Genomic DNA, 71,094 nt, shown 5'->3' on the forward strand with positions numbered 1-71,094 from the left:
GGACAGTTGGGGTTTATGTCACCTCCCCTTGACTCTGGGCTCTGCGACTGCTTGACCAATATTAACATGGCAGAAGTAATGGTTTACGAGGCCCAGGGCTTAAGACACTAGCAGCTTCCACTTCCTCTCCTTAGGACACTCACACTTGAAACTCAGTCACCATGTCATGAGGAAGCAAGCCATAGCAGCCTGTGGAGAGGCCATGTGGAGAGGAACCACAGTCCCTCCACCCACCGGCCAGGCTGAGCTTCCAGGCGACAGCCAGCAAAACTTGCCAGCTGCGTGAGTAAGCCATCTTGGAAAGGGATTCTCCAGCTGCTCCAGCTGACGCTTCATGGAGCAGTCCTCATTGAACCATAGAAAAATTAGAGATTTGTGTGCAAGATTAATGATTATTATCTTAAATGATAGGTTTTGAAGTGACTTCTTATGCAGTAATATAACAGTGAAAAGGGGAGATGGTTAAGAGTTCCATTTCGGCCATTCTAGGTTCTAGGTGCCTATCATATGTTCAACTGGAGGATTCAAATAGGCAAGTGGTTATACAAAGCCCCAGGAGAGGTCAAGGCTGGAATATAAGTTTTAATGTCACACAGTAAAGGCATGAGACTTTGCCCAGGTTAAGGTCACCTGGGAAACATGTAAATAAAAGAAGACCAGGGAGCTCTTAATTCTGGGATTTCCTGTGTGGGCACAGGAACCAGGACTTTGAGGAGCTGCGTATTAAGTAAACAGGAAGAGGTCAGAGCTGAGCTTCCATCTTCCCTCCAAGAGAGCTAGTTCTATGGGTGAACCCTGAATGGGCGTGGATCTGTACAGTCCTTCCTTCTAGCTGTAGATATTGTTCTTTAGCCATTTACTGAAGTGCTGCATCTATGGATTTAACAACATCTCCCTTGAATTTCCAATGCTAATAAAAAAGCACTTGCCTTTTCCCACTAACAGACAATTATCTTCACTTTGGAAGATTGCTTCCTCTGAATCATGCCCTGAGCTGTTAAGTGTGTCGTCTGTAGGCACTCACTGGATTTAGGTTTGCAGGTGATATTAAAATGTCATGTGGCAGCTTGGAAAAGGCAGTGGCCGCACAGCACAGTGCAAGGACTTGCTTACCCTCCGGCAAATCTTTGCAGGAAGATGCAGCGGAGCTGTTGCCTGCAGCTGACCACCACAGCTGGTGGGCCTATGTGCTGGAAAACCCAAGGGTCATTCCAGGCCCAGCTGTAATCTTCTTAGCCCTGAAGAGATGCCTCTTACTGTCAGCATCTCTGCTTCTTTTCACACAGCAGGATACGTCCTGAGAGCCTTACCCAAGTCTACACTACTTCTAGCCAGCATTTGGGAGGCAAATGGACTAGCTGAGGCTGGAGTAAAGCAGTTCCTCATCAAGTTGAGGGAAATACGGCCCTCTAGCTAGGCAAGCCATCAGCTGCCTACGATTTAAGGTCCTGGGAGTGGCCAGTAGGGGCCCATCCACAGAAACTTAGAGGCCTTGGTGAGGCTTCATTTCTGTGACCATCTTCCACTCCAGGGGCTTGTGAGCCCAGCTCAGAGGTGTCCTAATATTTGTAGCACCCTGCCTCCTTCTGCCTTCAGGCAGTCTCGATCAGCCTGCAGGAGACAATCCTTAGGGGCCTGTTAACACAGCAAGGCTGCTCCTGTGATCCATGTCAGTGATATAGCTATGAAGATATCACTACTCAGCAGGGAGCACTTTTCAGAGAACACAGTAGCATCAAAATAGATCTAGAAAATGAAACCACTCTAATATAGGCAGTTTGCCTTAGTTGAATAAAAGGGATACAAATTAAACCTACCTAACTGCAAACAATGACACTAACTCAGTAGTGCTTGGTTTTCAGAGAATCTCGTAAAGGGGATGCAACTACAGACCTTAGTTACTAATAATTTCTTATTATGTTTTTGGTCATTCATTCATTTATGCAACATATATTTATGGAGAGCCTATTAAGTGCTAGACATTGTAGGAGCCAGGGATACTGCAGGGAGCAAAAGAAGCTCCATGCTCCTGTAGAATTTAGGTTCCAGTGTGGGGAAACAGACAATAAACAAATGAACATATACGGTAAAGTCAAGTAGTGATGAGTGGTATAAATAAGGAAGGGCTAAAGGACAGAGAATGAGGAGGTGGTGGGAGGGAGCTGCTGTCTTAGATAGGATGAGCTCATCATTAGAGTCATGAATCCAGTCCCCTCCTAGAGCACTGGCTCCTCAAACCAAGCCCTGGCAAGCTCCTTTATCCGCCCAGCAAGACCTTGGCATTTCATGTGAAGCCAAGCTGACCAATGCTCCAAGCTGTGAACGAGCCATTTGGCAGTTCCTCGAACAGGTGCCACCTAGTGGTTGCAATATGGAGTCGACCTGTGTTTCTGTCTCCCGTCCCACTGCCTCAGACCTTACATGCCCATAATTCAAGACAAGATCTTACCCAAGGGGCCCTGGGGATTAGGGCTGTGATTTGACAACTGATTGGTCGAATGTTGTTGGACACAGCCCTCGGAGTTTATTTGTTTAGATATTTTCCTTTTTTCTCTGCTTGGCAGAGAAAAACTAGTGACCAAGTCCAAACTCATTGATCTAGGTCATTTCAAACTATCAACAACGCTCTGAATCTCACATAAAAGCACAGCATATTCATGCATTCACTGTTACGGTCTAGGCACCAGGGTAGGCTGGATATATAGTCCTGAGTCAGAAGGGAAAAGGAGTTGAAGGAATGATGAGGAAAAAACCTACTCCTCGATTACAATCTTGTATGTTTTACCATTTTGTAGTTCCAGGAGCTCCCTACCACACTCCCCTGCCTTGGATTGTTCTCTGATCCTACACAGTATCCTAGGACTGAAGGATAACTTTGGGCCACAGTTTGAAGTTTTCTGTCTTTTTCCTACAAAACGCAAAAAGTAGAAATAGAAGCCTACCTCAAATTTGAGCTTCGGTGCTGGCTTTGCCTTATTACATGTGTGGCAGTTGAAAAAAATTAATAGCTGCTAAGCAGGAACTGGAACCAATGCCCCAGAGAAGACAGAGCCCAGTAATGTCTGAAGCAGCATGCACAGCAGAACAGCATGGAGGTACAGGGTGTGAGCTTGTGGTGAACCCTGGCCAAGCCTGCTAAGTGCAGCCCTCTGCAGCCTTGTGGGTAACCTATCCTGTGTGACCACAAATTGGTCATCAGCACACACTGTCAATGCAGCTGTGTGTGTGATGCCTGATCATGCTATAGAACTGTGGACAGTGTAGCACATTGGAACCCCAATGTTACTTCCAGGTGACTTGGCTTGAAGAAGGCAGCTTTTAGCAGCCACATCAGGTACCTAAACTGGAGTTTTAAGTGATGCAGGTGCCAAGTATAAGAGGCTTGATAGCGCCAGGCACGGTGGCTCATGCCTGTAATCCCAGCACTTTGGGATGTCAAGGCGGGTGGATCATTTGAGGTCAAGAGTTCAAGACCAGCCTGGCCAACATGGTGAAACCCTGTCTCTACTAGAAATACAAAAATTAGCCGGGCGGTGGTGGCGCATGCCTGTAATCCCAGCTACTCGAGAGGCTGAGGCAGGAGAATTGCCTGAGCCTGGGAAGCGGAGGTTGCAGTGAGCCGAGATCGTGCCACTGCACTCCAGCCTGGGCAACAGAGTGAGATGCTGCCTCAAAAACAAAAAACAAAAAAATAAAAAAGAGGCTTGATAAACTATCACTAAGGAGGCTCCCCATGAGGAACTGGGATGACTCAAACAACATCACTCACCCAGTACTCCCCGGGCCCAGTATTCCTAATGTACTTCTCTGAAAATGCATTCTCTACATTTATCACACTGATAGGTGCCTTCTCTAAGACTTATGATTCATAATGCTCATATTCTCCAAGACTCCCATTATGTCCTTTACAGTACCTGGATTTGTATCCCAGTTCTGCCACTTATTAGCTATGTGACCTTGTGGAAGTTATTTAACTTCTCTGTGCCTCAGTTTCTTCATGTGGTAAATAAAGATAATGATACTACCTACAAGATAGAGCTGTTTTGAGAATTAAATGAGTTAATACCTGGAAAACTCTTGAAACATTGCCTGGCATATAGTAAGGGCCCAATAAATGTTAACTGTCATCCTCATCGTTACCTTTCACTTCTTGAGACTTTAGAAGTTAAACCCAAGAAACGTTCTTTAAAGGGGTTCATTCTCTGCTTGGTTTCCCCATTTCACTGAGATGGAAAGTTCTTTAGTCACAGTTTTTCTAGTGGGGTATGTCCTAGCAACAGAAAAGTTAAAGCTTGAAGTAGGAATGAAAGGCTATGATGCCTGATTTGGGTTCTCGCACAAGGCCTTCCAAACACCCGTGTCCTCCTGAGCTGGGAAGGTAAAATGAGCTGTTCCAATCTCCTGAGCTTCTCTTAGGTCAGGGATGGCACAGACGCAAGTGCACATACACAGTGCGGCCTCTCAATCCTTCATCTTTTTCTGAGTTCCAATCCTCAGCCCCTGGTATGTGAGGATCACAGTACATCTCCTTGCTGAGCCCAGAATCACATGTCTTCCAGAACTGCCTATTTCTATTTGATGTTTCCAGCATGGCAACATCCAACTTCAGAGTCCAAGAAGGCAGTACTCAGGTCTCTAGGCAGGCAAGGTCAATGAAGACACTCACTGTGGCAGGGTGTGAATAATTTGCATGAAACCTGTGGTCAGTGGAACAAAGCCCCTTTCTGAGACATGAGGACACAGGCCTGGCCAAGGTGGGTCTGACCACTGTGCAGCATGTGCCAGGGAGAGTACAGAACTCAAAGTGCAATGTACTAATGGAGTGTAGACAGACTGAAAAGAGTGAATTTCATCTTTTTAAACATCACGAATGGGATAAGAAAAAAGCCAGTAATTATACAGCAGAGAAATCAGGCAATACCTTGACCAGATGATCAAAATTAGCATGTCCAATAAAGGACAGATGGATATCATGTGCCTACAGATGTGATATCCTGAGAAGAACATACCATCACCTCTACTGTACTCGGGCCAAAAATGCATCACCTCAATCTCAATACAAGGAAAATGCAGACAAACACAAAATGAAGAATGCTCTATTTTAAAAAGGGGAGGAAAGTTGAAAAACAACTTGCACATCAGTGAAATTTTAAAACTTGTGTGCTTCAAAAGACACTATTAAGAAGTGAAAAGGTAGCCCATGGAATGGTAGAAAATGTTTGTAAATCATATATCTGACAAGAGACTAATGGCTACAATATGTAAAGAGTTCTTACAAGTCAATAATAATGAGACAAATCACTCAATTAAAAATGGACAGAGGAGGCCGGGCGTGGTGGCTCACGCCTGTAATCCCAGCACCTTGGGAGGCCGAGGCAGGTGGATCATGAGATCAGGAGACTGAGACCATCCTGGCTAACACAGTGAAACCCTGTCTCTACTAAAAATACAAAAATTAGCCGGGCGTGGTGGTGGACACCTGTGGTCCCAGCTACTCGGGAGGCTGAGGCAGGAGAATGCTGTGAACCCAGGAGGCGGAGCTTGCAGTGAGCCGAGGTCGCGCCACTGCACTCCAGCTTGGGTGACAGAGCAAGACTCCGTCTCAAAAAAAAAAAAGAAAAAAAAAGATGGACAGAGGATTTGAATAGACATGTTTCCAAAGAAGACAAACAAATGACCAATAAGCACCTGAAAAGATGCTTAACATAATTAGTCATCAGGGAACCACAAATCAGAACCACAATGAGATACCATCTCAACCTCACTAGGATGGCTATAATAAAAAAGACAGATGGTAAAAAGTGTTGAAGAGGATGTGAAGAAATTGGAACCCTCATACACTGCTGGTGGAGATGCAGAATGGTGCAGCTGCTTTGGAGAGCAGTCTGTTAATTCCTCAAAGGTCACACGGGCTACCATGTGACTCAGCAATTCTACTCCAGGAGATGAATAAAAGGCACAAAAAGATTTCTACATGAGATTTCATAGCAACATTAGTCATAATAGCTTAAAAGTGGAAACAGCTTACATATCTATCAACTAATGTACAGCTAGACAAAATGTGGTATATCCATACAATGGAATATTATTTGGCCATAGTTAAATACTGATGCATGCTATAGTATGGATGAACTTTGAAAACATTGTGCTACGTGAAAGAAGCCAGTCACAAAAGACCATGCATTGTGTGATTCCAGTTACATGAAATGTCCAGAATAGGCAAAATCATAGAGACACGAAGTGGATTACAAGTTAGGTGTCTAGGGCTGGAGAAATTGATAGGCAATGGGGAATGATTAATGGGTACCAAGTTTCTCTTGGGATGATGAAATGTTCTAGAAGTCATTGTGGTGATGGTTGCACAGCTCTCCAAATTTATTTAAAACTATTGAATTGTACACATTAAGTACAATTGTATGAATTGGGTGAATTTTATGGTATGTGAATTATATCATACACAGAAACCAGTAACTAAAAAGGGTTAACTGGTTTTTGTGTGAACCAGTTAACCCTTTTTAATGACACTGACATTTTTGAATTTTGACATTTTGAATGTCAAAAATGTCAGTGTCATGGAGGACAAAGAAAGCTGTGGAAATGTTCCAGATTAAAGGAGGCTAAAGAGACATGACAACCAAATACAATATCTGCTCCTAGCCTGGATCCTGTACTGGAGGAATGTGTTATAAATGGTCAACTGACAAAATTGGAACATGAATAGTAGCTTAGATAAAAATATTGTTATCAATGTAAATTTATCAAGCTTCTATCTGTATTGTGGTTACGTAAGAGAAAAATCCCTATTTTTAGGAAATATACAATGAAGTATTAGTGGTAAAGGGTCATAATGTATATGTAATCTATCCTAAAATGGTTCAGAAAAAAGTGTGTGTGTGTGCGTGTATGTGTGTGTGTGTGTGTGTGTGTGTGTGTGTGTTTTGCAGGGAAGTAAATGAAATTTAACATTTTTATGAGTCAAAGGAAGCCATCAAGAAAGTGAAAAGGCAACTCATAGAATGGGAGAAAAATTTTGCAAGTCATGTCTGACAAGAGTAGCTAGAATATATAAAGAATTCTCCATTTGTTTGTGTCCTCTCTTATTTCCTTGAGCAGTGGCTTGTAGTTCTCCTTGAAGAGGTCCTTGAAGAGGAAGAATCAATATCGTGAAAATGGCCATACCGCCCAAAGTAATTTATAGATTCAATGCTCTCCCCATCAAGCTACCATTGACTTTCTTCACAGAATTGGAAAAAACTACTTTAAATTTTATACAGAACCAAAAAAGAGCCCACATAGCCAAGACAATCCTAAGCAAAAAGAAAGAAGCTGGAGGCATCACACTACCTGACTTCAAACTATACTACAAGGCTACAGTAACCAAAACAGCATGGTACTGGTACCAAAACAGATATATAGACCAACGGAACACAACAGAGGCCTCAGAAATAACACCACACATCTAAAACCATCTGATCTTTGACAAACCTGACAAAAACAAGCAATGGGGAAAGGATTCCCTATTTAATAAATGGTGTTGGGAAAACTGGCTAGCCATAAGCGGAAGTCTGAAACTGGATCCCTTCCTTACACCTTATCCAAAAAGAACTCAAGATGGATTAAAGACTTAAACATAAGACCTAAAACCATAAAAACCCTAGAAGAAAACCTAGGCAATAGCATTCAAGACACAGGCATGGGCAAAGACTTCATGATTAAAACACCAAAAGCAATGGCAACAAAAGCCAAAATTGACAATTGGCATCTAATTAAACTAAAGAGCTTCTGCACAGCAAAAGAAACTATCATCAGAGTGAACAGGCAACCTATAGAATGCGAGAAAAGTTTTGCCAATCTATCCATCTGACAAAAGGCTAATATCCAGAATCTACAAAGAACTCAAACAAATTTACAAGAAAAAAACAACCCCATCAAAAAGTGGGCAAAGAATATGAACAGACAGTTCTCAAAAGACATTTATGCAGCCAATAAACATATGAAAAAAGCTCATCATCACTGGTCATTAGAGAAATGCAAATCAAAACCACAATGAGATGCCATTTTAGGCCAGTTAGAATGGCAATCATTAAAAAGTCAGGAAACAACAGATGCTGGAGAGGATGTGGAGAAACAGGAACAGTTTTACACTGTTGGTGGGAGTGTAAATTAGTTCAACCATTATGGAAGACAGTGTGGCAATTCCTCAGGGAACAAGAACTAGAAATACCATTTGACCCAGCAATCCCATTACTGGGTGTATACCCAAAGGATTATAAATCATTCTGCTATAAAGATACATACACACGTATGTTTATTGTGGCACTGTTCACAATAGCAAAGACTTGGAACCAACCCAAATGCCCATCAATGATAGACTGGATAAAGAAAATGGGGCACATATACACCATGGAATACTATGCAGCCATTAAAAAGGACGAGTTCACGTCCTTTTCAGGGACACGGATGAAGCTGGAAACCATCATTCTCAGCAAACTAACACAGGAACAGAAAACCAAACACTGCATGTTCTCACTCATAAGTGGGAGTTGAACAATGAGAACACATGGACACTGGAGTAGGGGCATCACACACCACGGCCTGTTGCAGGGTGGGGGGCTGAGGGAGGGATAGCATTAGGAGAAATACCTAATGTAGATGATGGGTTGATGGGTGAAGCAAACCACCATGGCAAGTGTATACATTTGGGCAATGTAGAGCAGTGCGAAAACTGGTCAGAGGGAACACTATGAGCATGAGCGTGTGCACATGTTTGCACACCTGGGAGTCTACACATGTTCCACAGAGCACTTCACCTCTCTGCTGCCACTGGCCCCCAGCCCCTGTGGCTTGCCCAGCATGCACACCATCACATCTGAGCAACATGCTTAGTTAACCCAGGGGAAGGAGGTAGAGCCCTCAGTGCTCCTGAGGTAGACAGAGGTTACCCATCAGTGTGAGCCACACTGCAGGCATTGTCTCCTTTGGCTGGGGCTGACATAAAGAGATATGGAGCAGGCGGGTTAGGCCTATGCTTTGCTGTATTCTGAGAGACTTGCCACCTTCAGAGTTCTTGTTTCCATACTGCAGAGTTTCCCACTAGGCTCAGAAGGGCCACTCTTTTTCTGGGTTCTCTACCTATGTTGGAGAGGGGAAGGAAAGAGGAACAGGACATATTTATTGGGAGCCCACTTTGTGCCTTTATATATTATTTCACTCAAATGAGACAGAACCCTGCAAGATGGGTAAACTGAGACTCAGAAAGCTTCAGTAACTTGGCCAAGGTCCCATAGCAAGCAAGGGGTGGAGCCAGATTCAAAGCTAAGCCTAGACTCCTCACTTCCCCACTTCCACCAGACACACTTGCTTCAGATACTGAGTTTTCTTTTTTTTCTTTCCATTGTTTCTCCTCTTCTGCTGTCTGAGTTGAGGTCAAAGCCTGTTCTCATCCCGGGAAATGAAACCAAATCATTGCTGACTGTAATGGATCCAAAAGACCCAGGCAACTTTGGAAAACACCAGCAGGGCTGCCATCAGTCCTGTTTCTTGAGGTCATGGTGATGTTGGCAATCACTCTGAAGGAAGAGGACAGAAATATATCTTATCTTTGCTTTAACTGCCAAAGCAGACACAGTCTTCAGGGCTGGGTGCCAAGTCAGGGGTACCATGTAGCCAGAGATCCTGGCACACATCTGGATAGCTGTTTGAAGAATCTTCCTGCCAAAGGGGGTTGGGGTAGTGGTGAGGACATCTGAGGAGGAAAGGGATCCTACAACTATAAGGACAAGGTGGTGCATGACAAGGGTCCTAGGAGTGGCCATTCTAACTTCAGGGTATGGCCAAAGGCAATATGCATGGGTAGGGAGGGAATGGGGAGGAAAATTTCTTGGCAGTCTCCCCTTCATCCTCTGCTCTTCTCTACTTTTCAGGCCTCCAAACCTCAGCACTCATCCTGTTTCTCATTCTTAAAGGCCTCTCTGTTAGCTGAAGACCCAAAAGAGGGTTGCTAGGAGAATAGGTTGTAAGCCTAGATCCACAAATAGCCATCAGACAGGAAGGGTCTGCCTACAGGGGCATCAGCTCAGAGGAAAGCAGAGCTGAAACACAGTGATAATGTCATTTGAGTCTTTGGATCCAGCCATGCCTGAAGCCCTGCACTTTTAAATTAAGGGGACCAAAAATTTGCATTTTCACATAAGAAATTTTCAACTGGGTATCTGTCCCTTATAAGAATAATAACATGAATAGCATTCTAACTGAAACAGTACTGGATTTTCTAGTATGATTTTCAAGTAAAGATCTTCTATAACAGCCAAGGGAAGATGCAGAGAACTTTAGGATAGAGCTATTGCACATGGAAAATCCAGAATCTGGAGACACTGAAGAGAGGAATAGAGCTGGCCAGCCCCTGCCTTAGGAGGCCTCTACTCTAGGGATAGGGTAACATGCTCAAGTCTGGCTTCATGTCTGAAGCTCTGTAGGGAAGCCTGGAGAAAGGATAGGCCAGCCCCAATTTGAGGGTTCTGCAACCTACAGTTTTTCCTGAAGTTATTCCAGGTAATGATGGTTGCTACCTTCTGCTGAGCCTATGCTACATGACCAATGTATTACACTATCTATCATTTTATTTCTCACAGCAGCCCTGAGAAGTAGAGATATTGGCACAATTTTCTAGATGAAGAACTGAAAGCTCACAATGGTGCAGTAACTAACTAGTCACATAGCTAGTAAGCAGCAGAGCAGGGATTCAAATCTAATGTATTAGACTCCAAAACCTGTGTTTTTAACAACCATATTGTATGTTACTTCCTCCAAGATGGGTCAATGAGTCAGGGGACGTTGATTGGCTATATGGATAATTAATAATAATCTTTTCTGTTGGTACAGCCCTAGAGAGTTTACAAAGCACAATTGTATATGCAATCTCAGTACATCCATTTTACAGATATGGAAACTGAGGCTCAGAGGTAGGAAGTGATTTACTCAAAGTCATTTGGGCAAACAGGATAAACCACCCAGAGATAACTCTCCTTAAACTAAGCAGGCAGTCTGTAGTCTGCGAATACTCATAGTGTGTGGGGGGAGGAAGGAGCTGGCCTCACCACACTGAATGATGCTTGAGGGCAGTGATGGTATCAGTCTGTCCAAGGAAGGTCTCAGACAAGTGAGGGGACCAACAGGTATTGCAGCCACAGACCCAGTTGCAGAACACAAATCCCACTACACCAAAGAGCTCTGAATTCACAAAAAGATTCCCAGTTCCAGCCAGGCACCATTTATTTTTCAGCAACACTTGATACGGGCAAATTCCAGTTCAACTAGAGAGATTCAGCTTCCTGGTGTTCCCAGGGGGATCTAGCTCTGAAAAGAGCCCCTTTCTTCTGTCAGGACATCCTCAGCAAAAAAGGCTGCAGGTCTGAGCTGAGCAGCCTGGAGAGTGGGGATTCCAGTCCCCCCAGAGAGTGTCTACGTGCCTGGCTTCCTCCCTGAGGAAAGTCGCTGTCCCAGCCCAAGCCCTAGGGCCCCTCACTGTTGGACCTGCCCTGATGCTTCGCCAAACTCAGAGGCACCTGTCCTAGACAGACAAGGCAAAGCTGACTTTCACTGTTCCCTGGGTGATCTGCACCTGGAGGAGTGATCAGGCAGGGATCCAGGTGATGGGACAGAAGGGGCCAGGGCAGCCATTGTTGTTCACTGCTGAAAGTGTGCCAGGGGACTGGAAGGTGAATAGCAATCCCACCTGTCTCCTAGAGACCCTGTCCTCTGTGCGTAGGGGAGAGTAGGGGATGGGTACACAGGGAGGAATCCAGCCCTGGGGCTTCCTTGAAGCCAAGTGAGCAGCCTTCTGGATTTGTTTTCCCACAGTCTTTGAAACTGGGGCAAGTTTTGAAGGCAGAACAGAGTAAAAGAAGCAGCTTCATGAGGCCAAACCCAGTCTCTCCAGGTCTAGGTAGTCCAGCACAGGTTCTGGGAGTAGATGCCAGCTCTACCATTTGATTTCTTTGGTATGACCTTAACTTTTTGCCATCCTTTCACTAGTATTTATGAGAACCCTCTGCATATTAGGGCATCAATGCTAAGCAAAAAATGGATTCAGTCACCTTTCTGGAGGTTCCAATCAGTGGGGGAGACAAATATTAATCCAACAACCAGTACCCCTCTACCCCTACCCCCACAGAAAGTGTGAACTGCCCAAGAGATAGATAGTATATACTTAGAGAGACTTCACCCTCTCTGGAAGGTCAGAGAATGCTTTCCTAAAGAAATGATAATGGAGCTGAGGTCTGGAAGAAGCATAGGAGTTTCCTGAAGAGGGTAGGAGGGGGCACTGCACACAGGGAACAGGACAGTCAAAGGCAGGCCATTTGGCAACAGGTGACTGGAAGGAACTGGAAGAAGGCCCCTGAGGCTGAAGTACAGAGTGAATTGCAGGGTCCAGGCAGACCATGCAAGAATGTGGGTTTCTCCTAAGAGCAATAGGAAGCCTTTTGAGGTGCTCTTAGCAGGGAAGTGAGATGATCACACTTATCGTTTGAGAAGATTACTCTGGCAGCACAGTGAACAACGTATTGGAGTGGAACCAAGGAGCATTCAGGAGGCCAGACAGAAGGTATCAGGTATTTGCCTGTAAAATGGGGGTGATGAGAATACTATCCTACAAGCTGTTGCCAGGATCCAATGAGATACTGCATTTTAAGTGTCTATTCTAGTACCTGGCACATAGTAAAGGTCCAGTAAGCGTCGATATTGTTACTTTTATCATTGGTTCTTTGCAGAGTGCACATATTTCTTATCCAGGTCTGCTCCTGTGTGATGGGGTGGAGGGGGTAGTTGTGGTTTCCAGAGTGGAAACGTGATTCGTGTCAAATCACAACGTCGAGACCAGAATCCAGGATGCCTGAAGGCCCGATCAGAATGTCTTAAAAGTATGGATTATTCAGGAAGAAAACGGGTTCCAATTGCTCCTACTAAGGACGCTGGAGGGATGGTGAACGATCCTTTAGATGGTAAGCCCTAGCGCTTATTGAGAAAAACAGGTGCTTCTTTGGTCGGAAAGCAGGTGTAGAGCTCGCAGCCGCGTGCGCTCCCGCGGAGGCGGGGGACCCTCGCCACTCCCCCGCCCCACGCCTACCCGCGGGCTTCCGACTGCACCTGCTCCCCCGGCTCGGAAACGCGGGCCGGGTGCCGGGCTGCAGGCAGAGGGTGCCCGGGGGAGGAGGTCCCGAAAGCTTCCTCCACAAGCCTGCACAGGCTGCCCCCTCCCCAGTCACGTGGCCTGGTGGGTGGGGACCTACCTGAAGTTGGAGAAATCCCAAGGGCTCCCAACTGCGGAGGGAGTCGCCAGTCCTCCGGGCCCGGGCGGTGGACGCTGGAGCCCCGGCTGGCGGCGTGGAGGTGCGTTTCTGAGAAGCCGAGCAGTGGCGCGGGCGGCGGGACTCGAGGCATGGCCCGGCTGTCGGTGATCCCCGGGTCGGCCACGGCGTGGACAGGTGAGCAGGCACCAGCGGCCAGCGGCAGAGATGGCCGAGGCTGCCAGGGCATCGGGCCCCAGAGCGCACGCCCGTCCAGGGGATGCGGGGCCCCCACGCAGGAGGGGGCGGTTGGGTGAAGAGGCCGCGGTGGATTCTCGGCCTGCCGGGTCAGTCCCACCAGCGCCGCCGCCTCCTCGCCGGCTTTGCCACCGGGTGAGCAGGGGACGCGGGACGCTGGGTAGCCTCGCGGGGCGTGGACTCTGTGCCGGCCCCGCCCCCCGCGCGCGCACTGGCTGCTCCCCGCGGCGTCACGCTCGGCTATAAAATGCGCGGCGCTCGGCCCTTCCGGCGCTGGAGGAGCTCGAGGCTGAGGCTCCCGGGGGGCCGCGGGCTACCGGGCTGCCGGCGCCTCAGCGATGTTTTACTCAGGGCTCCTCACTGAGGGCGGCCGCAAGGAGACCGACATGCGGGAGGCGGCGTCGCTGCGACAGCAGCGCCGGATGAAGCAGGCGGTGCAGTTCATCCACAAGGACTCCGCCGACCTGCTGCCCCTGGACGGCCTCAAGAAGCTGGGCTCGTCCAAGGACACGGTGAGCCCCCGCCGCCGTTCTCGCCCCAGCCCCGGCGGCTTCGCGCCCGCGGTTTTCCGAGGCCCCGCCGTTGCGGCTTTCACTGAGTCACGGCCCGGCCCGCCGCTGCCCTTGGCTCGCGGTCGCTGCGTCGCGGATTCCTCCCCTTCCAGCATCCCTGCTGCGGTTTCGGTGGGGATTCCGTCTTAGCTTTTCTAGCTTGCGCTCCCCTCGGCTGTGCCTCCTCCCTGGATGTCTCTTCTCCAGTAGAAGGAAGAGGTCCTGCTCTGCCCTCTTGCCCTCGGGTCTTTTCCTTATTCTTAATACCGAATTTTGTTCATGGGGCTTGTGCCTCCTACGGTGTGTGGTTGGTCCTGTGACCCAGACAGAGGTGATTCCTAATGGCTTCGTGTGAGGGGGAAAGAAGTGGAAAGGGGGTTTTTTGACGGTTGCCAGATCCAGAGGACTTTTGTTGAATCCATTGTCCCCCTATGCAAAATCCACTTCTCTAGTTTTGGTCCTGCCTTTGACCTTCCATCCTGAGTGGGGAGAGAGAAAAGGGGCCGAATGTGAAGGTTTCCTGAACCCCCAACATCTCTTCATCATTCTCCTCTTCCAGCCCCGCCCCCATGGAGTGGGTAGAGGGAGGAAGCCAGGGTGCTTCATCTCACCGACCAGCTAATGTGTGCATTTGGAGCTGGGGTGGGTGCAGTCTTCTTTTCTAGCACAGTTGTTCTTGGCATTAAGTAGAAGCACCCCAGGACAGGGGGCCTGGGGTCAAAGATGGTACTGTCCTCTTTCTATAGAATGGGATGGATGGCTAAGGGTTACCAATATAAAGAACTGTATTTGTCATCCCTCAGCCACTGTAGTGGTCCTGGGCCAAGTTTATGTTTAACTTTGTAGTTTTATCTGGAGTTTTCTTGTAGTTTGATTGTTTTCTCGAATTTCACAATCTTTTTACTCATTTGGGTGGTAATATGTGAAACACTAATTAAATGTCTTTTAACAAATGAAATAGGTGCTCTGCATAATTTTTCTAGTATTTTTTATTTTAAGCTTTTAAATTGTTTAATTTTGGAGGTGGTTGTCGGCCCTAGTTCACTGAAATTGCCATTTCTGGCCCCAGGAGGGCAGAGCTTCTGCATCCATTTCCTTTTTTTTTTTTTTTTTTTAATTTAACAGCTCTAATGATACACAGGTACATTATATTATACACAGTATAATATACAAAAATTATACACAGTATAATTTTTCTCCTCCCTGCCATTAGTTACTTCTGTGCAGGGTTTGTCTACTTCAGTTATCTTGCTCTGTTTTTTAAAAGTTGTGTTTTTTTGTTTTGTTTTGCTTTTTGCACAAGCCACAGGATAGTTTATCTGATTTATGCTAACCCAGAGTGATAAGTGATTGAAATGTGCTCCTGCAAAAGAGATAACTCTCTTTTCCCTTCTTTCACTTTAAAGCAATTCGATTCATTTAACAAATCAGGTTCGAGAAGTATTCTTTCCTTCAGGCCAAATAATCCTATCGTAGTTCCTAGAATGCTCAGCAATCAATAAAGAAGGAAGTATTATATTAAGAGAAGAATTAAAATACAGAGTTTTTTAATGCTGGATTTGGTTGTCCCTTGTTGTCGAGGAGTTTCCTAGCCCTGAGAGCTACCTGAGCTTCCTTCTGCCTAGGATTTCTTATACTACTTCATGCTGTGTAAGAATTCCATCTGCTTTTCTGACTCCAGTCTGTCTCAGTTGAGTCACAAAGGGCTGATAGCATACAGCACAGGCAGCAGGCTGCAAAGAGGAAGGAGCCTCAAGAAGCAGGATATTGCCTTGAGTATGACACATACACATGACAGTTGACTGTGAGGCTCTGAATCATGGTTCATGCTTTCTGTGCCCCACCGTCATGGAGTTGATGTCCCTCTCTCACTGTTTTCACACCTATAATGTACAAGTGATTGCCAGAACAGCCAGGTTACAGAAACCAAGGCAGACTGAGGTAGGGCTAGGAGAGCCGCAAGCGCTGGGGTGAGGCAGCATGCTTAAACTCTCTTGGAACTGTTGTTGCAGCCTTAGTACAATCTTAGAAGTGACCTTAGAAGTACATTATTATTGTTTTACTTTATAAATACATCTGGGATAGACCAGTGTTGACTCAATTTTCTCTCACTGCAAGGGAAATTTGGAGGATGCTAAAATTAATTGAATAGTTCTTACTTGAAGTAGTTTATAGTATAATCTCGACAGAAGGAGTCCAAGAAAAGGGAGAGGATAGCATCAGAGGGAGATAAGGAAGAGAGAGGAGAAATTAGTTGTTATTGACTTTTGGGTTTGTGAAGACTGTAGGTTGTTTTTCCTCATACTAGTAACCTATATTTGAATTATACCGCTGGGATTTCTGAATTATCTACCTCTTACTATGCTGTTTCTGTAATGTTCACTACTTGATACCAGCCTGCCAGCTCTTTTAGGACTGGCAGAAGGCAACCATAGTAAATCAAAGGGGGTCATGTTCTCCTGGCCCCAGGAAAGTGCCTTTGCCTATTCCTGTGTATATGGAGTTGGCTGCTACAAAGTCTTCTGTGGAAATTATATTTTTGTCTGGCCCTTTTGCTTTTATCCTTTTATCTTGTATTGTTCATTCTGTATTAGATTAAGAACTAAAACCAGAGATATGAGTGAGTAATATTATATTTGATTTTTTTTTTTAAGAGACGGGTTCTCACTCTATTGCCCAGGCTGGAATGCAGCTGCAGTCACATCTTACTGCACCCTCGACCTCGCAGGCTCAAGAGATCCTCCCACCTCAACCTCCTGGGTAGCTAGGATTACAGGTGCACACCACAACACCAATCTAACTTTTGTATTTGTTGTAAAAATGGGATTTTGCCATATTGCCCAGGCTGGTCTTGAACTCCTGGTCTCAAGCGATCTGCCCACTTTAGCCTCCCAAAGTGCTGGGATTATAAACATGAGCTACCACACGCAGCCCTGATTTTTTTTTTTTTAACTCAATGAAGCTGGAGAAAAACATCTCCGTTCTTGGAAATTTGCCTATTGTAATTTATCTTGTTTTAGCTACCAGGTTCATAAAAGTTTTTCTCATTGTGCTAAGGACTTTTTAATTTTTAAAAACAGTCACATTATGTGATAATATGCTGTCTTTCCTAAATGATATTATACTTACCTGTATGCATTAGGCCATATTCTTACTTGTCTGGCAATAGAGTTTTTCTTTCCTACATATGATTGCTTCTGATCATAGCTAAATGCTTTTTCAAAACTGACTAGAATTAGGAATGACGCTGGGGGAAAGATGGTTGAACACAGTAAAGCAAACTTACCATAAAATGCCTGAACAGAATCTCTGTCTATTAGAGCAGGTCTGTGTGGTGTGCCCTATAGAAGCCATCCATATCACCACAAGTCATGGGCTGGAGAATTTCAGAGGCTTAGAAGAGAAGCGTGAAATACCAGTATAACACCAAGATCTGGCACAAACTGCAGATTTGCAGAGTTGTGATTGCATCCTAGTAATAGCAAACATTATTTGAATACTTGCTGTGTTCAGGACACAGTCTAGGGGCTAGGACACAAATAGGAAGATAGAAAAGTTTCTCATTATAAACAGGTTTACAGATTGGGGGCAGGGAAGGACAGATCAGTTAATTTAATATACAAATATTTATTGAGTACCTACTACACATGTCATGCAATAATGTAAGCCTTGGAGATATAATAGTGAACCAAAACTGAGTTCCTGCCTTGACAGAACTTGCATTCTTGTGGGAGGAGGAGGCAGAAAGTAAAATTAAGTAAATGTATATAAGGTAATAATAATAAATATTTTCTATGGAGAAAATAAATCAGGGTAAGGGGAATAGGGAAGGCAGTGACTGGGGTGGGGTGGAGCCTGGCTATTTTGTACAGGGTTGTCTGGGAAGGCCTATCTGATAAGATTACATTTGAGGAGATACTGAAGGAAATGAAGGAGCAAAGTTTCTCAGGGAAGAGTGTTCTAGGCAGAAGGAACAGCAAGTGCAAAGGACTGAGGCGTCACTGTGCTTGATATAACTGAAGAACTGTAGGAGGACCAGTGTAGCTAGAGCAAAATGAGCAAGGGGGAGGGTGATAGAAGATAACATCAGAGATGTAGTAGGAGGCCATTGTGCAGGCATTTGGGTGTTTTTTATTTTTTATTTTTTATTTTTTTATTTTCCACTCCTTTCAGCGCATACCTATGCATTCGGGTTTTAACCCAAGATTGGAAACGAGTGGAATATTTTGAGCAGAGGGGTAACATGAGATGACTTATTTTACAAAAAGACTCCTCAGGCTACTACGTGGGTTACACTGTAAAGGGGCAAGAGTAGATGAAGCAGGAAGACTGATTAGGAAGCTATGATACAGTAATCGAAGTGAGAGGTGATGGTACCTCAGAGCAGTGTGATAAGCTGTGAAGGAGATGAGAAAGGATCAGGTTCTGGATATATGTTGAAGGCAGAGCTGACAAATGTAATTGATGCATTGGATTAAGAGTGAAAGAGTAATCAAGGAAGACCGCGAGGTTTTTAATCTAGCCGTTGGAAGAATAGAATTATCACTTACTGAAGTGGATAAGACTTGCAGGGGGGAGCAGGTTGAGGATGGCAAATAAGAATGAAGAGTTTGCAGGCCGGGCATGGTGGCTCACGCCTGTAATCCCAGCACTTTGGGAGGCCGAGGCGGGCAGATCACGAGGTCAGGAGATCGAGACCATCCTGGTAAATACGGTGAAACCCCGTCTCTACTAAAAATACAAAAAATTAGCCGGGCGTGGTGGCGGGCACCTGTAGTCCCAGCTACTCGGGAGACTTGGGAGGCTGAGGCAGGAGAATGGCGTGAACCCAGGAGGCGGAGCTTGCAGTGAGCCGAGATCGTGCCAATGCACTCCAGCCTGGGCAACAGAGCGAGACTCTGTCTCAAAAAAAAAAAAAAGAATGAAGAGTTTGATTTTTGAACAAGTTTAGGGTCCCAATTAGTTACTTAAATGTAGATGCTGAATAGACAATTCTAGAAGAAGATAAGTAACACCACCAGAAAGCCTGTGCTAGTTGCCAAGATGTAATAGTCAAATGTGCTAGAGGAGTCCAGTGGAAGAAGTGATTTCTCTAGCCTGATGTGATGATAAGGATGGAGACCGGCATCTAATTACACCTTTACCATTCCCTTTGAGCCAGCTGACTGTGAGATGGTATGGAGAGAAGGCTGCCTCTAGAGTATGCTTTGTAGAACCTCAGAGTAGGAAGAATTTTACAGGTTATCTGGTCTAATTCCTTGCCCATTTGTGAATCCTTTCTAACAAAATGCAGCCTCCATGAGCAGCTGAGAAACCATTATTTCAGACTAATCCACAAAACAGATAACAATGAGGAATAGGTTGTTTGTTGGGTCATGAGCAAAGGCAAAGAAATAGAACACAGAAGGCCTGGGGCAGTGTAACAGCCTGCCTTATGTTTTTGAGCAACTGCAAACTGAAGAACAATCTGTTTGTGTTTCCATGGGGTAGAATGGGTCACGTGTTATATATTCAGCTAGTAAGCAAAGAGAAGGCACAAATATTGGTGACCTTTTGGATTTCCAAGGTCAGAGATAGAGACATGTATACTGGGCTTGACTCAGGAGTCCATGTTTATCTATAGACTGTGTATGAGGACTAAAATGGAGTAGGATGATTTCAGGCCCTTTTGGGGTAAAAGAAAAAGTGAATGGTATCCATGACCCTTGTTCTAACTAAGCTCTAGTTGTGGCTCTATTGCTAGCTAGTGACCTTGGATTTCTCTCTTGGGAATAAATGCTACAAAGAAAGCAGACCCCTATCATTTCCTCTGTTTTCTGGTTTGGTTCATTCTGTGGACCACAGAAATCCGTTAGTTTCTTTCTGTCTGGGTAGCTTGGGTAAAGGGATTGAGAGAGTGGCTTTAAAGTTCTTGCTCAAATTATGATTCTATGGTATCCTGCACTATAGTCTGATTCCTCTCACCTCTCTTTTCTTCACACTCTATAGTTTGGTTAGAAGAGATGTTTAAGCAGCGTGGGTGCCAGACTGAGGAACCGTATTTTATTTTCACCCAGAATACAGCACTTCCCATAGTGTTAATTTCCTTTAGAAGCTCTTGATGGTAATGGAGGCAGAACTTGCCTGGTTAGAGTTTAGATGCCTCTAGCAGCCACATTTCAGGAAGAGTAGAGAAGCAGAGACTGCTTAGGTTAGCAGCTGCCTTGTTGAAGTTTAGCATAAAGCAGAATCCACGTCAGAAAGATGACTTAAAAATTATGTCTAAATGGCCACCAGGGTATCTGCAACATCCATCTAGCAAATTAGTACTGTGTATCCTTTTTTCTTTCTTTCTTTCTTTTTTCTTTCTTTTTTTTTTGAGACGGAGTCTCGCTCTCTCACCAGGCTGGAGTGCAGTGGTGCGATCTCAGCTCACTGCAAACTCCACCTCCCGGGTTCAAGCAATTCTCCTACCTCAGCCTCCCGAGTAGCTGTGATTACAGACACCTGTCACCACACCTGGCTAATTTTTGAATTTTTAGTAGAGACAGGGTTTCACCACATTGGCCAGCATGGTCTTGATCTCCTGACCTCATGATCCACCCACCTCAGCCTCCCAAAGTGTTGGGATTACAGGCATGAGCCACTGTGCCTGGCCTCCTTTTTTCTTTTTTTGAGACAGAGTCTCACTGTGTCACCCAGGCTAAAGTGCAGTGGCATGATCATAGCTCACTGCAGCCTTGAACTCCTGGCTTCAAGTGATCCTCCCACCTCAGCTCCCGAATAGCTGGGACTACAGGCGTGTGTCATCACGCCCAGCTAATTTTTAAATTTTTTAAATTTTTAATTAAAAAAAAATTTTTTTGTAGAGACACAATTTCACTGTGTTGCTAGGTTGGTCGCAAAGTCCTGGCCTCAAGGAGTCCTGCCTCAGCCTCCCAAAGGGCTGGGATTATAGGCAAGAGCCAGTGCACCTGGTCAGTACTGTGTATCTTGAAAGACAAGACAGCCCTTGGAAAGCCAATATGTCAATAAACAAATGAGAACCACTTAACCACATTTATAAAACAGTCATAGACTGGGGATACAAATAGTACAAACTCTTTAATATACAAGTATTGAAGGGATTCTGAAAGAAAGAATTCAATTATATTAATCAAGAAAGGCTTTTTGGCTGGGTGTGATGCCCCACACCTGTAATCCCAGCACTTTGGGAGGCCAAGGCAAGTGGATCACCTGAGGTCAGGAGTTCGAGACCAGCCTGGCCAACATGGTAAAACCTTATCTCTACTAAAAAGGCAAAAATTAGCTGGGTGTGCTACTACACGCCTGTAGTCCAGCTACTGGAGAGGCTGAGGTGAGAGAATTGCTTGAACCCAGGAGGCGGAGATTTCAGCAAGCCAAGATTGCGCCACAGCACTCCAGTCTGGGAGACAGAGTGAGACTCCATCTCAAAAAAAAAAAGGAAAAAAAAGAAAAGCATTTTGAAAAAAATAAAGGCGTTTTGAAGAAAGAAGATGTAGAGATTTCTTTCAGTACTATGTCAAGAGCTGAGGATATAGCTGAAATCAAGACAGTCATGGTCCGTGCCCTTGTGCAGTTAACATGCTGGTAGGGCAGGGGTGAAATATAAACAAGTAAATACACAAAATGATTTTGTATTGATAATTACTATGAAAGAAATAGTGAGATTTGTTAGTAACTAAAAAGGTGACCTACCTACTTTAAGTTGTATGGTCAAGGAAGGTATCTCTGAGGAAATGACATTTGAACAGAGACCTGGAAGATAAGAGGGACCTAACTATTAGAAATGTTAGGGGAAGAACATTTCAGGCAGAGGGGACAGCCGGTGCAAAGGGATTGGAATGAGAAAGAAATTTTGAGCAAGGAAGTGAGTGTGGATGGTGTTGAATCTGAATGAATAAAGGCAGAGTGGTTTGTATATGGAAGGAGAGGCAAGGGCCAGTTGGTACAGAGCTGTATAGAGAAGGGTAAAAAGTTTGGATTTTTTCTGAAGAACAATGGGAAGCCATTGAAGGGTTTTGAGTAAAGTACTGTATTACCTGACTTATGTTTTAAAAAGCTTACTCTGGTTTCCATGCAAAGAATGGACTGGAAAAGGGTAAAAGAAGAGGCAGAATGCAAGTTAGGAGGCTGTGACAGTACAGTTAAGAAATTATAGTGGTTTGGATTAGATTGGAGGTAGTAAAGATGCGGAGAAGCAGATCAATTCCAGGTGTGTTTCAGAGTACAATAGCACTTTTGATGGGAGGTCAGGAAATGAAAAAATAAAGAATGGATGTATGGTGGTGCCACTTACCAAGGTTGTTGGAAAGGAATTAACCCAATATGTTAAAACTGAACAAGACTTTGGAGCTCAAACCTCCTTTATAACTGATCAAGAGGGTAAGGTTTGGAGAAAAGTAATGCTCATAGAGGTTAGTGATTTGCCCAGGGTAATATGTGACAAGTGGTAATTTGCTGAAAGCAGAAAGCCTTCATGGAGTAGGAATTAAAAAGATGAGATTGGGAAGGAGGATGAACGGTAGTGGAAGGTCTTGAATGCTAAATTGAGGATTTTTCTTTGACACAACTAGCAAGAGAACCACTGTAGGGGAAGAGGACCATGAAAGTAATGTTAGGAGATTGCTTGGGCTTAGCAGTAACAGTAAATGAAGAAGAAAACAAGAGGAGGCAGAATTTCACTCACCGAGATAGGGAATAAGGGAGAATGCGCAAGTTTTATAGAAAATATCAGTGGGATAAGTTACGTTTGAAGTGCCTGTGGAATATCTAAGTAGAGAAGTTGAAAAAGGCAGTTGGATCTATGGGTCTAGAATTGAGGTGACATCTGGACATGAGATAGAGTCATCATCATAAAGGTAGTAATTTATGCAATGAAAACAGATAAAATTGCCCTGGGAGTATATGTAGAGTGACAAAGGACCAAAGACAGAGCGATGAGGAACACTAACATTTAAGAAATGAACATAGGCAAAGGAACCAGTGAAAGAGACAGGAACAGAATAAACAGGTGGTTTTAGAGGCCAGTGGAGGAGCGTTTCAGGATAAATGAAATGTTGAGTTTATTGCAGCATTGTTTCTAATGGCAATAATCTAAATGCCCATTAGTAAATAATTAAGGTATGTTTATACCACAAACTTGTCTGTCAAGGATGTGCTGTTTTAAAATGCAGAAAGTAGGGCAGACATAAGAAAATAGATGCTAAGCTGGTTATAAGATAACCTGGCATTATACCTGCCTAAGTTACATTGTGTGTGTGCACATGCTTTAGTTTTTGCATCTGGCAGACACTGTTAGTTGGCTAAATTATCACCCATTCTTAGCCCTTTTCTATATGCTTAACTCCTCTATAGAGATTATAAAAGCTAAATTCTCTCCCAATGTCTGTTAGAGCTGGGAGTGGCCATATGAGTTCTGACCAAGAAGATATGGGCAAAAAACTGCTGAAGGAACTTCTGGGAAAGCTTTTCCTTTTCTGATAAAACCAACTGATGGTGTTAGTGTAGTCCCTCCTCCTTCCCCATTTCTTGAATGTGGATATAATGCCTGGAGCTGGGGTATTCATCTGTGACCATGAAGCAATGTCCAAGAGAATTAACAGAGTCAATAGCCCTGAAGTTGTTAAGCTGCTGAGTTAGTATCAGCAGCTTCTATCTCTAGACTTCTTGTTATGTGAGGAAAAATAAATCTCCATTTAAACTACTGTAAGTTGGCTTTTCTTGTGGCTGAACTCTTTTCTGCTACATGGGGTATATTTTTATTTAAAAATTTTTAAATGTAAATAATTTAAAACTTTAAAAAATTTGAAGCTGTTGCTTGTGTTAGGGATCTCCATATCTCCAAGTAAATGGTGATACTGCTATTTCTTAATTGTTTTCATCACTATCTATCTAGTCTTACTTTTTTTTTTTTTTTGAGGCAGGGTCTCGCTTTGTTGCCCAGGCTAGAGTGCAGTGGTGTGATCTTGGCTCACTACCACCTCCGCCTTCTAGGCTCAAATTATTCTCCTACCTCAGCCTCCCAGGTAGCTGGGGCTACAGGCGTGCACTACCATGCCTGGCTAATTTTTGTATTTTTTGTAGAGGCAGAATTTCACCATGTTGCTCAGTCTGGTCTTGAACTCCTGGGCTCAAGCAATCCGCCCGCCTTGGCCTCCCAAGTGCTGGGATTACAGGTGTAAGCCACCGCACCCAGCCCTGATTTTCTATTATAATGGATAAAAATTTAATTCTCTTATACCTTCCCATAATATTCACTCTTCTATTATGCTAACATTCTGTTAAATAACTATTTTGGGTCAAATAAGCATTTACTGCTTACATTATTATGACTATGTTCTTGTTATTTACAGCTGAGTCAAATGTACTATTTCTTTTCTCATAAAAACATTTTTCTCAAAATTAATAATTTCCTTGGTTTTTAAAAAAAGTTTCCATGTAAAATTTAATTCTCCTTCAAGTAACTTAAAACTATAGATGGTCTAGCAAGTCCATTGTTTTCTTGGAGGATCCTTCCTAGAGCCCCCTATCTTTTCATTTCATTTTGGACTGGCTGCTTTTAAGGCCTGTAGGCAACCTGTATCCTGGACTTTTCCTTCAACACCATTCTTAGAACTGCCTTTGCCTCTATTGGATTCTTTCATTCTTAGATCTCATGCTTTTCTCCTTGTTTGTTTCCCTCACTTTGGTGAAGCATGCATATCTTTCAGTAGCTTCTTGAGAAGACACACGAAATAACTTTCTTGAGTCTTGATTGATAGTTTGACTAGGTTTAGAAATTATGTACTATCAGATTTTTTTTTTTTTTTTTTGAGACGGAGTCTCGCTGTGTCACCCAGGCTGGAGTGCAGTGGCACGATCTCAGCTCAATGCAACCTCCACGGTGAGTTCAAGTGATTCTCCTGCCTCAGCCTCCTGAGTAGCTGGTATTACAGGCACCCACCACCACGCCCAGCTAATTTTTGTATTTTTAGTAGAGATGAGATTTCACCATGTTGGCTTGGCCAGGCTGGTCTCGAACTCCTGACTTCGTGATCCGCCCACCTCAGCCTCCCAAAGTGCTGGGATTACAGATGTGAGCCACTGCGCCCGGCCCCAGATTTTTGAAGGCATTATTCTATTGTCTTTTAGCTTTGACTGTTACTGTTGAGTAGTCCTATACTATTCTGATTCCTAATCCTTTGTATTTTGATCATCTTTTTCTCTTTGGAATCTTGTGGAATCTTTGTCATCCATGCTATTCCAAAATTTCACAGTGATGTGAAATCTTGATGTGGATCTTTTCTCCTTCATTATGGTAGGCTCCATGTGGGCCCTTTCAATCTTTAAACTCATGTCCTTCAGTTCTGGCTTAGTATGATACCCCACACTACCCTTCAGCTGTTCTCGAAATCTGAAAGCCTAGCCAAGCTATCAACCAATCAGTCTTTTTATTTACTGTTACAAGAAGAGTAAACTTTTGGCATACTCCCCAGTTCTCTGGATCAAGTGAGTCTTATGAAGACTTTAGTCTATTTCCAACCCTAATTGCATCCTTCAACTGTAGAGGTTCTGATACCTCTAACTCCTCAGCCTTTTAATTTTAGTTTGAGTAGGACAACTGCTTTTACAGCTAGATGCAAATATATAATAGCTCAAACAAAATAGTTTATTTTTTCTTAAGTAACAGTATTAGTGGAAAAGTCAGCAAGATAGCCTCTTCCATATAGTCCTTTAGAGACTCAAACTAACAGTAGCTCTTCTGTCTTCAACATGTGGCCTCTGAGAAGGTAACCATAGTGGTCATCTCCACTCCAGCCAGTCAGAAGAGGAAAAGAATATAGAGAAGTATGCACAGACTTTTATGGGCCAGGCATAGAAATGGTGCATGTCACTTCCACTCACATTCTATTCTGTAGAACTCAGTCATATGGCTATGCCTAACTGCAAAGAGGGCTAGGAAACAATCTAGGTATCTTCCCATGAGGAAGAGGAGAATTTTAAAGAGGATTTTAAAGAGCAACTGGCAGCCTCTACTGCTTCAGCTCTCTGTGAAGTGAAATGGTATAAAGCACTTAGCTTTCTCTAGTCCAGGTCATTAATTACTGCTTTTCTGCCTGCAATTCAGATTCCAGAATTTTGTCAACATCTTTTTTTTTCTTCTTTATTGTTCTTTTTGTTTTGTGGGTTTAGGACTTATTCTTTTACTGTCATTTTAGTGAAATTTTGGCTGAAAGCAGAGGTAAATATGCAGCTATATTGTTACTTAAGATATAGTATATATAGGCATAATAAAATGACCAGAGAAAAACATCTCTGAGGTTCATATGGGTTTGTTGGCTGTAAATTTTCTATTCCTGAACTATATTATGAGTACTTTTTAGTTATCAAAGAGAATGAAAAGATTTATGTATATTGACATAGAAAATGCCTTTTTGTTTTGAGACGGAGTCTTGCTCTGTCGCCTGGGCTGGAGTGCAGTGGAACCATCTCGGCTCAATGCAAGCTCTGCCTCCCAGGTTCATGCCATTCTCCTGCCTCAGCCTCCTGAGTAGCTGGGACTGCAGGCGCCCGCCACCACACCTGGCTAATTTTTTGTATTTTTAGTAGAGATGGGGTTTCACTGTGTTAGCCAGGATGGTCTCCATCTCCCGACCTCGTGATCCACCCGCCTTGGCCTACCAAAGTGCTGGGATTACAGGTGTGAGCCACTGCACCTGGACAGAAAATGCTTTTATATATTAAATGAAAATAGAAAATTTCAGAACAGTTTTATAGTATGATTATTCTTTTATATGTTTATAAATGTATTAATATTTTTTGAAAGACATATTTCTAAATTTAATGGTCATTATTTGTTGGGAGTGGGACTGAGAAGGGTTTGAGAGATTGGGGAGGTTTTTGCTTTTAATTTTATTTATTTATGTATTTGTTCATTTATTTATTGTTTTGAGATAAAGTCTTGCTCTGTTGCCCAGGCTGGAGTGCAGTGGTGCGATCTAGGCTCACTGCAACCTCGGCCTCCTGGGTTCAAGCAATTCTCCTGCCTCACCCTCTCTAGTACCTGGGATTAAAGGTGCATGCCACCACGCCTGGCCAATTTTTGTATTTTTTTCTTTTAGTAGAGACGGGGTTTTGCCATGTTGGCCAGGCTGGTCTCGAACTCCTGACCTCAAGAGATCCGCCTGCCTTGGCCTTCCGAAGTGTTGGGATTACAGGCGTGAGCCACCGTGCCTGACCTTCGCTTTTTATTTTATATATTTCAGTGATACTTAAGTATTTTACATTGAGCATGTGTTTGAACCTTTTTTGGTTACTAAAGAACAAGTAAAGGAATAGTCAGCAGGGCTAAATGCACTAGAAAAGTCTGGTAAAATTAAGGCTGAAAATGTCTATTGTATTTGGAAATCAGAGGTCATTATTGGTATGGGATAAGAAGTGATCTCAGTGAAGAAAATATGCGATATCAGAAAATAGATGTCATGGTTTAGGCTTTTTAAAAAAAGACCATTCCAGATAAGGAGGGTGATTAAAGGAGGCTGTAGAGTCAAGGCAGCAGGATCTGACATTTTGTGGAGGAGTTTTCTCCCCAATATCTAGGAACTTTTAGTATGTTTTATAACTTGTGGAAGAAGAATCCAGTAGAAAGAGAGGAAAATACAGAAAAGGGATGAATTCAAGCATAATGATTTCAGAACTTCCCTCGTTTGTCTCATCTGTCCACTAATGATTAGGTTCCTTTGCAAGATTAAGAACCAGATAAAGTGTTTAGCAAGACCAATGTAGGAAGACATCCCCAAACTTTAGGTAAGAGGGCTTTGTTTAGGTGGTCTTTGAAACTCCCTCCAATCTTCACTTCTACAAGTCCGGTTTTATCTGAGTTGGTCCTGGTAAGCATGGATGTAACAGAAACAAACACCCTGCTTTAGTATGGCTTGAGCTAGGAATCCAGTCTTATTGGTGAGAGAGATTCGAATGAAACATTTTCATTTCTTTTGAGAAGCAAAGCATTCTCTCAGTGTTGCATCACAAAATCTGACAGCGTTAGCACTTCCTCTAGCTCCTAGTCAAGCTAAGAAGCTCTCATTTTCTTTACAAGTGCCTCTCCCTCCACTTTTCCCAAAGATACCAATATAGAATGTGCTTTGCCAAGAATCAGTGTATTTGGGGAATCCATTTCTTCATCTCACTAGGGTTACAATGAGTCATGGCTGTGACTCCATTCTTCCTTAGGAATCTGAAAGGTGGCAGATACACTGAAGACCTCCAGTGCCAGCCCCTCCCCTTGAAAGGTTCTAGGCTCTGCACTTCTAAGAGTGACTTCCTTCCCCGTAGAATCAGAGTGTCATCTGGTATGTGTTAGATAGAAACTTGGGGTGAAACACTCTCCTTTGAGGGATTTCAGGTTTAACACTCTCCTTTGAGGGATTTTAAATGCTGTTGTAGCCGGGGCATAAGATATTTGTGTATACAAATTTCTCCAGTCAAAGGATTTCTTTTCAAGAGATATCTTAAACTTTCTGGAGGCCACTTTGAATAGAAACAGTGGAGCATGATTATATCTGCCCTAGGAACTCTCCTAAGCTCTATCAAAGTGTAGACTTAAACTCACACTTCTCATTTTGCTTCTTAATATTAGGCCTCCTGGCATGCATATAAGGTCTAATTAAGTCCCCTGCTTCTTGGTCAGTGTTTTCCCCCTTCATACCTCCACTTTTTGGGCCACTAAAGGGAAGGGAAATGGATGACAAGATAGGGCAGGAGAAACCAGTGTTTTGAGGTCCAGGGGATGCCAGCATTGATGATTCTTGTGTGTTCTGTCAGGTTTCAAAGTGTGTCTGCTGAGAGGCTTGCTCAGCAAGTGTGAATTCCTGTCTTTTCACCCTATCCACCCATGGGTGACTCAGCCCACAGGAGAGCCAGCCACTAAGGCTTCGGCAGGCTGCATCTGAAAGATAAGAGAGTGAGACTTGACACAGAAGTAGGCAGAGCTTCTGAATACCTGTGTTAGCTAAGTTTCTTCAGCCTATGAAAATGAGCTGCCCTTTCTATAAGGCAGTGATTTGCTGTCACCTGGGAAGATACAGAGATTACTTACTCTAGACTAAGACCACTTTTCCCTTGAAATGCTCTTGTAAGGGGAAGAAAGGTAGCAGGCCTAGGTTAGTCCAAATCACAAGGGCTCTCAGTTCTCTTAAGCCCTAGAATATTTATCGGCCCTCTCCACATTTCCCAGTGTCATATCTTGCATTTTCATTCATTCAGGGTGGCCTACTGCAAATTGGTTTATGGTACCTACTCTGACAATACCAGTGAAGTCCTCACTTGAAGGAAGTATAAATAAGAAGCAAAGATAGAGCTCAGTTATGGGAGGTTCCTTCATTATTTTTTTATGGCACCTGGGGGACAATGGGAAAGAGGGATGTGGCCTGTCACTAAGAAGTCTCTGCTTTCTATCCCTCAAGCAACCTCATAATATTCTGCAGAGGCGCCTCATGGAAACCAACCTGTCTAAGCTCCGAAGCAGCCGTGTCCCTTGGGCCTCTAAGACAAACAAACTCAATCAGGCTAAGTCTGAGGGGCTGAAGAAGTCTGAGGAGGATGACATGATTTTGGTTTCTTGTCAGGTAATGTTCTGAGGACAGCTTTTCCAGGGGTTTCTGGAAAGTAGGATGTGGGGCCCTCTCCTCCTGACTTTATAGAGTGTGGGTCTCATGGAATTCATAAGTGAGTTTTAAAAGGGGCACTCCATGCAACACTGGAAGTGTATGTAACATTTTGTAAGCATGTGCGTCTTTATGGGAAGAAGGAACAAAGCTTTCATCAGATTTACAAATGGGTATGTGATTTTTCTTTAAAAAAAAGATTAAGAGCTATTTGGTATATAGCATGAAACACCTAGAGTTTTTGGGGGATCTTCTGTCAGTCCTGGACTCAGCAGGAACAAGAGCCAGTCAAAGGCAGACTTAGCAGTGGGTAAAGATGGGACACTATAACCCGTAATTGGCAGGATGCTCTCCAACCCTGCCTTTCATATGACATCTGCTGCTTGCTGTCTGCATCTCCTTTCCCTTCTGCTTCTCTGGCTCTTATTGAACAGTACGTTTCCTCCCCACAGTGTGCTGGAAAGGATGTGAAAGCCTTGGTTGACACAGGCTGCCTATATAATCTCATCTCTTTGGCCTGTGTGGACAGATTGGGGTAAGTAGCCACTTGTGCTGAGTGGAACTTAGATGTGACTGTACTCTTCGCTTGACTCTATTTTATGGTTAGAGATGGTGAGGGTCTCTACAGCAGCTCAAAGAGAAGTATGCAGAGTTCAGATCTCAGCTGGAACCAGAATCCTTAGGAGAGGGGAGGAGTGGTGGGTTATTCAGCAAGTGGGAGAAATCAGTGAGCAGGGAAACCTTTGGCTTTCTGTTAACTCCCCCTATTAAGTTTTGAGCAAAGACCTCTAAACTTGAATGAGAGAGCCTGAGACCTCTGGCTCATTGTGTGCCCTGCCCTGATCCACTACATAGCAAATTAAAAGGAGCTGTCCTGTTGGTATACTCCATCCAGATGAGTAAAAGTAGGGATGTAGTGGGGCTTAGCTTACTCAGTCTTTCTGGAGGATGCACTGCCTGTCCCCAAGAAACATCCATCAGAACTGAGAATAGGACTGCAGTTGCTACCGGGCCTGGGCCATCATAAAGGTGATTAGCCAGTAGTTTCTTTTGTTTTGTGTGGCAGAGCCTCACTCTGTTGCCCAGGCTGGTGTGCAGTGGTGCAATCTCGGCTCACTGCAACCTCTGCCTTCTGGGCTCAAGTGATCCTCCTGCCTCAGCCTCCCAAGTAACTGGGACTACAGGTGTGTGACACTATGCCTGGCTAATTTTTTGTATTTTTTGTAGAGAGGGGGTTTTGCCATGTTGCCCAGGATGGTTTTCAACTCCTGGCCTCAAGCAGTCTGCCCGCTTCAGCCTCCCAAAGTGCTAGCATTACAGGCGTGAGCCACTGCACCCAGCCCTGAGCTTTTTGTGTGGTGAAAAGATGAAGTACAGTGCAACATGATGGTTCCAGAAAGACTAATCATGTCCTGGTGCATAATTAGGCAGCAGACTGCCATGATTCCAGAGGAATTAATAACCATCTGTAAAACTGCAATTATTTTTCTTTTGGATGGGCTATAACACCAACAGAGAGGAAATAGAGGAAAGCAGAAGTATTGGCACAGAAAGTCCATAATTAAGTATTTATCCACCAACCCATAATAGCTCGGGTGCTAGCTATTCCAATCAGCTTACATAACATATGAAACCTTGGTACTGTTTCTTTCCTTCCTCCCCTGCACAGACAAGTTAAATTAACGAGGATTTTCTCCTTGATATTCCTTGCTGATATGAGTATCAGTGCACTTACCAAATAAGTACTTACCTCCACTAACATTATAGTCTAAGACAGACTGATGAAGACAGAGTGAAATAGAAAGGACATTGAGAAAATTACACATTGAACAAAGCACCTTATAAAATTAGGATTAATCTGACTTCTCTAGTATCTGTTACTCACAGATGGGTAAAAGGATGTGTTAACTCAATTGCCTCACACAATGGTGGGGACGGTAGGATACAGCATAGGATTCTCTGAATATGTCAGTTCCCCTCTCTTCACCAATACACATAAGTGATGTAAGGTTTTTGAGAACAGGAGATGAGTCTTTAGTGTTTTTTTTTTCCCCTGGCATGTTTAGAACAAAGTGCTGGAACAACATATGTAGGATGGCTAGCACTTGTCGGTACATTAATCCCAGGAGATCCCTGGAGAATTCCAATCGTAGGTCAGAAGGTAGGCATTGCAGGATTCTACCAGGAATCTCTGTCAAGGGGATTTTTGTATCTTCCTCTTTGGTACAGACTCAAGGAGCATGTCAAATCCCACAAGCATGAAGGAGAAAAGCTTTCTCTACCCCGGCATCTCAAAGTAGTGGGCCAGATTGAGCATCTAGTGATCACACTGGGCTCCCTCCGCCTGGACTGCCCAGCAGCTGTGGTTGGTAAGCAGAATTGAGGGCTGGACCTATGGACCCTAATGGAAACCCTCTCCCTACCCCCAACAAAACCTCATGTCATCTCATGCCTGTAAATATTGACTTTTTCAAAATGGTTCCCATTTTTCTGTACTATAGACCTTGTCCCAATTTTTGCTCTCCAAAGTACTAGATGGGCCCTGAGCTACATTCAAGACATGTTGAGAATCAATCAGTAAAACAAATGTGGAGGTCAGATAAAAAAAAAAAATTCAAGGAGCAAGAGGCCGGGCGTGGTGGCTCACGCCTGTAATCCCAGCACTTTGGGAGGCCAAGGCGGGCAGATCACCTGAGGTTGGGAGTTCGAGACCAGCCTGACCAACATGGAGAAACCTCGTCTGTACTAAAAGCACAAAATTAGCTGGGACTGGTGTTGCATGCCTTTAATCCCAGCTACTTGGCAGCCTGAGGTAGGAGAATCGCTTGGACCCGAGAGGCAGAGGTTGCAGTGAGCAGAGATCGCGCCATTGCACTCCAGCCTGGGCAACAAGAGCAAAACTCCGTCCCCCCCCAAAAAAAAAAAAAAAAAAAAGGAGCAAGAAAACACATTTTTATGTACAGGTGAAAATGTCCCTGAGAGCTTTCCATGAACTAGTTAGAGACAGAGGGCAACTTACTCCTTTGCCATAAATCCCTTGATAATTTCCCACCAGTTTCCACACTTCTCTACATTTGATTCTTGACAATTCCAAGTTCTTGGGTGTTGTGTAAAGGCCTTTGTCCTTTAGAGTAAAAAAGACCTGGGTTTGAATCTTGGCTCTCTTGCCTTGTAACTTTAATGATCTAGGAAAGTTACTTAATATAACACATGCTCAGCCAGGCGCGGTGGCTCATGCCTGTAATCCCAGCACTTTGGGAGGCTGAGGTGGGTGGATCACCTGAGGTCAAGAGTTCGAGAGAAGCCTGGCCAGCATGGCGAAACCCTGTCTCTACTGAAAATACACAAATTAGCCAAGCATGGTGGTGGGCGCTGGTAATCCCAGCTACTCAGGAGGCTGAGGCAGGAGAATTGCTTGAACCCGGGAGGCAGAGGTTGCAGTGAGTCGAGATCGCGCCACTGCACTCCAGCCTGGGCAACAAGAGTGAAACTCCATCTCAAAAAATAAAAAAATAAAATAAAAATAACACATGCTCAATATATGTTTATTGGATGTTATTGGATGGATGGATGGAACCTAATAGTGATTAGGCCAATTTCTAAGCAAGCATGGAAATGGCTAAATCTTAATCATTTTTTTTGTTTTTATTAGATGACAATGAGAAAAACTTGTCCCTTGGTCTACAGACTCTCCGATCTATGAAGGTAAGATTGACTCCACTTACCCCTTGATACTTCCTCTCTGAGGCAGGTATCCTCCTACACAGGAACTCATAGTGGTATCACTGACAAGTTACCAGTGATTCTCCTGTTTTCAGTGCATCATAAACTTGGATAAGCACCGGCTGATCATGGGGAAGACAGACAAGGAAGAAATCCCTTTTGTGGAGACAGTCTCTTTGAATGAAGACAAGTGAGTGCCCAAATGGGTCAGATCAAGTCATATCCATTTGTCATGAGCTGCAAGCAGGGCGGTAGTGGTTCTCAGACACTGTCTGGGGTTGTATCCTGTCTTTGGCTTTCAATTATACTACAAATCCACCCTTCCCCACACCCAGAGTTCACCATCCCACAAAACTCTGTAGTGCACACATCAGAATGAGCAATGGTGATGCCACACAGAGTGGTAGAGAAATGAGTAGCTTTGAAAGCAAAATTTTACTTGCCTTCAGTTTAACTTTTTTTGAATTTGGCATTATTTCTCCTGATATTTATTTCTCATTTCAGCACTTCAGAAGCATAACTACAGCCTGCAGCATGTCTGCACGTGTGCATACACACCGGGTTGACAGATTGAGAAAACTGGGTTTGAACCAAATGCCGTAGCAACTTGCTGTGGACCAAGTCCTTCCATCTAATAGAAGCTCCAGGGGCTCCTTCCCATTCAGACCTCTCTAGACTATAGTCTATGCTTAGAGATCTTGTCTGGTTATGGCCATTGTTTTTTACTACTTTGATCACTTAACTTATAGACCTTTTTTGACACTGCCAGTCTCACTTGTGGCCTATTTCTCTGCTTCTTCCAGGAATTTGCTTTTATTAGTCAAGCATAGGGGCTGCCAGGTTCTGTGTCTCCATAGATATATTTGCTTCTTTTCCTACAGCTAAATGTATAATAAACAGGAACCTGACCTTTACTTCCTTTCAGCTGTTTCATACAGGTGCCAGGATACCTATGTCTTAGAATTAGAGTTTCTTCAAATTGATTCATTGATTTCTCGAGTATGGATTATGTGAAAGAGCCCAGGTACATCATCCATTACAGTTTAACTCTTTCATTTAAAGGTCCAGAGAGGCAAGTGAATTGTCTAAGTTCATATATTAGGTCAGTGACTGAAGGGACCAAGAATGCAGACCTGATTTCCAAGCCAAGACTCCCATGCTGCCTCATTTGTATTCAAGCCTTTAACAGGAGGGCAAAGAGGTGAGTGTGTTTAAAAAAAAAAAAAAAAAAGGCAGAGCAGGGGAGGAATATGCTCTGGAGATGGATGCTAGGATGATTTGGGTAGCTCTCCCTCCTGTGTGCCAAGCCCACTAAAAGTTCCTTGCCCCAAACTGTCACATTTAGGCCCTCATCTTGGTGCCTAAAAATGAGCATACAAAGATGAATGAAATGGTTTCTCACTGTGAACCTCTTGGAGGAAAGGAGGAACCACAGACAGAGGAATATTAATCCCTCTCTTATATGGAATTGAAGGCTTAAGTAAATCAGAGTGTCACTGTCAGACGTTGATTACTCCCAAGATCCGATCAGCATTTCTGCCCATCCTATTAAGTGTCTGTGAAGGACTTAAGTAGCTGGAAACCAGGAGTAGAGAAAGATGGGGGGGACAAAAAGAGCAAGGCTAGAATAGAAGGGAGTAGATTGAGTAGAATCAGTTGGTGGAGAGGCCTATCTAGATAAACCTTTCTGGGAGGTAGGGAATGACATTTTCAGGCAGGGACTTGAGATGTTCAGTTCTGTCCTGATACAAGGAAAGAGGCAGAGCAGGAGCCAGCAATGTTAAGGACAACTTTTTATAACTGCCCAGTATTTCCTGACCCCTCTCAAAGGCTGGGGAGAATACAAGGTTTCTTGAAGCTTTTTGATTGGGGTGTCATGTTAGGCACACAGGTGTCTGTAATGGAATCTCCCCTTCAGTTTGGTCATAGAAGTGCTTGGACAAGTCAGAAAAATAGCTAGCTGTGGGTATCCCTTTAAGATATTCCCAGGTCTACCCTGTGTCATAGCAGTAGTTCTCAGGAGTGTTTGTTTAAAGGATCCCACTTTAAACAAGTACTACCAACTACCTTGTCTGGTGTTCAGCAACTGCCCCTACCAAACAACCCTTTGGAACTCTGAATGATTTGGGCCTCACAGAAGCTCCCTAAAGACTAGGAACTTGGTGACCATTATTTGAACAACTAGGCAGGCATACTGTAGTCAGTTGTCATGGGGTCATTCCCTAGGCCCCCTTCCTATCAGCTAGATAGAAAGCTAAGCGCAGCCATGGTTGGGAGGCTATATCTGAAGCTCATCAGGGGTGATCCCGGGGTTACCAGCCTTCAGCACTCCCTCTAGCAACACCCCATTCTCTTACCTAGCGGGGATTTGTACCTTTCCACTGAGGCCTCTCCATGCTCCTTTCCTACCTTTCATGGCAATACTTTGGCCTGCCTCTTATCCTGGTACTAAGTTGAAGTAAAGTTCACCCTTTACTTCCCTACTTGAAAGTTCTACTCTGAGCCTTGACTCTTAGCCACAGTGAGGCATGTTGAAGGTTCCTTCTGGTTTATTCTTTTTTTTTTTTTTTAGACGGAGTCTCACTCTGTCGCCCAGGCTGGAGTGCAGTGGCGCGATCTCGGTTCATTGCAAGCTCCACCTCCCGGGTTCATGCCATTCTCCTGCCTCAGCCTCCTGAGTAGCTGGGACTACAGGCGCCTGCCACCACGCCCGGCTAATTTTTTGTATTTTTAGTAGAGACGGGGTTTCACCATTTACAGGATGGTCTCGATCTCCTAACCTTGTGGTCCGCCTGCCTTGGCCTCCCAAAGTGCTGGGATTACAGGCGTGAGCCACCACACCCGGCCTTCATTCACTTCCTTTAAATGCCTCCAAGTTGATTACTCTCTTAGCTCACATCTCCTTGATGTGCATGAGGGAGGACTGGGTCTAATTTTTGGGGACTGAGAAGGTAAGAAGGTGAGGTCAGTTTTTCCCAGGAGTCCTAAAAATTCTGGTACCTTAGATTGAGGGTGTGGGAGAAAGGGTGTCTACCCATGTCATAGTTCTGAAAATAGGCAGTAGCATGAAGCACCAAACTTGTCTCATTCCTTATTAGATGTCTATCTCAAATAACAGGGAGTTTGAAAAATATTGTTTTTATCATTTGATATTTCCATGCCTGACTCACTTGGGAAAATAACGTTTTCTGACTTTTTTCTATTTTCTTGCCCTGCACAGACCCTACCTGGTACAATTTTCTATTTCTTAGCTCAAAGTGTCTATACAATGGGTTGCCTGGTATGTCAGCTGCCCTCACTCTTGTGTAATAGAAATATATTTCCAGGCTGGGGACGTGGAGGAGACGAACTGGATTCCTCCCTCCTCCTATTGCCAGGCCTCTCTGCATTGGCACTTTATCCTTTCAGTGTTTCTGGCTGTGTTGGGTTCATTTGTGAGACTGATGTAACAATAAAGTGAAATCTTCCCCTCTGTGTGCTTGTCTGACAAAGTCTTTGTGTCAGGGCCCCAGTCTGGAAGGTGGGGGAGACTGGGTAAAGTCTAATTGCATCAGCATTTTTCTCTTAGGGTCTTCCGTTCCTCCAGTGCTACTGGCCCTTCAGGTGTCTCTTATTGACTGTATGTCGAGCACATTAGTGAACCTCACTGAGCTTGGTTTTGTAATCTATAAAACAGAAGTAATAAAAGTGCTTACCTCACAGTGTCAAATGAGAAAATCCATATAGAGTGGTTAGCATATGGTAGTCACTCAGAGCTTCATATACGGGAATAATCTTTTATGGTGGGCCAGTCAGAAGTCTGAGAGAACACTTCTAGAAAAAGAAATATAGCTGGACATGGTGGCTCACACCTGTAATCCCAATACGCTGGAAGGCTGAGGCTGGAGGATTACTTGAGCCCAGGAGTTCAAGACCAGCCTGGACCACATAGCAAGACCCCTTCTCTACAATTTTTTTTTTTAATTAGCCGGGAGTGGTGGCATGCACCTGTAGTCCCAGCTACTTGAGAGACTGATGCAGGAGGATCACTTGAACCCGGGAGGTCTACGCTGCAATGAGCCATGATTGAGCCACTGTACTCCAGCCTGGGCGACAGGGCAAGACCCTGTCTCAAACGAAAAAAAAAAAAAAGGAAATATTTAGTTCAAACAAATAGGAGAGGTTTGGGAAAGAGTTGAATGAACCTTAATATATAGTTAAAGTCATTGTCGAAATGGCATCTCAAATAAGTGATTTTCAAGATGATGGAAACTTACCTTTTAAGTGTTGATGTTTTTAATATGACTTAAACAGCGTGGTTAAATAGTCAACAAGCAACACGCTTTCATTATGACAATGGTTGTCACCATCTAGAATTATGGTTTTACTACCACTCAAGATACTGCCATTCCACCTCAAAATATTTTGTTTTGTTTTTGTCAGTTTATTCTGATGATAAAAAATGTCAAGTGGTTCACATGCCTGGTCCTTAAGCGATGAGTGACAGAATCAATATTCATAATCATCTCAAAAGAATAAAGCCAACAAATTAAAATTTACGCAATTAAGAATATATATTGTTGTCCAGGCACGGTGGCTCACGCCTGTAATCCCAACACTTTGAGAGGTTGAGGCGGGCAGATCATGAGGTCAGGAGATCGAGACCATCCTGGCTAATATGGCGAAACCCTGTCTCTACTAAAAAAATACAAAAAATTAGCTGGGCGTGGTGGTGGGCGCCTGTAGTCCCAGCTACTTGGGAGGCTGATGCAGGAGAATGGTGTGAACCCAGGAGGTGGAGCTTGCAGTGAGCCGAGATCACGCCACTGCACTCCAGCCTGGGCGACAGAGCGAGACTCCGTCTCAAAAAAAAAAAAAAAAAGAATACATATTGTTACCTTCATTTTAAAATATTTATTGCACTTGCATAGTGGGGGAGAACTTGGATTAACAGAAATTCGCATTAAGATGATACTGATGTTTTAGTTGATTATACATTGTATGTAGAAATATTAAGGACTCTGTGTATAGGAGATGTCATTTGTAAGGCAGGGACATGTATACAATGTGTGGCACATCCAGAAAAGCGCAATGGTAGTATGATTATTGTCTTCAGAGTTGTCATGTGGAAAGTGTTTTTTTTTTTCTGGTACCAGAAGGCAAGCATTTCTAATAGATGGAGGTAGCAGAGAGGTATATCTTGACTCAATTGGAGGAAAGCATTTACTATAAACCAGGGACTATGCTATCCTCCGCAAAGAAGGTAGTATTGTTCAGTTTTACAGAAAAGAAACCTAAGGCTCAGAATAGTATAAAGATACAACTATTGAACATAATTATTATTTTAACAGTATCTTCATGACATTTAATATTGAGCACACCCCAGCACTTTGGGAGTCCAAGGTGGGAGGATCACTTGAAGCCAGGAGTTTGAGACCAGCCTGGGAAATATGAGACCCTATCTCTACAAAAAATTAAAAATTAGCTGGGCACAGTGGTGTACACCTGTAGTCCCAGCTACTCCAGAGGCTAAGGCAGGGGGATCCCTTGAGCTCAGGAGCTCAGAGGCTGCAGTGAGCTATGATCACACCACTGCATCCCAGCCTGGGCATAATTTCTCATGTCAAATTCTTTGATTCTAGGGCATCTTTATTAAAATGGCATTGTGAATTAAACGTAGCTTCTTGTTGACTCACGCATTATGAGCTTGTTTGAAGGGTTGCAGGCTGCTGTTCTCAAGAAGCAGAGACAAACTAGTCTGTGTGTTATCGCTTAGACTCTTCTGTCAACTGCTGCTTCAAACTTCTATTATCAGTGCATCCTGAGCTATAATACAGTGTTGTCCTATTTCATACTCACCTGTCTGGCCAATGACCTACTGGAGGCTGTTTCTCACATGATGTCAAGTATATGGACATTGTGACAACTGTCTTCTCAGAGACCTTTTTATTAAAGGGTTGTGGTATGTTTTTTCTTTCTTTTTTTTTTGAGATGGGTTCTCACTTTGCCACCCAGACTGGAGTGCAGTGGTGCGATCTCAGCTCACTGCAACTGCCGACTCCTGGGTTCAAGTGATTCTCCTGCCTCAGCCTCCCAAGTAGCTGGGACTACATGTGCCCACTACCACACCTGGCTAATTTTTGTATTTTTAGTAGAGACAGGGTTTCACCATGTTGGCCAGGCTGGTCTCAAACTCCTTACCTCAAGTGATCCTCCTGCCTCAGCGTCCCAAAGTGCTAAGATTACAGGCGTGAGCCACCACCTGGCCAGTATGTTCTGAAAGACTCATGCCACCAGGTGCCTGACCACAATGGACACAAACCTGGGTCTTTACCTGCTTTTAGATAGTGAATTGTCCAAAGGTTCTAGCAGCCTGATGACTATAGGCCTTATTCTTTCTTTCCAGCACCTTTTTTACATTCTTTTCTGGACCTATGCCTCTTCCAGCAAATCCTAGCCACCATAATCAGAGAGGGGACTTCAATCCTGGTATTGCTTTTACTGGAGCCAGAGTAACCTCCAAATCTGTAATTAATACAGAAAATCTAACTCTCCAGGGAACCCAGATACTCCGAAGTTGTTGACATACACAAACACTGCCAGTGCCCTTAAATAAGAGAAGTGGGTTGGGAAGAGGGAGTATGGTTATTCTAGTAGAGGTACTTGTGTTTGCCAAGGGATAGATTGGGGGGCAGAGGATATGGGGACATAGAATCTCCTGTACTCTAAGCCTGCATAACAGGAATTTAACTCTGCTTTCATCAGTTAGCAAACTACTCAGGGGGTTCTGTTATGAAATGCTGGACTCCTTGAAAACATTGGATAACCTTGTGCTTGAGGGTGGGTGCTATAGTGATAAGTGATTTTCATCCTGCTTGTTCTGGAAATGGGTAAGGACAGAGAATTTGAATGGTGCTGCAGCTGACCATAATGAGGAGGCAATTATCCTGTTTTGTAAGTCCTGCAGAAACTGAGCTCATAAGAGTTTCTCTGTGGTATACAGGAACAATTGGGGAATTGAAAGTATCTATCTATAGATCTATATATACCTATCCATATCTATATATAGATAAGATATATTTTGGAGATGGAGTCTTGCTGTGTTGCCCAAGCTGGAGTGCAATGGCACAATCTCAGCTCACTGCGACCTCTGCCTCCTGGGTTCAAGTGATTCTTGTGCCTCTACCTCCTGAGTAGCTGGGACTACAGGCACACGCCACCATGCGTGGCGCGTATATATATATATGTGCATATATACTATATATATATATACTATATATATATAGTATTTTTAGTAGAGACAGGGTTTCACCATGTTGGCCAGGCTGGTCTCGAACTCCAGACCTCAAGTGATCCACCGGCCTCAGCTTCCCAAGGTGCTGGGATTACAGGCGTGAGCCTGGCCTAAAAGTATATTGAAGTGAACAGGTTTCATAAAGACCAGTTGGAGCACAAGGGTGTATGAAGGGGACCTGTTCTAAGGCCCGAGGAATGGCAGTGAAGAAGACGATCCAATTGTGGATGCCCCCAGGAGAGTGGAATTTTAGAAACGGTAAGATTCATTTTCAGCAGGTAAGGCACGAGGGAAAGGACAGGAATGAAAAAGAGTGACAATTAGAAGAAGAAATGCAGTGGGAAACTCAGAATCAGCCTAGGTTGTTTCCACCACTGGGATTCAGATCTGTCTATGTATACCAGAAGCCTAGTGGGTGGACCCATCAGGTATTTGTGTGTTTGAGGGAATAAGCAGCATTCTGGGAAAAGTCAACCAGTCAGACATGTCTGATCCCTTAACAAAACTCTTGACAACTTTTTAAAAAACAGTGGATTGGCCCGGTGTGGTGGCTCATGCCTGTAATCCCAGCACTTTGGGAGGCCGAGGTGGATGGATCACTTGAGGCCAGGAATTCAAGACAAGCCTGGCCAACATGGAGAAACCTCATCTCTACTTACAAATACAAAAATTAGCTGGTTGTAGTGGCACATGCCTGTGGTCCCAGCTACTCGGGAGGCTGAGGTGGGAGGATAGCTTGAACCCGGGAGGCAGAGGTTGCAGTGAGCTGAGGTCATGCTACTGCACTCCAGCCTGGGTGACAGAGTAAGACTCTGTCTCAAAAACAACAAAAAAGAACGGTGGACTAGAAACATGGCTTCCTCCTGAAATGCCACTAAAATGACAGTAAAGGAATGTTAAATGATATAAGGACAAAGAATATGAGAGAAAAGATGGCAGCATCCAGGCAATGTCAAGAAAATCTTTGAATCCAGAAAGCAAAAAATAAGGAACAAACTGAGTAGACCAGAGAAAGCAGAAGTCTGGGGCGGGGCTGGTGAAGTGTTACTAGCAATAAGCAAGCATGTTTGTGCCACAGAACCCCAGAAAAGGCTTAGGAATTGGAGGCATCAGTTATCTGGAAAGCAAGAGGTAGTAGGTGGAGGGCTAAAAACAAGATGATTACTTGAAAGACTATAAAGTAAGTCCTGAGATCCTCACCCCTTATAAACTCATTCATTCATTCATTTGTTCATTCGTTATCTCCTGGGGAAGATGAACTAGTTGAAGCCACCACCACCAACTGGGAGCTGAGGGGAAACATCCTACTGAATATAGGGATTTAAAGCTCAGCATTCTGTTTGTTTTTTTGAGACAGGGTCTCACTCTGTTGCCCAGGCTGGAGCACAGTGGCGTGATCATGGCTCACTGCTGCCTCAACTTCCTGGGCTCAAGTGATTCTCCACCTCAGCCTCTTGAGTAGCTAGGACTACAGGCATGCGCCACCAAACCTGGGTAATTTTTGTATTTTGTGTAGAGACAGGATTTCACCATGTTGCCTGGGGTGGTCTTGAACTCCTGGGCTCAAGTGATCTGCCCACCTTGGCCTCCCAGAGTACTGGGATTACATGCGTGAGCCACTGTGCCCAGCCTAAAGCTCAGCATTCTGAAGAGTCAGAAACCTTTCCCTGGCTTGGATCCCAGCAGTCTGAAACTTGGCTGCTACCTTAGGATACTGCTTTCACTGCAGCCCTCTCAAGGTGATTTTTTTCTCTCACAGTCCTATTACTGGTCCTGGAGATGGGGTAGATAATGTTCTTGTTCCTCATTACTGCTTCCAGACATGTCTCCTATCTTCCCTTAAAACTCTCAGCTTTGAGTTCCATACCATCAAATAATATCTCTTCTCTTCACTGCTATCATCTACAAAATCTACAAACCCCTGGGTCATCCCCTCTCATTTCTCAGTAAGTTTAGTTCATTGCTCATTTCATTTCTCGCAGCACTACTTCTGATTTAATTCTTGTCCATTTTTAATCTTTCAACACCCTGACTTATAGATTCTTTGAATAGTAGTTTTCCACTGACCTTGTTGTCTACTATTCTCATCCATTCACTCTCAGTCATACCTTAGATCTATCTCGTTATTACCAAAAACTGTAACCCCTCCATAATCTATCTCATTATCTGACCACCACTGTCTATCTTCCAGACATCTAGTAACTTAACTCCAACACTTCTTTCACTACCACCTTTTCATTGTCCCTAATCTCCAAGTTCCTTCTCTTCCTGTCATAATCAACTTAAATCCCAGGATCAATCATTATAATCATGCAACTTGCATGTACTTTTAACTTAGTTTACCCTTTTTTGTCACTCTCACTTTGCAAAATCACAACTTTAAAGCCAGCTCTTTGCCTTTGTACCTACTTCTGTGCAGCAACTATGCTGTTTAGTCTTACTTTAAATTCATGTCCATAACCTTCAGGCCTTAATGCTGCCTGATAATCATATTTCCCTACTTTCCCATCCTCCTAGATCAGGAGTCAGCCAACTTTTTCTGTAAAGGGCCAGATAAATATTTTTGGCATAGCAGGTCATAGTCTCTTTTGCAATTATTCAACTTTGCCACTGTAGCATGAAAGTAGCCAGAGGCAATATGTAAATAAATGAAATTTGAGTTGCATTTATTTTTTACATGCCATGATGTAATATCATCTTAAATTTTTTTCCCAACTGTTTAAAAGTAAAAAAGTATCCTTAGCTTGTGGACTGCACCAAAATAGGATTTGGCCAAAGGCTATAGTTTGCTGTGCTGTGTCCTAAATTATTTTATACCTTCTCTTTTCTTCCAACACTTCCTTCCCCATTTTCAGTCTCAGATGATGACCTTGTTTTCCACTTCATTTATCCACCACATCCACCCTCTTACCAGCATCTATATGCATATGTTCAGCTTTCCCTTCCATTGCTGTGTTACCTTGCGCAAGACCTAACTACTATATAACTCACTGTTTATCTCCCTTATAGAATCTAGTCCCAGGAGACAGTTTTGTCTGATGTATACCCAGAACCTGGAACAGTGTTTGGCACATAGTAAGTCCTCAACAAATACCTGAATGAATGAGCACTGTCTATCAGACTAGCAGGCAGGCAAAAGTTTAGAGAATTTTACTCCAGGAGAACTTATCTCCGTTTTTTTTTTCTTTCTTTCTTTTCTGAGACGGGGAGTCTTGCTCTGTTGCCCAGGCTGGAGTGCAGTGGCGCGATCTCGGTCCTCTGCAACCTCCGCCTCCCGAGTTCAAATGATTCTCCTGCCTCAGCCTCCCAAGTAGCTGGGATTACAAGCACGTGCCACCATGCCTGACTAATTTTTTGTATTCTTAGTAGAGATGGGGTTTCACCATGTTAGCCAGGATCGTCTCAATCTCCTGACCTCATGATCCGCCTGCCTCAGCCTCCCAAAGTGCTGGGATTACAGGCATGAGCCACCACTGCACCCGGCCGGAACTTAACCTCTCTAAGAGAAAAGATAAGAGAAAAGACCTACCTGTCCTGACAGTTGGAGATCTCCTTGATTATCCTAAGTTGTACTTTTTCAAATTTCTTTGAAAAAACACCCACAATAGAAAAAAAACCTCCCATTTTATGGGATCAAACCAGTACATAATATGTATATATGATATGTGTGTGTAAGAAACCAAAGTTTCATAAAATAATTCCCTTTCTATGTATGATGTATTCTGAGGTGGTGTTTTCTATTCTGTTCTGTCATTTGGGGGAAATAAAACTGATTATATTGATTTCACAAACTACTAATGGGTTTGCTACCAGAAGTTTGAAAAATACTGCAGTATGTCCTACTAATTACAAGTCCTGAGTATGTACACAGAACTGTTTTTTTTTTTTTTTGAGACAGAGTCTTGGTCTGTTGCCCAGGCTGGAGTGCAGTGGCACCATCTAAGCTCACTGCAACCTCTGCCTCCCGGGTTCAAGAGATTCTCAAGCCTCAGCCTCCCAAGTAGCCAGGATTACAGGTGCGTGCCACCACGCCCGGCTACTTTTTGTATTTTTAGTAGAGATGGGGTTTCACTATGTTGGCAAGGCTGGTCTTGAACTCCTGGCCTCAAGTGATCTGCCCGCCTTGGCCTCCCAAAGTGCTGGCGTTATAGGTGTGAGCCACCTCACTGGCCAGTGTACACAGAACTTTCTATCGGCTTTCTAGTGCCCCACTCTTACATATGAATGGATGGCCAAGGATCTCCAGACGTTTAAGAAAAGCTTCCAACACAAAACAGAAAAAAAGCCTTAAAAATTCAACACAGACAATTCAAGAAACAAAAGAAAACATTAGAAATATTCTTAGAGTAATAAGATACTGCATCCACCAAATGGAACAGACTGCTATTTAAAAAGGGGAAGGGGGTGGACAAGAAAGTGCTTCCCTGGAGGACGTTATGCTAAATAGAATAAGCCAGGCACAGAAAAACAAAGCCACATGATTCCCAATGTAGAATCTAAAACAAACTCATAGAATCAGAGTAGAATGATGGTTACCAGAGAGTAGGGGGAAGGGGTGGTAGGAGAAACAAGGAGATGTTGGTTACAGTAGAAAGTTTCAGTTAGATAAAGGGAATACATTTTTTTGAGATAAATAGTATAGCATGGTTAATAATAATGTATTGTATATTTCAAAATTGCTGAAGGTAAATGTCAAGTATTCTCACCACAAAGAAGTATTTGAAGTGATGGATATGTTAATTAGCTTGATTTAATCTTTCCACATTGTATACATATAACATCACTTTGTACCCCATAAATATATCCAATTTGTACTTGTCAATTTACAATAAAACTTTAAATTACAAAAATAAAATGTTTTTAATTAAAAGAGAGGTTGGCAAGAAAGTACTCTGGTAAATTTAAAACATGATAACAGAAATTTTAAAATTCAAAAGAAAAGCTGGAAGGTGGAAATTTTCAGAAAAATAAAAAGAAGTGGAAAACAGGGAAGAAAGGATAAAATTATTTCAGGACAAAAGCTGTGCAGTAGGCTTAGAGAAAAACTAGTCCGGAGTGAAGGAGGATGATGGGCTCCTAGAGAGTTGTCTCCAATTTAAAAAATAAACTGATAAGACTACTTGATGTGTTTCAATGTTTTGAGAGGAGAGTTTGGAATAAATTGATTATAGACACTTGAATGCTAGGTACTTAAGAAAGTTGCATGGAGAAAGAGGCAATAGTTAACTTCAATGAAAAGAAAGGAAATGTAATCATATTATGCTAATTGGATCAATTACATACCTTTATAATAGTATAATGAATAGTACTCTACCTATATAGGGTGATACAGATAAACTGAAGGATGGAAGATGGAGAAATACATGTGTGTATTAGCAGTCTTCAGAGTATAAACACATATCTTATTTCCTATAGAAAAAGTAAAATAATGGCCCAAACTGAAAAATTAAGAACTAGTAGTATAAGCATGCTATTTAGAAATATGGAGATAAATACCAGAAGAGGTAGCTGGGAGAACAGAGATTATATCTAGGGAGTAGAAACTGAGAGTGTAGAGGGCTGGGACAGGGTCTGCTGTTTTTCATTATAAACCTAGTGATACTATTTGATTTTTAATGTAATGATAAAAATAAAACAATATGATTAATGTGGTATTTCATTTATTTGAAAATCTTAGGAGGGACTGTTTTCATTAAGTTTTTTTTGTTTTTTGTTTTTTTGAGACGGAGTTTGGCTATTTTTGCCCAGGCTGGAGTGCAATGGTGCAATCTCAGCTCACTGCAACCTCCGCCTCCTGGGTTCAAGGATTCTTATGCCTCAGCCTCCTGAGTAGCTGGGATTACAGGCACCTGCCACCACGCCTGGCTAACTTTTTGTATTTTTAGTAGAGAAATGTTGGCCAGGCTGTTCCTGAACTCCTGACCTCAAGTGATCTGACTGGCTCAGCCTCCCAAAGTGCTGGGATTACAGGCATGAGCCACCACGCACCCAGGCTGGAGTGCAGTGGTGTGATCTCGACTCACTACAACCTCCGCCTCCTGGGTTCAAGCGATTCTCGTGCCTCAGCCTCCCGAGTAGCTGGGATTACAGGTGCCCGCCACCACGCCCTGCTAATTTTTGTATTTTTAGTAGATATGGGGTTTCACCATGTTGGCCAGGCTGTTCTTGAATTCCTGACCTCAAGTGATCCACCTGCCTCGGCCTCCCAAAGTGCTGGGATTACAGGCATGAGCCACTGCACCTGACCTGTTTTCATTAAATATTCTAAGACACTGGGAAATCAACAATACTGATTTAGCACCTCTAAAAGGAACTAAAAATTCTCCCCACTTTGGTACTCACCTGCACTGTGGTGTTTTATTTCAGGGACCCCAGTAACTTGTCAGAAGTAGTGGCACCAGCAGCTCTAGAAACATATTCTGTCCCCATACATTGTTGTTATCATGGTGAACATCAGCAAGTGATGCACTTAGGTGGCTTTACAGGCAGCAGTAGGCTTTACAGTAGGCTGAAAAATCCCACTAAACAGGGCTGAGTAGGAGAGAGCATCCTAGTGGGTGCACACAATAAAGAAGAGGGCTCATAAGACGTTTCCAAGGTATGCTCAGAAATAACTGGAAGGATGTGTGTGTCCCCAGCCATAACCACTGGAGGCACAATACAAGGAAATCACCAATGGTGCATAACTCCATTTGTTCTCCTGGACTGGTGTTGCCTAGACAAGTGCTGGGTAGATCAGAATGGATGGGGTGGAAGAATTAAGGGGCATCCAGAGAGCTATTTGATCACTGGAGGGGAAAGGGCATGGGGGGATGCAGACAGATGGCAAAACCTGGGTCCAAGATATATTTGTCCCAGATACATAAATTGTCACTTTGCTCCCTCCCCTTCCAACTTGCACACTTACAAAGAAGGTTCCTCTTCCTTTTCTAACCATCACCCACCAGAGAATTTTTCAGGCCTTACAAAGAAGTGAGAGGACCCAGGCCAGTTGGGAGGGTACACATGGACCTACATCACTCTTTTTGAGGAAGTGAGTAGGGAAACCTAGTTATAAGGAAGCAAGGAAAATAGAGGGAGAGTGAGTACTAAGGCCAGCGCCGTCTATAAACAGAACAACTCCCGTGTGACCTGAAGGTCTAGGAAGACCCGAGGTGAGAAATCTTCACTCCTCTGCCTACTATGGTGCGCCAGATCCCACCATTTGCACATCTTTGGGCATCTCAGCATCCCCTCTCATGGTCAGAAAGAAATCAAATAAGGATTCAAGTAGGTGCCTGATACTTTTCTTTTAGACTAACCAGATGAGCCTTTCCCACTCCCCTTTTCCCTGGTCCCCGCAAACATCATATTGTTTTAATCTGTCTCCAGGTATAACGATAATAAGACAAAGTCCTTACCTTCAGAGAGCTCACAATATTTTAGTGGAGGTTTGAGTATAAAGGCAAATGTGAAAACATAATTTTACTATAATGGGGTAAAGTTAAGAAAGAGATCTATGCAAACATAGAAAGGAGTGCACTTAAGTCAGGGAAGGTTTTCTGGCTTAGAAGACCCCCGACCTAAAGGAAAAGTAAGAGTTATCTAGATATGAGCAGGGCAGAACAATAGAAACTGTCCCCTCCACTTCTATTGAGTCACCTGAAATTATATTCATTTTTTGGCAGACATATACCTCCCCCAAACATTCGGCTCTAGTTGTGCCACTTCTTCCTTGTCAGCACTCTCCTTACCTTGGCCTGAGGCTTCATTGTCTCCAGTCAGGCAACTATCTCATAATCACACTCCACTCACGGCAGCCACATTGTGTATTCTAGAATAGCACTTCCTAACAGTGCTATAACATTTTCTAGTAGCCACATTTAAGAGGTCAAAAAACAAGTGAAATATTTTACTAATATATTTTATTTAACCCAATATATCTAAAATATTTAAACCATATTTTTAAATTATTGAAATATTTTACATTTTAAAAATATTGTCTTTGAAATTAAGCGTATATTTTATACAGCACATTTCACTTCAGTCTAGCCACATTTCAGATGCTCAGTTGCCACATGTAGCTAGATAGTGGTTATACTGTGGAGCTCTAAAATTCTGCCCAGACTGAGTGTGCTTGGTGTTTCTCCATTAAACAGATGAGCCCCATCAGTCTGAGGCACAACTATGTATTTTCTCTAAGCCTCTGTACCTCCAAGGCCTTGAAAACAATTAGGAAGGAAGAGAAGGCCTATGAGGTTTCAGCTACAGCAGGCACTCCCTTTAGATGCCAAGCCTAGATAACCCTAAACTGATGCCTAACTTGCAGCTGAATCACCTTTTAGCAATCAGATCCAGTGCCTCACCAACCATTTGACCCAGGGAGTCTCCAGTTTGTCCTTTGTCCAGTAGAACACCCACTACAAAGCCTTGATAATTCATCAAAGTGACAGCACCTTCACAGGGCAGTCTGGTGAGAGGACATCTAGCCCTGCCACCCGGGTTCCTGTTGGGAACAATATCAGATACCTTCTTGCGTTAGATTCACATGAATCTAAGAATCAACATAGGCGAAAAACATTGAGAGCATTCAGTTAAAACATTTCCACAAATTAGGAAGAGACCATCTTTAAAAATCTGTTGGGGCCGGGCGCAGTGGCTCACGCCTGTAATCCCAGCACTTTGGGAGGCCGAGGCGGGCGGATCATGAGGTCAGGAGATCGAGACCATCCCGGCTAACACGGTGAAACCCCGTCTCTACTAAAAATACAAAAAAAAAAAAAATTAGCCGAGCGTTGTGGCGGGCGCCTGTAGTCCCAGCTACTCGGGAGGCTGAGGCAGGAGAATGGCGTGAACCCGGGAGGCGGAGCTTGCAGTGAGCCGAGATTGCGCCACTGCACTCCAGCCTGGGCGACAGAGCGAGACTCCGTCTCAAAAAAAAAAAAAAAAAAAAAAAAATCTGTTTAGAGGTAAAAACACGGGTATTACATGGAGCATAATTTGAAATCCATTCCCTCATATTGAGCCAAGAACTACGGGCCCAGGGAAGGGAAGTGATTTGCCCAAGGTCATTCAACAAATCCCTAGTGGCTGTGATGATCCCTGTATCCTTGCCACTATCTCCCTTGTCTCCACTAACAAAAATATTTCAATGGGAGATGTGCCGATCTAAGGTATTCCTAAAGTACTTGCTGAGAATGACAGCCCTGGGGAGACCAGTCGGCAGCCCTGAACAGGCACTGCCTTACCGGGGCGTAGCGCCCCAATTCGCCACCTCTTGGAGTCCTAGGCGGCGGATACTACTGGGGCAGTTGTTTCGCCAATTCCACATCTCCCAGAGCCTGGCCTGGCCCAGCCCCGCCCCGCCGCTGTGACCCACTTCCTAGCTGCAGACTGGACCAAGGGGAGGCACACGGGGAGCTCCACAGGGAGGCCATGTCCACTGGGACAGCTCACAGAATTAGAAAGCCGACTGGGTGCTGTGGCCAGGAGGCGCGTGGTGCAGAGACCACCCCCAACCCTTTGACTGGGGGTTGGCATCCCGGAAAGCCATGGCTCGGCCAATTCCAGCCCCGTTTCCACGCTCAGCACCCGCCCTGCCTGTGCGCGAACGGCTCCGGCCAGCACGGGTCGCCAGAGGCGCCTGTGTGACACTCGGAGTTTGCTGGGGTCTCCGTGGGCGGCAGGACGTTCCAGCGCAATGGCGACTCCATAAGCCCCGCAGCTTCTGCGCCCGGGAAAGATATCCAAGAGCTGCAAAGCTCTGCTGGGCCCAGGCTGCCACCCCAGAGGCCCCCTTCCGCCCCGGGGCCGGGGCTAGGCCAATGGGGGCACCAGGACCGCCCAGCCTCCCGGCCCTTCGCACTGGGAACCGTTTCCGGGGCGGATGCTTTTTGCATCTGACCTGGCGCGCCCGGTGACGCCTTCGCGTCCAGACGGAAGTGCGGGCGGAGGATCCCCAGCCGGGTCCCGAGCTTGAGTCTGAGCCTGAGCCTGAGCCCGAGCCCGAGCCCGAGCCGGGAGCCGGTCGCGGGGGCTCCGGGCTGTGGGACCGCTGGGCCCCCAGCGATGGCGACCCTGTGGGGAGGCCTTCTTCGGCTTGGCTCCTTGCTCAGCCTGTCGTGCCTGGCGCTGTCCGTGCTGCTGCTGGCGCAGCTGTCAGACGCCGCCAAGGTGAGTCCCGCCCAGCCTCGCTCCTGACGGAAGCTCCTCCCCTGCCACCGGCCTTGCGGAAACTGGGTCTGCCAACCTGCTGCTCGGCCCATTCCTGACAGCCATACCCCTAGCCTCACAGCTCCGGCAGACCCCCGCCGCCACCAGCCCCGCCCCTCCCGACTGCCCGGCGGCACTCTCGCCCTCAGCCCCGACTGACTGGCAGTCAGCGCCCCACGGTCGTCCCCAGCCCCGACAGTGCCCACAGCCCGGACAGCAGCCCCCCACCGCCTTAACATTTCTCTTCCCAGCCCCGGCTGCACGCACCTTACACTTGACCTTTTCACCTCCGAGAGCCTTTAACTTTCCACCCTAAGCTCTTGACAACCCACCTGCGCCCTCCGCCAGCCTCACAGGCCCCTCATGCTCCAAGCCAGAATGATAGGAAGCCCCCATCTGACAGAAGCCTTCCCTGTCAAGGGCCGACTCAGCTCAGCTCACCCCTGAACACTTCCCTCCCTGTGGTGGGAACTTGCTCCTCCTGGCCTACTTCCCTCTCAATAGGACCTACGGAGCATCTCTCATCTGCTTCATATTCTCACCTAACTCCCTCCACGAGTCCCTTAGTGCCTTTCTTGCTTTCTCTCTTCCTGATAATTTAGTGGGTAAGGGAAGAACCAAACTGCAAGAGAGGTGAGGTTGTGGCCTCCCTGGTTCGATTTCTTGACCTTCTAGTTCCCTGATGCCGTTCTCTGGTCCCCAGCTCTCCAGACCTTCCCTAGCTCCATGCATACCTGTGCTTCCTCTTTGATGAGCTAGCTCATCATTGGGGGAAAACAGAAGGGATTCACATTAGTATGATGGGAAAACAGAATGACATTGCATTTTTAAAAATAGCTTTAATTTATAATATCTTTAAATGTAGAAGTGGGGAAAGGTTACAGGCAGGCAAATGTTTTTGATTCAGAGATTCTTTTTGAAACCATCTCTACCTCCTACCAGAAACAGGGACAGCAGCACGTCTCCTGACTTTCAAAACATTGCTGGCACCCTCTGCATATCTTGCCTCATAACTTTATGTATTGTGATCATGTATTTATTTTTCAGTCTCCTTTACTAGGGTGTGTCCTGATTATGGGCAGAAACCATGTCTTATGCTTATCTGAATCCACCTCATTGAGCACAAGATCTAACACAGAGCAAATGCTCACTAAGTGGTTGCTGAATACGTATGTGAATTGTCAATAGCTCTGCCAGACATATCACTGTATATAGGAGGAGTGGGCAAGGTCCTCTGGGGACTGATGATCCACTTCCTTCTCAAACAGATTCCCCTTTGCTGAGGAAGCATCTCTTCTTTTCTTTATCCAGACACTTAGTCACCTGTTCCTCCACCTCTTGAAACTTGTTTTGTTGGTAGTTGTTCTGTCTGTCAACCAGGAATTAGAAGCAAAGTTTCCTGGGAAGAGTATACTAAACTGATCTCAGAGTCAGGCTGCTTCCTGTGTGTACTTCCTTTCTAGTTGTAGGTGGGTGCCTCTGACATTTAATCCCTTCTACGGGACTCTGGCCCAACCCCTTTTATCAATGTCAGTGCCTTCTACCAGAGGGTGAAAGGATGATAGGTAGAAGAATTGTGACCTTTTTTGTGAATAATTTTTAGTTTCTTTCCCATCCTTTAGTAATGAATATTCTTATTTACAGGCACAACTATCTGTTTACTATGTATCTTTCTAGTGGCAGGTAGATGGTAATAATATTAGCGTAATTTGATTGTCATGTAACCCATAAATATGGTTAATAAGTCTTAGATCATGTATTAGGTATTATTTCAAAATAACTACATGTAATATATAATGATTCATTAGCATTACCATAAAGGACTGTGGCTTTTAAAAACTTGTATCTGTCAAAGTTAAAGTTTTAAATCAATGATTTTAGAACACTTGGTAGAGGATGCTTGGCAAAATGTATATGGTACAGTTTTAAAAAATATTGATGATGAACTGTCAACCACTATACTGTTTCCATTTTGGTTACAGAATTTCGAGGATGTCAGATGTAAATGTATCTGCCCTCCCTATAAAGAAAATTCTGGGCATATTTATAATAAGAACATATCTCAGAAAGATTGGTAAGTATCTGGATTACTGAATTACCTGTCACATTTGTTTCTGTGGTTGTCAGTGTTATTCCAGAATGTTCATCAAATGCATAGTTTTTAAGTATTTCATTTGAAGCAAAAATGTGAAATTCTACTTCCATTTGAAAAAGTGAGAGTAAGGCCCTAAGTGCATGATGCAGGCCTAAAGGTATACAGCCAAAAAACTAAGACCCATGTAGGCAGAGGTTCATGGGGGCATATGACTAGGTTTGGGGCACCTAAACTACCCATAGCTATCTTCCTGTACTCCCTTAAGTTTTGGTGAGGAACCTTTCTCCCTCTTGCTTTTCAATGGAGGGTTAGCAAGGCTCGTTTATCTGGGTTATAATTTTTACAACTTGTAGGTTTTGATGATGTATTGCCAAGTATGGGAAGCTATGTTTAAAAGTGTCAGACGGCTCAAGAAGTGGAAATGAGCTATGTAGTCAAGAGTTTCCCATTTGGTGTAAATGAAGAAGTTACAGGTGTGCCAAGATATTGACCTGTTCAGTCCTTGGGCAGTCAGGCAGGCCTGTGATGACTGGGGGATGCTGACTGACTAGCCACCAGCAGCCTTCTCTGCTTATTCCAGCAGACCTGACAAATAGCTTTTTCTACGTGTGCCATGAAACAGTTGGGATGCAGTTGTATTACAGCAGGATGAATGTGTTCCTTCCCATACAATTGTGATTTTTTATGGTTTGTAACCACAGTAGAAGATGGATGGGGTAGGAATTTAAGAAAAATAGTTCCAAATGGTAGGAGCTTTCACGTGTACCTGATTTCTTAGCTAAATAGCCATCAAAGAGTTAGAAAGCAAGATTAAATTCATTCAGTTAACAGTATTCCAACCTGACTTTAAAAAAGAAAAGGCAGCCTTCGAGTATGTTTAGTTTCTCTGATGCCACTGTCTATTCTTCCCTGATACGCATTTAGGTTCAGTCTCGTATTTGTGTGTTTTGTTTTGTTTTTTTATGAGACAGAGTCTCACTCTGTCACCCAGGCTGGAGTATGATGGCGCTCTCTCGGCTCACTGCAAGCTCTGTCTCCCGGATTCATGCCATTCTCCTGCCTCAGCTTCCTGAGTAGCTGGGACTACAGGTGCCTGCCACCACGCCCGGCTAATTTTTTGTATTTTTAGTAGAGACAGGGTTTCACCATATTAGCCAGGATGGTCTCAATCTCCTGACCTCCTGATCCACCCGCCTCGGCCTCCCAAAGTGCTGGGATTACAGGCGTGAGCCACCACGCCCGGCCGGTTCTGTCTCATATTTGTTAAGTGTGTTCTTGAGAACTTCTTGTGAACCTCTATGTTCCACTATAAGTGGTGTCATATTAACCAAGCAATTTGGCCATATTCTTATAGGTTTTATATCAGGAAGTTACTTTATATGATACAAGAATGTTCAGGCCGGGCACAGTGGCTCACGCCTGTAATCCCAGCACTTTGGGAGGCCGAGGCAGGCAGATCACCTGAGGTCAGGAGTTTGAGACCAGCCTGGCCAACAGGGTGAAACCCTGTCTCTACTAAAAATACAAAAAAAATTAGCCGGGCTTGGTGGCGGGTGCCTATAATCCCAGCCACTCGGGAGGCCAAGGCAGGAGAATTGCTTGAACCCAGGAGGCGGAGCTTGCAGTGAGCTGAGATCGTGCCACTGCACTCCAGCCTGGGCGACAGAGCGAGACTCCGGCTCAAAAAAAAAAAAAAAAAGTTCAAATAAATCTTTATGTTACTTCTTTAAATTTTCCAAATTTATTCAGTGCTTACAGTTTATTCTATTATCAGTAATGAAATGCAATGCCTGTCTTTTGAGTAGCAAATGAACTCACTATTCAAGAGTTTAGCACTAATCTTTTCACTAACTTTTTGTTATTTCAGAGTCAGACAGGACCATATGTCATTAATCCCTGGTCATTAGTAAAAATAGCTTTGAAAACAATTGAGGCAGGACATGGTGGCTCACGCCTGTAATCCCAGCACTTTGGGAGGCCAAGGCAGGTGGATCACTTGAGGCCAGGAGTTTGAGAACAGCCTAGCCAACATGGTGAAACCCCAACTCTACTAAAAATATAAAAATTAGCTGGGCATGGTGGCACACGCCTATAATTCCAGCTACTCAGAAGGCTAAGGTAGAGAATCGCTTGAGCCGCAGAGGCAGAGGTTGCAGTGAGCTGAGATTGTGCCACTACCCTCTAACCTGGGTGACAGAGCATGACTCTGTCTCAAAAAAAAAAAAAAAAAAAAAAAGAAAGAAACAAAGAAAATAAACAGTTGAGAATAAGGCTTGCTTGGAGTTTTTCTTCCCTCTCTCCCACTCTCCCTTGTTTCTTTCCTGCAGCCTAGCATTTTTCTGGGGATAAGTTCCCAGCTGGCACTGAAAATTTTTAACTGACTTTACAAGGGCAGGCAAGTTATGATTCACCAGAATTATGGCTTGACGAGGCCTCCAGTATCTGTGAGGGCCTAGATATAGTTTCACCTTTTGTTTTCTAGGCCTTTCATTTTGTCCGGTTTTTATCTTTAAGTCTTCATTGACTTATGCTGGCCGACTTAAAACTTAAGAGTAGTTGGAGTGCTCTGGTTTGTGTTTGGGGTGATTTAAAGCTAATGATGTGTTCCTTTTGTCACTAGGGGGAGGTGTTGCCTAGTTCCTTAAGTGGTTAAGCTCTGACTAGGTCTAGCTCTGTTTGTAATGACTGGTCAGCCAAAATCAACCTTCCTGCTTCCTCTCCAGCTGGGCACAACTTTTGCACAGCACTCAGTATCTTTTTGTTATTAAAATATATGTATCCTTCAAAAGAAATACTCAATACTTACTTAGCACTTAAAATTCCCAAGTCATTCTTAGGTATTGTTGCCAAGGCTTCTGAAGCTGAAGTAGGAAACTAAATAGGAGAGAGATCAGTTTCATTTTCCCGAGGTTCAGAGATAAAGAACTGACGTAGGGAGCAGGAGTCCTGGATTCTGGTCCTTTCTCTTTTTTTTATGGCTAGAGTGCAGTGGCACGATCATAGCTCATTGCAGCCTTGATCTCCTAGGCTCCAGTGGTCCTCCAGCCTCAGCCTCCTGTGTAGCTGGGACTACAGGTGTGTACCATCACCCTGGCTAATTTTTATTTTTGTTGAGACTGGGTCTTACTATGTTGCCCAGGCTGGTCTCAAGTTGGCCTCAAGTGATCCTCACATCTTGGCCTCCTAAAACTCTGGGATTATAGAGATAAGCCACCATGTGTGGCCTGATCCTTTTTCAAATACGATTTTACTCTGTGACCTTCTCTAAGTGTGAGGCTAGATGAGCTCTGTGATCCTCAGATAGATAACCCCTGTTATGGGATATAGTTCCCTCTGCCCATTTTGTGCCTGCATCCAGTTGGGTAGATGCCTGGTCTTCTGTATATTTGGAACAGATATCACACACTTTTATGGTGAGAGTTATGGGGCCTTACCCGTATTTGAAATACCATCACTGGAAATTTAATTTTTCATTACTACCTTTGTTAAAATTAAATTACCTGTTAAGAATAACCTGGGCTGGGTGTGGTGGCTCATGTCTGTAATGCCAGCACTTTGGGAGGCCGAGGCAGGCAGATCACCTGAGGTTGGGAGTTTGAGACCAGCCTGACCAACATGAAAAAACCCCATTTCTATTAAAAATACAAAATTATTCGGGTGTGGTAGTGCGTGCCTGTAATCCCAGCTACTTGGGAGGCTGAGGCAGGAGAATCACTTGAACCTGGGAGGCAGAGGTTGCAGTGAGCCAAGATCACGCCATTGCACTCCAGCCTGGCAACAAGAGTGAAACTCTGTCTCAAAAAAAAAAAAAAAAAAAGAATAACCTATAACAACTTCTATCATATGCCATTTTTGGTTATTTTTTTCTAACGCCACAGTTCAGAGGGAACAGAACATGAAAAGATGAATTTCTAGAAATTTATTATTTTTTTTTTGAGACAGAATCTCACTCTGTCACCCAGGCTCAGTGCAATGGCGTGATCTTGGCTCACTGCAACCTCTGCCTCCCAGGTTCAAGTGATTCTCCTGCCTCAGCCTCCTGAGTAGCTGGGATTACAGGCATGCGCCACCATGCCCAGCTAATTTTTTGTATTTTTAGTAGAAATGGGGTTTCACCCTGTTAGTCAGGCAGGTCTTGAACTCCTGACCTCATGATCCAACCGCCTCAGCCTCCCAAAGTGCTGAGATTACAGGCGTGAGCCACCACACCTGGCCTTCTTCTTTTTTTTTTTTTTTTTTTGAGATGGAGTTTTGCTCTCATTGCCCAGGCTGGAGTGCAATGGCAAGATCTCGGCTGACTGTAACCTCCACCTTCCAGGTTCAAGCGATTCTCAAGTCTCAGCCTCCTGAGTAGCTGGTATTACAGGCATGTGCCACCATGCCTGGCTAATTTTTTTGCATTTTTAGTAGAGGCGGGGTTTCTCCATGTTGGTCAGGCTGGTCTCGAACTCCCGACCTGAGGTGATCTTCCCGCCTCGGCCTCCCAAAGTGCTGGGATTACAGGCATGAGCCACTGCGCCCGGCTGAAAGTAATTTTTAATGACACAATAACTGTACATATTTATGGGATACATAGTGATGTTTCAATTCATATAAGATATAGTGATTTGATCAGAATATTTAGCATCTCAGACATTTATCATTTCTTTGTGTTGAAAATATTCAACATCCTCCTTCTAGCTATTTGAAACTATAATATATATTATTGTTGACTATAGTCATCCTACAGTGATAGAGAACACTAGAACTTATTCCTCCCACCAAGCTGTAACTTTGTTTCCGGAAAATACATTTTGGTAGGGAAAGAGAAGGAATCACCCTAGAGTATTGGATGTCCCCAAGAGAATGGGTAAGATAAGATAGGATGGTGTAGTGGAGTGCTTGAGGCAGCCAGGAATGTCTAACAAAGAGATGCCAAAAGGAAAGAAAATTGTCCAACAGCTGGCAGGAGGACAGGAAAGCTTTCCCTAATTTTGCTGAAGGTGATAAGGGTCATAGACTCTTAATAGTTGAGGAGAGTAATAATTTAGTTATTGCTTAGAATTGACAGATTTCTAGGAAAAATCTGATAGCACTGTTTACATAAACTATACATAATTAGCCTTGAAAATGGGGACGGGGAAATAAGTAACATTCAACAAAAACATTCATCCCTTTGTTAGTATTTATTTAGTTCTTTGGAATAACCAGTTTTTGTTCTAAAATATTTTTGTTATTCTATTTCTCCTTGCTTTTTCAGATTTGCTCATTAAGAAAAGTGATTGTTTCTTCCTGTGTGTGGCTTTGAGGGTTCAATTTTCAGAGTTTCAGAATTTACCACTCTGTTAAACGTGGTTAGTCATTCATACACCACACTGGCAGTTAAGAATGATGTTGGCTGGGCACGGTGGCTCACACCTGTAATCCCAGCACTTTAGGAGGCCAAGATGGGAGGATCAATTGAGGCCAGGTATTCAAGACAAGTTAGGGCAACAAACCAAGACCTGATCTCTACAACAAATTTAAAAATTAGCCAGGCATGGTGGCATGCTCCTGTAATCATAGCTGCTCTGGAGGTTGAGGCAGGAGGATCACATGAGCCCAGGAGTCTGAGGCTGCAGTGAGCTATGATGGCGCCATTCCACTATAGCCCAAGTGACAGAGCAAGACCTTGTCTCTTAAAAAACAACAAAAAAGAATGATGTTAATTCACAAAAGAGATAATCTTATATTTGAACAGTGCCCCATATCACTTTAAACCATTTTAAGTAGTTTTGCTTAGTAACTGAACAAGTCTAAAGGTGACTTGATTTGTTAAGTAGTTTTTCATCCCATTTGGGATTTTTTGGGTGCATTTTTGTAACTTAACAGTAGCAACTTTGAAAATAGACACTACTATATGTGTGTCTTTGTGGCTTCTTAAATGCTTAAAACTTACCAAAATGCTAATATTGAGAGCAGAAATTATTTTACTTTATCTTATTGATTATTTGTTTTTTATGCTCTTTCAATGGGTAAGTTTAGTGATTATTCTAGATTTCAGGAAGCTTTTGGTCAGAGCAAGCAGAAGAGCTAGCTGGGCTTAAGCAGCATTTTATCTTTGTTTTTTCAGTGATTGCCTTCATGTTGTGGAGCCCATGCCTGTGCGGGGGCCTGATGTAGAAGCATACTGTCTACGCTGTGAATGCAAATACGAAGAAAGAAGCTCTGTCACAATCAAGGTAAAATATATATCTCTATATATACATGTCTGTCTGTCTATCTATCTACCTCTTTTCTGCTGCTGGATGGTTTCTAGACAAGACAGAAAAATTTGGATCCCTACCCCAAAAGGAATAATGGGCCTGTTCTGCCTGCCTCACTGAGGTTTGTGGATTAGTTAGGGCATGTTAGATAAATATGTGAAATGGCACAAAAATGCCCTATGTGTAATTAGCATATTCCAGAAAGATATCCCAGCTTCTGTGTAGGCCGTGTGTACCAGAGGCTGAGAGAGCGGCATTTATAAGCCCTCCTCTCCTTGCCTTCCCAGCCCTTTGAAAAAATGAAATATATAGTAATTATTCTAGAACTATTACTTCTGGATTTTAAGATTTCCCCTCTTCATTTCCTGTAGGACAGGGGTCCCTAGCCCCCAGGCCACAGCCCGGTCTGCAGTCTGTTAGGAACTGGGCCACTCAGCAGGAGGTGAGCAGTGGGCAAGTGAGCAAAGCTTCATCTTATTTACGGCTGCTCCCCATCATTCACATTACCGCCTGAGCTCCACCTCCTGTCAGATCAGCAGCAGCATTAGATTCTCATAGCGTGAACTCTATTGTGAACTGCACATGTGAGGGATCTAGGCTTCATGCTCCTTATGAGAATGAGAATCTAATGCCTGATGATCTGTCACTGTCTCCCATCACCCCCATATGGGACTGTCTAGTTGCAGGAAAACAAGCTCAGGGCTCCCACTGATTCTATGTTATGGTGAACTGTATAATTATTTCATTATATGTTATAATGTAGTAATAATAGAAATAAAGTGCACAATAAATGTAATGTGCTGGAATCATCCCCAAACCATCCCCCACCACCCCTGGTCCATGGAAAAATTGTCTTCCATGAAACTGGTCCCTAGTGCCAAAATGGTTGTGGACTGTTGCTGTAGTAAATGGGATGTAGATAACTCTCATCACCATTTGTATCTCTAATGAGTTCAGTTACTTTATTATAGTGGCTAATGGTTTTTCTTCTTTTTTTTTTTTTTTTTTTTGAGATGGAGTCTCGCTCTGTTGCCCAGGCTGGAGTGCAGTGGTGTGTTCTCGGCTCACTGCAGCCTCCACCTCCTGGATTCAAGCGATTCTCCTGCCTGAGCCTCCTGAATAGCTGGGATTACAGGCGTGCACCACCACGCCCGGCTAATTTTTGTATTTTTAGTAGAGACAGGATTTCACCATGTTGGTCAGGCTGGTCTTGAACTCCTGACCTCGTGGTCCACCCACCTCAGCCTCCCAGAGTGCTGGGATTACAGGTGTGAGCCACTGTGCCTGGCCCAAATTTTTTTACGTGGCACTTCCCATTCCTTTCTTCCCAAAAAGGCCCTGTGGGGAATCTGGGGTGGTTAGTTATAATAGTCACAAAGATTTCTGCTGTGATTGACCCTGTGGAAGAGCTCTTGCTCCAGCAGGGTGCTGAACTTTAGAGAAATCCTCACTGTACTATTATTTAACAGATTTGCAAAAAATATACAACTTATGTACCCTAAAAGTCACTCACTATAAGTATACAATTCTATAAATTTTAGTAGATTTAAAACATTTTAAAATCCAGTTTCAGGCCAGGCATGGCTCACATCTGTAATCCCAGCACTTTGGAAGGCTGAGGCAGGTGGATCACTTGAGGTCAGGAGTTCGAGACCAGCCTGTCCAACATGGTGAAACCCCATCTCTACTAAAAATATAAAAATTAGCCAGGTGTGGTGGCGCACACCTGTAGTCCCAGCTACTTGGGAGGCTAAGGCATGAGAATCACTTGATCATGGAGGCAGAGGTTGCAGCGAGCTGAGATCGTGCCACTGCACTCCAGTGAGACGCTGTCTCAAAAAAAATAAAAATAAAATCCAGTTTCAGAACATTCCCACTACCCCAAAAAGATCCCTCATGCCCTTTACAGTTAATCCCCATTTCCAGCCCCACTCCGTCACTAGTCTACTTTCTGTCTCTACATACATGGACATTTCATGTATATGGAATCATACAATGTATGGTCTTCTGAGACTGGCTTCTTTCATTTAGCACAGTGTTTTGATGTTTATGCAAGTTGTAGCATGTATCAGTACTTCGTTTTTTTATTGCTGAATAGTATTTCACTATATGAATATGCATTTATCAGTTGATGGATATTTGGATTATGTCTGGGTTTTGACTATTATGAATAATACTGTCATGAATATCTGCACACATGTCTTTGTATGGATATATATGTTTTCCATTCTCTTGGGTTAATTCCTTAGAATGGCAAAATTATGTTTAACTTTTTAAGAGAGTGCCATATTGTTTCCCAAAGGGGTTGTACCATTTTACATTCCCACCACAGCGTATGAGGGCTGTTTCTCCATATCCTTGCCAACACTTGGTATTGTCTATTTTATTGTAGTCCTCCTAATGGGTGTGTCACACTGTACTTTTTCTCAGTACATGAATTAAGGTCACAAGAAAAAAATCACCGGCCTAGAAAATACTTTTGTATATCTAAATTGAGCTAAAGAGTAGCTGAATCTAGGACATTATGTTCAGTTGGGAAAAAAAACAAACTGCTGTGCTAGCAGTGGTGACAGGTGATTAGCAGTAGGTGAAGTTGGAGTCTTGAAGACCTGCAAAAAGATCCCAAAGATCTTTCCTCTTTTTTCTTAAATAATACTTTGGTGAAGAGTTGAGTTTATTTCTTATATTGCTATCTGGTTTGTATAGAAATCCTGTAGGCTTAGCAGATATGTCAGTCAGTTTTACTATTATCATACAAAGTTCTGATTTATGGGCTTAAACAAAGATGTAACTTAATTTTCAATTTCCTTTAGGTTACCATTATAATTTATCTCTCCATTTTGGGCCTTCTACTTCTGTACATGGTGTATCTTACTCTGGTTGAGCCCATACTGAAGAGGCGCCTCTTTGGACACTCACAGTTGATACAGAGTGATGATGATATTGGGGTAAGTTCCCAGCCTGCCCTAGCTGCTCATGGCCAGTCCCTGTCATCATTTGATGTGAAGTGCAAGTGAAAAAGTCATATATAGATGTTCACATGCTGAAGCAGATCCTCAACTAGAGAAGCTAAAAACAGCTCTGATTTCAGTATATATCTCTTTATGAAGAAATTGCTTGATGAAGCCATAAATGTGGTGATTTAAACAATGATCTTTGGTGAGTGTGCTATACAGGGCCTTGCTTTCAGTACCAAAGGCACAAGTTTATTGCCATTCCCTGTTTATATTGAGAAAAGTGTCAGAGATGGTTTTCTCTCCAAGCTCTCCCGCCTGAAACACCTTTCCTGTCAATATCACCAAATACTTTAGAAGGCAGAGAGGTTTTCATCAAGGGAAGTGTGAAGATCATGATGTTCTTTTCTTAATGAAGTACAACTTGATAACCTGCTGATGTTTTATATTTCCTTTTTTTCTACTGCTTAAAAAAAATCTGTGGGCCAGGTGTGGGGGCATACACCTGTAATCCCAGCAATTTGGGAGGCCAAGGTGGGAGGATCACTTGAGCCCAGGAGTTCAAGACCACCCTGGGCAACATGGTGAAACCTCGTCTCTACAAAAAATAAAAACATTAGCCGGGTGTGGTGGTGCATGCCTGTGGTCCCAACTATTCAGGAGGCTGAGACAGGAGTGTCACTTGACCCCAGGAGTTCGAGGCTGCAGAACTGTGATCACACCACAGGACTCCAGCCTAAGCAACACAGCAAGAAGCCTATCTAAAAAAAAAAGAAAAAAAATCTGAGATCTTTAGAGAAAAATAAAACCATGACTACCATCACTCCAGATTCTCTTCCTGTCTTTAAATCACACACACACACACACGTGTGTGTATATTATATGTTTTTATATATATAGTATATATGTGTGTGTATATATATATAGTTGGCATAATCTGTATAAATTGCTTCATGGTCTCCTTTTTAATATTTGTTTATTCAAAAATGTCCAGAAATTGACATAGTCCACAAACTTGTTGTTCAGTATAGCTTAGAGAAGGTTTTTTGTTTGTTTGTTTGTTTGTTTGTTTTTTGAGATGGAGTCTCACTCTGTCGCCCATGCTGGAGTGCAGTGGCGTGACTTTGGCTCACTACAACCTCTTCCTCCCGAGTTCAAGCGATTCTCCTGCCTCAGTCTCCCAAGTAGCTGGGTCTACAGGCAGCTGCCACCACGCCCGGCTAATTTTTTTTTTGTATTTTTAGTAGAGACAGGGTTTCACCATTTTGGCCAGGCTGCTCTTGAACTCCTGACCTCAAGTGATCAGCCCGCCTCGGCCTCCCAAAGTGCTGGGATTACAGGCGTGAGCTGCTGCACCTGGCTGGATATTTTTGTTTCATTATTATCCTGTATGAAATTGTTTCTGAATTTTCCATTCTTTTTTTTTTTTTTTTTTTTTTTTTTGAGACGAGTCTCACTCTTTCGCCCAGGCTGGACTGCAGTGGTGTGATCTACGCTCACTGCAAGCTCCGCCTCCTGGATTCACACCATTCTCCTGCCTCAGCCTCCCGAGTAGCCGGGACTACAGGCGCCGCCATCGCACCCGCCTAATTTTTTTTTTTTTAGTAGAGACAGGGTTTCACTGTGTTAGCCAGGATGGTCTCGATGTCCTGACCTCGTGATCCCCCTGCCTCGGCCTCCCAAAGTGCTGGGATGACAGGTGTGAGCCACCGCACCCAGCCGAATTTTCCATTCTTTCATTATTATATATAATTTTTTTTTAGAAATTACTTTTTCATGTGGATTATTATATTGGACCATGTTCCTTAAAATGGGTAAAATTTAGAATAGTTTTAAGGTTCAATTCAAAAGCCAAACCCAGAGTGAGCCCTAGCCAACCAGTCAAAAGTCCTTTTACCCTGGAATGGCTTGTGGATCTATAGGCATAGATGTTGAAATTCTTAAACTACATCCTTCCTTTACAGCATTAAATATCTTCCTGATTTCAGAAATAGACAATATAATAACACAAAACATAAAAGAAATGGGTGTAGAGATGAAAACATGTAGGGCAGGCATTTAATTGGTGGGATCACATGCTCAGTAATTGTTTCGTCCACCAGTGATTGATTCTGCTTGTGTATTGACTATTTGAGAACATTGTCTGTGAGAGGCCTGGCTGACTCTTGGATGTCATTTAAACTGATTCTAGGCAGAGAGAGGTTTTCTGACCAGAGCTGCGAATTTATGGTAACAACTCTACAAAAATAAGTGAATTTTAATTTTTAAAACTGTTGCTTATCCAAGATGTGAGTTCTGCACTATTTATATACTTTAAAAATGTTTTTGTTAAATTATCAGTTTTCATTTTTTCTGTTTTTGTTCAGTGTAGAGCATTTTAAAGCAAATAAAAGTGAGTACAAATAGTTAAGCTCACTGCAAGTAGTCACAATATTTACTATATCATATATCCATGACACATCATCGTTATTACCAAAGCATTACAGTAAAACATGTTTTGTGTTTATTGTAATTTTATCAGGTGTGAAAAGAACAAACATAAAAAGGATAAATCTCTATTTGCATTCCCCCAGCATCCGTGACCATGAGCAGCTAGTTCAGTCTCGTTCTGATGGGTAGAGAGCAGACCCAAAGGATTAGCTGGTTTGTTTAGTCTTTTGAACTTGTTCCTTAAGAAGATTTTTCTCCCCTACCTTGAAGAATAGATAACAGCACTAGGAAACTGAGAGGTCCTCTGCTGATCAAGTACATCCTTCTTCCCAGTATTGCTTATGTCAAAACAAACCAGTGGTGATAATATTTTCCTCCTCTGGTCCTTGACTCAGGGGATGATATTTTATACACAAATTCACTGAAGCACCATATTCTTATAGTGTCATTTTAATCTACCTGACCAAAATCTGTTTTGAGACAATATAACACCAAGTCAGGGTTAGGCAGGCTAAGTTTTAGTCTTTATGCTAATTTGTTAAATAACCTTGGGTCAATTTATTTCCATAATGAGAAATCAAGCAATTCTATAACTTTAGCCTGCCTCCTTTTTTTTTTTTTTTCTTTTTTAGCTTTTTTCTTACATTTTAAAAAACATTTTAAGCCTCATGGAATTGCCTTTATTGTTTTCATTTGTAAGGTTAAAAGTTTAAAAATAGGCTATAGGTCCCAGCTACTTGGGAGGCTGAGGCAGGAGGACCACTTGAGGCCAGGAGTTCAAGGCTACAGTGAGCTGTGATCACACCTGTGAATAGCCACTGCATTCCAGCCTGGGCAACATGGCTAGACCCTATTTCAAAAAAAAAAAAATAAGTTCATGGCCAGTCTGGGCAATATAGTGAGACCACATCTCTTTAAAAAAAAAAAAAAATTCACTTTTTAAATAACTTGAGTTTTAGGATTTGTACAAGCCATTACCTAAATAAAGTGAAAAGTTGAAGGAATTTTGGCAAAGAGGAGGAGGAAAGATTCTTTATAAAAACTCTTTGATATCTTTCAAATGTAGACATTGTATAAATGCCTTGCTATAAAAACAAGACCAGGTGTTCTAACTCCTATAATTATAGTTGTATATATGGTTATGTGGTTATGTATATAGCTTTCCATATACATGCTGACTCCTGCCCTGGATATATAATAGAGCTTTTTCAAACATGCACAGCAAAATAATGTTGTTTCTCTCCTAGAGGCAAAGTTTAGTATAAGAGGTACAACTTGTGACTTGGATCTTCTGTTGGAACACAGAAGATTTGCTAACATGGGGTTCAAGAAAAAGAGATGAAGGAAAAGGCAAACAAAAGCAATAAATTACTATTGAATACTTTTTGTCATTTAGACAGCTGTGTTTATATCTCATTCATAGATAGATTAGCCTGGTGGCTTCCTGTGTAATGACTACAAACATCCAGTTGTACTGGTTTACTTTGACCAGGTTAGGCTGGTTTTCTACACAGATACCTGGGCAACCCTTCAATAGCCTCTTTCCCAAGGCGGCAATTTACATGGAAGCCACTGGGTGCTTAACAATGGACGATTCAATCTTTGTTGAATAGAGAGGGTGATTGTAGCACTTGAACTGTGTCTCTTTTCATTACAGATTGGGGAAGTGGGGAAATGAGGAAGCTTTTGGAAGCTAGTCCATTTAGTGTGTGTGTGTTGAGGGTACAGGGAGAGATTAAAAACAACCCAAGATAAGACTCTGTCGCCCACCCTCCCAGAGTGATGTGGCCCCAAGCTGGCAAGAAAACAATTCTAATGGAGACAGGAAATTAAAAGACAGATCTTTCCTCTGCCACCGATTAGCTATATAGTATTGAATAAAGCAAGGAAAGACCCTACTTTCCATATCTATAACATGGAGAGATGTTAACATGAAAATAGATTTTCTTTTCCCTACCAGTTAAGGAAGGCTTCTCTTTAACACAAATGACCACTGTCTTTTGCTTGGTCTCCACTTCTTTAAGGGAAATATCTTTGGAAATGGCAATCCATGGGAACGTTTCACAAATACTCCATCATTGCTTATGTTTCTTGAACCACCTAGGTCTGTACTTGAGTTCATACTCTATCTGGTAGTTGAATGCTTAGGAGTGCTTAGCCAAATAGATGCTCTGTTGTTTGAGAAGTCCACCTACCCCTATTTCTGTGGCTGGCTGGTGACTGTTTTGTGTCTATGTTTTACACTGACTGTGCCATCTCTAATGTTCTCCATTCCTGGACTGTTAGGATCACCAGCCTTTTGCAAATGCACACGATGTGCTAGCCCGCTCCCGCAGTCGAGCCAACGTGCTGAACAAGGTAGAATATGCCCAACAGCGCTGGAAGCTTCAAGTCCAAGAGCAGCGAAAGTCTGTCTTTGATCGGCATGTTGTCCTCAGCTAATTGGGAATTGAATTCAAGGTGACTAGAAAGAAACAGGCAGACAACTGGAAAGAATTGACTGGGTTTTGCTGGGTTTTGTTTTAATGCCTTGTTGATTTCACCAACTGTTGCTGGAAGATTCAAAACTGGAAGCAAAAACGTGCTTGATTTTTTTTCTTGTTAATGTAATAATAGAGACATTTTTAAAAGCACACAGCTCAAAGTCAGCCAATAAATCTTTTCCTATTTGTGACTTTTACTAATAAAAATAAATCTGCCTGTAAATTATCTTGAAGTCCTTTACCTGGAACAAGCACTCTGTTTTTCACCACATAGTTTTAACTTGATTTTCAAGATAATTTTCAGGGTTTTTGTTGTTGTTGTTTTTTGTTTGTTTGTTTGTTTGTTTGCTGGGAGAGGGGAGGGATGCCTGGGAAGTGGTTAACAACTTTTTTCAAGTCACTTTACTAAACAAACTTTTGTAAATAGACCTTACCTTCTATTTTCGAGTTTCATTTATATTTTGCAGTGTAGCCAGCCTCATCAAAGAGCTGACTTACTCATTTGACTTTTGCACTGACTGTATTATCTGGGTATCTGCTGTGTCTGCACTTCATGGTAAACTGGATCTGAAATGCCTGGTGGCTTTTCACAAAAAGCAGATTTTCTTCATGTACTGTGATGTCTGATGCAATGCATCCTAGAACAGACTGGCCATTTGCTAGTTTACTCTAAAGACTAAACATAGTCTTGATGTGTGTGGTCTTACTCATCTTCTTCTAGTACCTTTAAGGACAAATCCTAAGGACTTGGACACTTGCAATAAAGACATTTTATTTTAAACCGAGCCTCCCTGGATTGATAATATATACACATTTGTCAGCATTTCCGGTCGTGTTGAGAGGCAGCTGTTTGAGCTCCAATGTGCTCAGCTTTGAACTAGGGCTGGGGCTGTGGGTGCCTCTTCTGAAAGGTATAACCATTATTGGATAACTGGCTTTTTTCTTCCTATGTCCTCTTTGGAATGTAACAATAAAAATAATTTTTGAAACATCCATCAGTGTATCTATGTCTCCTAGTTTTTTCCTCCTCCTCTTCTGCTGTATAATGAAATTGAATATATAAAGACATTTTGTACCCTGTTCTGAGACTACTGTTTTATACCAATCTAACCATAAAATATTGGTGTAAATTATCTGTGTTTGCATGTATAGACAGAATATATGAATTTGGGGGTGGATCTCTGAAAAGTATACTAATATTTTGATAAATTGGGAGATTTCAAATTCCTGAAGGAGTACTTGTTCTGAGAAATTCTTGGCAAAAAAAATCAGAATTAAATTCATAAACGTGAGGTTTTAGGAGCCATTAATGGGGTTTTGGGGTTAAGTAAAATTTAGTTTTTTAAGCACCTACAAATATAAAAATTATCAATTTTATTGTTGGTATTAAAAGATTTAAGTTAAACCATGACCAAGTGGGATTTATCCCAGGTATGCAAAGCTGGTTCAACATTTGAAAATAACATATCTAAAGAAGAAAAATTACATGAATTTCTTTAAATACTTCTTTAGAATTTAAAGAAGAAAAATCACATGAATACAGAAAAAGCATTTGACAAAATAACCCCATTCATGATAAAAATTCTCAGGAAACTAGGAATAGAGAAGAACTTCAACTAGATAAAGAAATGAGCTTACAAAAAAAACCACAGCTAACATTATATACTTAATGAGAAATTAGAAGCTTTCCCACTAAGATCAGGAATAAGGCAAGGATGTCTTCTGTTACTATTCCTTTTCAACATTGTACTGGAAGTCCTATCCAATGCAATGAGACAAGAAAAGGAAATAAAAGGTATAAATATTGGGAAGGAAGGAATAGAACTGTCTTTGTTTACTGATGCAATGATTGTCTATGTAGAAAACCCAGAAGAATTGACAACAACAATAATAGAACTAATAAGTGATTATAAAGGCTTGCAGGATATAAGGTTAGTATACAAAAGTCAATCAAACCAGGTGCAGTGGCATGTATCTGTAGTCCCAGCTACTCAGGAGGCTGAAGCAGGAGGATTACTTGAAGCCAGGAGTTTTGAGGCTGCAGTGAGCTATGATTGCTACATGAATAGCTACTGCACTCCGGCCTGGGCAACACAGCAAGACCCTGTCTCTAAAAAATGTCAACTGTTTTCCTATATACCAGCCACAAACAGTGGAATTTGAAATTAAAAACAATACCATTCATAGTAGCACCCCCAAAATGAAATACTTAGGTATAAACCTAGTAAAATGTATCTAAGATCTATATGAGGACAATTGCAAAACTGATTAAATAAACCAAAGAACTAAATAAGAGATATTTCATATTCATTAATAGGAAGGCTCAATATTGTTTAGATGGCGGTTCTTTCTAACTTGATCTATAGATTCAATGAAATCCCAATCAATATCCCAGAAAGTTATACTGTGGATATTAAACTTATTCTAAAGGTTATAAAAAGGCAAAAGACACAGAATAGCCAACACAATATTAAAGGAGAACAACAAAGTCAGAAAACTAACACTACCTTTGAGACTTACTATAAAACTACAGTAATCATGACAGTATGCTACTGGCAAAAAAGACAGATCAGTGGAACAGGATAGAGAACCCAGAAATACGCCCATATAAATACAGTCAACTGATCTTTGACAAAGGAGCAAAGGCAATACAATGGAGAAAAGATAGTCTTTTCAACAAATGGTGCTGGAACAACTGGACATCCACATGCAAAGAAATCTAGTTACATACCTTATACCCTTTACAAAAATTAACTCAAAATAGATCATAAGCCTACATGTAAAGCGCAAAACTACAAAACTTTCAGAAGATAACATAGAAGATCTAGATGGTGGTGATGACATATCTGATAAAGGACTGCTATCTAAAATATACAAAGAACACTTAAAACTCAACAATAAGGGACAAAAAAATTGATTTAAAAATGGGCAAAAGTCCTGGACACCTGGACAAAGAAGAGATACAGATGGCAAATAAGCATATGAAAAGATGTTCCACATCATATGTCATCAGGGAAATGCAAATTGAAACAACAATGGGATACCAATACACACCTATTAGAATGACCAAAATCTACAACACTGATAACACCAAATGCTCTCAAGGATGTGGAGCAACAGGAACTTTCTTTTACTGCTAGTGGGAATGCAAAATGGTACAGCAGCCTTACAAAACTAAACATACTCTTACGATATGATCCAGCAATTGTGCTCCATAATAATTACCCAATGAGTTGAAATCTTATGTCCACACAAAACCCTGCATGCAGATGTTTATAGCAGCTTTATTCATAAGTGCCAAAATTTGGAGGCAACTAAGATTTCCTTTAGTAGGTGAACAGATAAACAAATTGTGATACATCCAGGCAATGGAATATTCAGCGCTAAAAAGAAATGAGCTTTCAAGCCATGTGAACCTTAAATGCACACTACTAAGTGAAAGAAGCCAATCTGAAAATGCTATATGCGGCCTGGTGCAATGTCTCACACCTGTTATCCCAGCACTTTGGGAGGCCAAGGCAGGCAGACCACGAGGTAAGGAGATCGAGACCATCCTGGCTAACACGGTGAAACCCCATCTCTACTAAAAATACAAAACAAAATTAGCTAGGCGTGGTGGCGGGAGCCTGTAGTCCCAGCTACTAGGGAGGCTGAGGCAGGAGAATGGCGTGAACCTGGGAGGCAGAGCTTGCAGTGAGCTGAGATTGTACCACTGCACTCCAGTCTGGGCGACAGAGTGAGACTCCATCTCAAAAAAAAAAGAAAAAAGAAAATGCGATATGCATAATTACAACTATCTGACATTGTGGAAAAGGCAAAACCATGGAGACAGAAATATCAGTGGTTGCAAGGGGCTAGAGAAGGAGGAGGGATGAATAGGCAGAGCACAGGATGTTTAGGCAGTGAAACTATTCTACGATACCACAATGGTGAATACATGTCATTATATACTTGTCAAAACCCACAGAATGTAAATGTA

The 71,094-nt window shown here is 43.1% G+C and overlaps 3 protein-coding genes across 6 annotated transcripts; 2 read left to right on the forward strand and 1 right to left on the reverse strand.

The window, feature by feature from the left end:
- Positions 1-8,992: 8,992 nt before the first annotated feature.
- Positions 8,993-13,730, reverse strand: LOC131384636 (uncharacterized). Its single transcript, XM_058446808.1, has 2 exons — positions 13,286-13,730; positions 8,993-9,128 (listed from the first exon to the last, which is right to left on the reverse strand). Exons 1-2 carry the CDS (start codon positions 13,534-13,536, stop codon positions 9,059-9,061), a joined length of 321 nt encoding a protein of 106 aa, XP_058302791.1. The 5' UTR covers positions 13,537-13,730; the 3' UTR covers positions 8,993-9,058.
- Positions 13,731-13,787: 57 nt separating this feature from the next.
- Positions 13,788-44,572, forward strand: NRIP3 (nuclear receptor interacting protein 3). Of its 4 annotated transcripts, none has more exons than XR_009215577.1 (8): positions 13,788-14,056; positions 29,542-29,703; positions 30,195-30,277; positions 31,972-32,111; positions 33,395-33,447; positions 33,561-33,655; positions 34,528-34,666; positions 44,105-44,572. XR_009215577.1 is itself a non-coding variant. In XM_032166654.2 (7 exons), the coding sequence occupies exons 1-7, from the start codon at positions 13,883-13,885 to the stop codon at positions 34,565-34,567; spliced, it is 747 nt and encodes a 248-aa protein (XP_032022545.1). In that variant the 5' UTR covers positions 13,788-13,882; the 3' UTR covers positions 34,568-40,639. The 4 variants fall into 4 exon arrangements, 2 of the variants coding, with proteins under 2 accessions (XP_032022545.1, XP_032022546.1); XR_009215578.1 differs by having other exon boundaries at positions 44,108-44,572; XM_032166654.2 differs by lacking the exon at positions 44,105-44,572 and having other exon boundaries at positions 34,528-40,639.
- A 6,077-nt stretch (positions 44,573-50,649) lies between these two features.
- Positions 50,650-68,108, forward strand: TMEM9B (TMEM9 domain family member B). The gene is made up of 5 exons (XM_032166656.2): positions 50,650-50,890; positions 52,912-53,003; positions 59,116-59,224; positions 62,062-62,196; positions 66,919-68,108. The coding sequence occupies exons 1-5, from the start codon at positions 50,786-50,788 to the stop codon at positions 67,072-67,074; spliced, it is 597 nt and encodes a 198-aa protein (XP_032022547.1). The 5' UTR covers positions 50,650-50,785; the 3' UTR covers positions 67,075-68,108.
- Positions 68,109-71,094: the final 2,986 nt, after the last annotated feature.

Source organism: Hylobates moloch, unplaced genomic scaffold (assembly GCF_009828535.3).
Source record: "Hylobates moloch isolate HMO894 unplaced genomic scaffold, HMol_V3 SCAFFOLD_11, whole genome shotgun sequence".
Lineage (NCBI taxonomy): Eukaryota > Metazoa > Chordata > Mammalia > Primates > Hylobatidae > Hylobates > Hylobates moloch.

Bases quoted from the DNA above. Each gene is read 5' to 3' on its own strand.
- LOC131384636 (XM_058446808.1), bottom strand. From the start codon at position 13,536: ATGCCCTGGCAGCCTCGGCCATCTCTGCCGCTGGCCGCTGGTGCCTGC. The intron at 9,129-13,285 runs GTCCCCACCCAC...CAACATAGGTAG, and splicing joins ATTTCTCCAACTTCAGGTAG to AGAACCCAGAAAAAGAGTGG.
- NRIP3 (XM_032166654.2), top strand. From the start codon at position 13,883: ATGTTTTACTCAGGGCTCCTCACTGAGGGCGGCCGCAAGGAGACCGAC. The intron at 32,112-33,394 runs GTAAGCAGAATT...TGTTTTTATTAG, and splicing joins CTGCCCAGCAGCTGTGGTTG to ATGACAATGAGAAAAACTTG. The intron at 33,448-33,560 runs GTAAGATTGACT...TCCTGTTTTCAG, and splicing joins AGACTCTCCGATCTATGAAG to TGCATCATAAACTTGGATAA.
- TMEM9B (XM_032166656.2), top strand. From the start codon at position 50,786: ATGGCGACCCTGTGGGGAGGCCTTCTTCGGCTTGGCTCCTTGCTCAGC. The intron at 53,004-59,115 runs GTAAGTATCTGG...TTGTTTTTTCAG, and splicing joins AACATATCTCAGAAAGATTG to TGATTGCCTTCATGTTGTGG. The intron at 62,197-66,918 runs GTAAGTTCCCAG...CTGGACTGTTAG, and splicing joins AGAGTGATGATGATATTGGG to GATCACCAGCCTTTTGCAAA.